Source organism: Panicum virgatum, chromosome 2K, assembly GCF_016808335.1.
Source record: "Panicum virgatum strain AP13 chromosome 2K, P.virgatum_v5, whole genome shotgun sequence".
In the NCBI taxonomy this organism is placed as follows: domain Eukaryota; kingdom Viridiplantae; phylum Streptophyta; class Magnoliopsida; order Poales; family Poaceae; genus Panicum; species Panicum virgatum.
In genome coordinates, this window is record NC_053137.1 from 32601221 (window position 1) to 32673309 (window position 72089).

At 45.3% G+C, this 72089-nt stretch overlaps 2 protein-coding genes and 1 non-coding gene across 3 annotated transcripts; 2 read left to right on the forward strand and 1 right to left on the reverse strand.

Annotated features, from left to right (window-relative positions):
• Window positions 1–612: 612 nt before the first annotated feature.
• On the forward strand, window positions 613–972 carry LOC120695227. The gene has a single exon (XM_039978524.1). The coding sequence runs from the start codon at window positions 613–615 to the stop codon at window positions 970–972; it is 360 nt and encodes a 119-aa protein (XP_039834458.1).
• Window positions 973–13638: 12666 nt separating this feature from the next.
• LOC120673418 (serine/threonine-protein kinase D6PK-like) lies at window positions 13639–18345 on the reverse strand. Its single transcript, XM_039954247.1, has 3 exons — window positions 18140–18345; window positions 16994–17951; window positions 13639–14748 (listed from the first exon to the last, which is right to left on the reverse strand). The coding sequence occupies exons 2-3, from the start codon at window positions 17845–17847 to the stop codon at window positions 13887–13889; spliced, it is 1716 nt and encodes a 571-aa protein (XP_039810181.1). The 5' UTR covers window positions 17848–17951; window positions 18140–18345; the 3' UTR covers window positions 13639–13886.
• A 15053-nt stretch (window positions 18346–33398) lies between these two features.
• LOC120696317 lies at window positions 33399–33507 on the forward strand. Its single transcript, XR_005684094.1, has one exon. It is a non-coding gene; the product is annotated as a small nucleolar RNA R71 (small nucleolar RNA).
• Window positions 33508–72089: the final 38582 nt, after the last annotated feature.

Here is a 72089-nt window from a genome sequence, read left to right on the forward strand (position 1 = left end):
AAATAGTCTAATTACACTCGGACTCCTCATAGACCGGTCAGACCGGTCGACCCTACCGGTCAGACCGGTCGGCTGCTGCCGGATCAACTACAGCGTCAGACCGGTCAGACCGGTCGTTAGTGTCTAGTGCCAATTTTGGTCGTCAATAGGTATGAGGATACCATTGCTTGGCATTTGACCCGAGGGGCTTATTTTCTATCAAGTCAGCTTATCATAGGCCGGAAGACAAGCGTGAGCAAGAGAAAGTGAAACAATCTGGTTCATCGAGCTCAGGGCAAGATGGAGGAAGAGAAAAACTATGGGGATAGCTGTGGAAAACTGATTGTGTGCCGAAAGTAAAACAGTTTCTGTGGCGTTTTGCTCACAACAACCTCCCTGTTCGCATGAACATCGCCCGTAGAGGGATGGACATTGACACAATCAGGTGCAAGCAGGTGAGGAAATGCTAGCAAGAAGTGAACTTGGAGGATGTCAGGAACCGATTAGTAGCCCTTAACTCAGCTAGAGCAGTAATTCATGATATCCTAAATATGGAATGTGGTCGTCAGAAGTTAGTAATCAGCTTTCTGTGGGCATGGTGGAGGAAGGAACAAAGCAAATGCAGGAGAAGGGATGGCTTCGGTCCAAGAGATCACTCACAAAACTACCCTGTTCTCTACTGATGTTGAACGGATGATAAAAGATGATGGCAACCGGGGTGCTGTTAGAGATAGGATGGAGAGGAGATGGCTGCCACCTCCAGCTAATTTGCTGAAGATCAACTCGGATGGTGCTCTTATAGAGAAGGAGAAATGCGGGGCATGGGGCTTTGTGATGAGGGATTGTGATGGGCATGGTATTCTTGCAGGTGCTGGGCGTTTTCGTGCGGTGTATGGTGCATTGTCTACAGAAGGAGAAGCGTGCTTGGCAGCTCTACAAGCTGCGTTGGAGGCCGGTATATCCAGAATCTTCATCGAGACTGACTCTTCATGATTCAAGAAGAGTAAAATGCACTGTGGGCACCTGAACTTTCAGTGCTGTGTCAAATAGATCCATAAACTTAGAAACCGGACATCTAGCCTCTCGAACTTGCAAACCCGTTCACCCCAGGTCCAGTCCGGTTTTGCATGGCTTGCATGGCACTGTGCGGCCAGGATTTGCTACAGTAACCCCGGATTTGCTACAGTGCCGTGTTTTGTTTTTTCCTTTTCTAATTTATTTCAGCTGAATCTTTGAAAAATCATAACTCTTCGATATGACATCGTATAAAGATGATTTTTATATGAAAATTATAGCCCTCGACGAGATCTACAATTTTCTAGTTTTGAGTTTTTTCATTTGATGAAGTTAAGTTGCCCAAAAAAAATATCCAAAAGTACAGCACCATAATAATCACGTACTTCTGCTTGTCGCACTAGAAAATTAATATATTTTTCTGTTTGTTGTCAAACGAAGACACTTGTATACTAAAATTTTAGCACACTAAAAGATCTAGATTCTTAGAGTTTTAAGTTTTTATATTTGAAGTTGTTAAGATGTCGATAAAACAGTATATCAATCTCATTTTCATACTAAAATTTGAATGCACATTGCTATACCAATCTCATTTTAATGATACATCCAGGTTGTACATCAGGAATCTCCCTCTCAAAGCGGACCTTTTCAACTGCCTCTTTGTTCAAGATCTTCAAATTCCAAAAAAAATACTCATAAGAGGCATAATGTTCCTGCAAGTAACACTAAGCTTACATTCATGATGTGCCTGGCAGTCGTGTCGAGCCTCTTGAACTTGATCCGTGGGGGGTGCGCAACTGCTAGAGAGCCGGAGGAGCATTTCCTGCAAGTAACACTAAGCTTACATTCATGATGTGTATTCAACCTTAGCCCTTCACCATCGTCGCACGCTCCTCCGGCCGCCCCTGCTCTGCCGCCTCCGCGCCGCGCCGTGTGGCTCCTCCGCCTCCGCGCAGGCTTCCCCCGCCCTAGCCGCCCGCAGCGCCGCCCGCCCGCTGCCGCCGCGCCGGCCGCCCACCCCGCCGCGCGCAGATCCGGCCGGCGAGTCGGAGCATGAAGGGGAGATGAGGGCAAGCCAGCAGAGCACGCGGGGCGTCCAACGGCCACGTTGGATCGGACGTGGCGGTCCACATAGACAGTCAACACTGGTTAGAGGCGTTTTGGACCTCAAGTGACACCCTTGAATAGATCGTGGACCTAAAAATACTTTTTCGAAGTTTATGGACCTAAATAGAACAAGTCAACTAGTTTAAGGACCCCCAGTGTATTTTACTCGAGAAAGAACATCGAAATCAATCAAGCCAGGGCATCCTTACCAGCTGACGAAGCGGTCAGTTGAAATCCGTTGGGGCCGAAACCCGCGGAGAGAGGTGGGTAGAAGCAGAAGGATGGCTCACTGGATCTGGATGGCGGCGCGTTCGGCACGGTGGCGGTGGCGGCTTCGGCGAAGGGAGAAGGCCCTCCTGGGCTGGGGCCTGGGGGAGAGGAATCAGTGGTATGTCGTGTGACGACGATTGGTGGAGCTACGGCCCACGGCCGGGGATTAATTTCACAATTTCACGCACACTCAGGATCTGTTTGGATAGGACCCTATGATTGATTGCATTATTGCGTGGTCAGGCATACTGGATTCCAGTCCAGGTGATGTTTGGTTGAGGCCTTGAAGAAAAGCCAGAGTAGATAAGAGTGTCAGCCGTTTGGTTTATGAGGGTTTGTTTGAATTCAAAGGCTAAAATTTAGTTCTTGTCACATAAAAAATAATCTTACTATTTTAAAGTATTAAATAAAGTCTAATTATAAAAATAACTATAGAACTCTTAGCCGCGAGACGAATCTAATAAGGTATATTAATCCATAATTAGAGAATGGTTATTGTAGCATGTAGCAAATCATAAATTAATTAGACCCATTAGATTTGTCTCGCGAATTAGCACTTGTCTGTCAAAAAAAATTTATAAAGATATCTTATTTAATACTTTTAAATAGGAAGATTTTTTTTGATGTGACATGGGGTTAAACTTTAGTCTCTGAAAACAAACAAGGTCTGAGTACAACAACAACACCAAACCACTACAACAACAATGCCCAGACTGGGTACAACAACAAAACAACAACACATGCCAGTTGGATTGGGACATCAACGCAGCCATGCAACTCCACTCGAAACTCGACTCAACAACACCCGGCTGAATTGAAAACAACCTGGCTGCAAACTCAAACTCAACTCCACACCAAACCACTACAACCTGAGATAGCCTCACGCACATAAAGTCGTCGGAGCCAAGTGTGGCCCCACGCCGATAGGGAACCCGAAGAAGCAGACTGCACTGCACCGAGGAGGCCACCGCCATGCGGGACCCTACGCTGTAGTGCCGCTGCAACACCAACCACCACTTGACAGAGTGATATCATCAGATCCGGACCACTCCACAATGCGCGGGGGGCCTCACCACGTCCGCCGTTGGATTCCACTCTCGTCGCCTTGAAGAAACACCGCAAGCGGGGGCCTTGCCACATCCGCCACAGCACTCCATGTCACAGATCTGTCTCTTGTGTTGCCATCAGAATGAAGGATAATGTCGCCCCGCCTCCCAGGGTCCCCATCGAACAGCCGAGCCGCCGCCGCACGCCAACCTCGTCTCGTTGCATAACTCGCATGAAAGACCTCCACCGTCGAGCTAGAAAGCCAAAGATGTCGCTCGCGCCGTCTTCCGACGATGTACCGCACCGGAGTAGCTCAAGCGAGATTGAGCAACCCGCCGCAGTCTGCTGCAAGCCTAGTCGCCCCATGTTGTCGATGCCACAAGCACCATCCTACAACTCTGTCCCGCACCGAACTGATAGCCGCCAAGTAGCGCCAGCCGCCGTGGTCCGCTGCAAGCAGCCACCAACAAGCACGTGACAACCCCTGGCCGCCACCAAAATGACGAAAGCCTCCACTTGAGCTCAGCAACCCCCTTCAAGCTCGCACCCATGCCGCCGCCACCGATTGCAGTCTTCCAAGACCAAAGAAGTCCAATATTACCAAAGCCGAGTTGGGTTTCAAGAGTCGATGCCTTCAAGGAGGGCACGACGCCAAGGGTGCTGCCATCGTCCGTCCAAGAACTGGACAGGGTTTTCACCCAGACAATCCCCGTGCACCAGGAATGGGGCTCAACATGACGGCCCCACCGGGGAGAATGATGCCCTAGAGCGCCGCCGCCATAGCCACAAGCAAAATGCCGACAAGGGCTTTCGCCTGGAGCTTCCCAACCCTGGTAAGCACGCACGCAGCCCGGCAAAACGAGACCGCAGTCAAGGAGAACCCAGTCAGGGTGGCGCCGCCGCTGCGACCTCGCGTGACGCTGCTCCGCGCGCCGCACATAGACCTCCGCGCGCGGCCACTGGCGCTAGGACCGCCAGGGGCAAGCTCTCCAGCGAGCGGCCAAGCCGGCGCCGCCGCGGGCTACCGCCCACACGCTGGCCCCTCCGCCACCCGCGCCGTGCGTACCCGCGCCGCCGCAGGCCCACGGCTCCCGCCGCCCACGTGCACCCGCACCCCTTGCCGGCAGCAGATCCACCAACGAGGCCACTAGATCTGGCCGCGGGAACCTCGGATCCGGCCTCGCCGGCACCGGTGCCACCGACCCCGGGGCGAGCCACCTCCCTCCTCTCGCAGTGGCCGTGCCCGTCGGGAGAAGAAGAAAGGAGAAGGCAGCCCCGCCGCAGCCGTCCTCATGAGCCGCACGGGCTTCCGACGGCCTGCTCCGGCGGCGGCGCGACAGCGGGGAGAGGGTGGAAGCGGTGGCGGCGTTAGTTTGGAGTTCCGCCTGTGCCACCCACATGGGAGTGACACGGGGGAGGGGATGGCAGATGTGTAATTACATTACACTAAATGTCTCAGATTACATTCTGAGAATATATTACAAATAGATAACTCTACGAGGCCAAAGAACATGCCCCCAAAAGTTAGAAGTTTCCTATCCAGCTCCAAGCACAAATAAGTTTGTTGTACCATGCATGATGATACCAGTTACCTAACTGGTAGATAGCAATTGTTTAAACACCCGGAGTGCAGCAAAATAGCCCTGGGCATTCGGTTAGTACCGAACTGACCAGTTCAGTTTCTCAGTTCTTTTGAAAATTTGGTTCCTAAGAACCGATCGGTTCTTTTAGGGTGTTGGTTGGACTGTAGCTTTTGAAAAAACAGCTGTGGGCTTTGGCTTTTGCAAAAGTAGGTTTGGAAAAGCAGCTACCAGGAAGCCAAAAGCCCATTTGGTTGAATTGTTGTGATTTTTTAAAAAACTTCTCTCAATTATGACTGGACCCCGCCTGTCAGTCTCACTACATTCATCTTCTTCCTCACACGGTTCGTGTGGGGGCAGCGCAGCAAGCACCGCAATGGCGCCGAGCTGGGTGGCGAGTGGGAGGCGGCCGAGTGCTTCGACGACCTCCAAACGCCGCCGCCATCGGCGCGGGAGTGGGCGGCAGATCTGGGCCAACGCGGGAGTGGGCGGTGGATCGGGGCCGGCGCAGGAGTGGGCGGTGGCGGCTTCTCGGCGAGGAGGAGCAGCGAAGGCTCGGCGAAGTGGAGTGGCGGCGGCAGCTCGATCTCCAGGAGGTGCGGCGGCGGTCTCGACGGCGCCGGCGAGGATAAGGATTGGCGGTGGCGGTGGCGGTGGCGAGGAGAGGGACAAGCGGCAATGGCGGCATCTCGGCAAGGAGGACGAGCGGCGGTGGCAGCTTGGTCTCGAGGAGGAGCAGTAGCGGCGGGGGCTCGCCCGCCTGGGGAGCAGTGGCCGGAAGGACGCGGTCGCCGATGGGAGCAGGGCGGGAGAGAGAAGGCCGGATGGGAAAGAGAAAAAACAACGAGTACCCAACATAATCAGTGGCAGGTTTGTAATTTTCCCCCCCAAAAGCAGGTGAAAGCAGGGGCAGAAGTGCTTTTAATTTGTACTACACCAAAAGCTAACTTTGGGCAAAAGCAGCGGGAGCTCTTGGGCCCTTTGGTAGATATAGGAATTGATGAATTTTGGTTTCAGTTCTTTCAATTCGGTTCCGGTTCTTACCGAGGGAACCGAAATTTTTTAGGATGCCGTGGGAAGGAGAGTGGAGAAGGAGTAGTGGCCGTGGGCACCCGGCTGCCTGCGTCGGTCGGCTGCGAGCGTCGGCCGATCGAAATTGGGGGCGTGGGCGCGAGTGGGAGTTGGGGGTGTCGGTCGGCCAGAGTCAGGAGTGTTGAGCGGCCAAAGTCCGGAGCGTTGGGCGGACAGATTTGAGGACGCCGACCAGAGACGAGGACGCTAGCCGGAGTCGGGGGCGCGGGATGCAATGGGAGGCGTCGGCCGGAGACTAGGGTGCTGGACGGACGGAGACGGAGGAGCTGAGCGGTGGTGACGACTAGGGGCGCAGGATGGCTGGTGTGAGGGCCAGCGGCGTGGATGGCGCTGGGTGTCAGCGGTTGGTGGGCGCTGGGCAGCAGCCGAGGGCACGTTCGTGTCTCGCATGGATGGTGGAGGCGGGCACTGGAGGTGGGGGTCAGACTTGGGTGGGATGGGGACACGGGGGTCGGCACCGAGATTAGGGGCGGTGGCTGGGAGGTGGCGGATGGGGAGGGTGGGAGGCTGTCTAGGAGCTGGGGTTGTAGGGATTGCTACTGGGCCGGTGCATCATGGGCTTAATGAATTAATGAGCTGAATGTTTACCATCCTCAGTTCTTTGGGTTAACCGTGAACTAAACTGAACTAATCGAGTAATTTCAGAACCAAAATTCTCGGTTCCGATTCTCGATTAAATTTGCCCACCCCGAGCAAAACCATCAACTAGTCAAAAGCCTTGCAATTCACATAGCATTTTAGTGGTTCCCGGCAGGATCATCACCATATAAATACTTGTACACCCAACACTCAAGATATTCTTGGCCCATACATATGGTAAGATCTTTAAAGAAAATCCAATCACACAATTTTTTGAAATAAAATCCAATCACACAATTTCTCAGGTTGTGTCCTACTGTGTGCAGGAACATAGCTAATTGCTCTTCAACCGTGACATGAATTGTATCTCGTAGTAGTCTAGCATCATGCAAATCAGAGGAAAGCTTCCAGAATACATCTTTCCTCATTCATAGTTGACTTATGCAATTTGTATCTTTTCATTATACAACTCATCGAGACATGTTTGTCACGCGAAGTCTCTGCTCACCAATGGCCCATATTTTCTTGGCAACCTTCAATAGCGACGACACCTACGTCATCGCCACAGGATAATGGCCACAACAACATCTAGGACACCTCACATTCTAGCTCGTTGAATAATGCAACCAGGACTAGGTTCGAGATCCATCTGAGCATTTTATTACACACAAGGTAAGAAGGAAATATAGATAATGCTAATAATAGGAGCATTGCAGGTAAAATTGGATCGAGAAAAATATATTTTCCAATGTGATTCGAATAAACTTGCTTGTGCATCTTATATTCGTCACCTTGAATCGAGAAAACAAATAGAACAATAGAGAGCAGAAGGGGGGAAAGTGTTTTACGCTCTTACCTTTGCCTCTCAACGAAAGGGGAAGAAGCAAAGGAGAAAGGCAATCACCAGATCTGCAAACTAGATGAACCCCTCTAAAACATCTTTCATCTTCAAGGAGAAATCTTGATTTTTCTCTTCCAAGAAAACCTAGCTACAAGCAAGAGGAAAGGGGAAAGTCAAGAGGAGAGGAAACTGATCACGTGAGGGTAAAGTGGTGGGCTCTGCGGTGATTATAGCCAAGCAAGATGAGTTGGAAGCCAGGCAACTGATTTGCTCGGCCTGGCAACCAGGCAACCAAGCACGGGCAGGTCCTTCCAGGCAGGAATCTCAGGGCAGCAACCAAATGGACTCTAGGCAGGTCAGGCAAGGGGCGTTGCCGCAATCTCATTCAGAGTCCTATCCAAACAGACCCTCAATCCGCACTCCTTACAAAATTGACACTTTGTTTCGCACTCCTTACAAGAATTAACATTTTGTAAGTTTTTCAGAATTTGACATCTAGCATGTGAATTCTTTAATTTAGATATTTCTCTTTCTTTTTCTCCAATTTCTCTCTTTTCCCTTTTCTTTTTTATTCTACATGTCATGGAAAAAGATGGTCTTGGCCCTGCCTTATCCTGAAATTTCTAAAATTAACAACATGAGTCGATCTCAGACCCTTCTCTTGTCAACACGTTCCTCTCTTGTCTTGCTCGTTCCCCTCTCTCTCGCGTGCCAAGAACATCGCCGCTGCTGCCCTCTCTCTAACATATTTTGATACAGGAGCTCCCGTATCCAAATTTGTTGCCATTCACCGTTGGTTTGGACTCGGCACGCTGCTGCGAGTAGTTCATCTCTCCTAGAGCCCACTACCGAAGGCGAGGCCGCCGAGGCTCCCGATGGCAAGTCCGCCAAGGGAAATTGGTATGGATTCATCCCCCCCCCCTCTCATGTGTTGTTCAAGCTAGGATAGCCACGGTTCCATTGCTCGGATTTCGGAACCGAGACATGTGGATGTGGAAACCGGCTTGCCTTTGTTAAACTGTTGTCTGTGCAAGGATGTGTGTTTGGTTGCCCTCACCATAAAGAATAGTGATGTCCTAGCAATGTGGGTTGTGCAAGGATTTGTGTTTGGTGATGTTCTTCAAGTGTCCTAGAAAAATTATAAAAATGTGAGTATATTGCCCTTGTCATGCTTATGTGTTGTAAAATGTAATCAATTTTAGGTGTATTTTTTATATGATTATTTTAGGTTAAATGTTCATGTCCAATTTACATGTTTTGATCTAAGTATAAGGACGATCTCAATGAAATTGGAATGTTGGAAAGGGATTTCAACTCAGTGGGTGAAGAAAGCAATCTGCTTCCCTTGGCAGGCTGATTGCCAGGCCATGGCTACATGCAGGACAGTGAAGCCATGATGTGGGAATTGGACGAGGTGAGGAAGGAGTTAATCCAATCAAGATGAAACTTCACAATTGGAAAGGGATTGAAGCAATGATGTCTTAGATGCATGGATGGGGAAAAGTTATTTTGGTCCTGGTTACATAATAGCAATTCTTCTGTTGTTAGTGATCTTCCTCATCCTAGTCAAGTCCTTGGATGTAATTGATTTTTGAGCTGAATGTACTGAAGTTTCTAACTTGTTCTATGAAATGTGGTCTGTGCAACATGTGACAGTTCAATGGAAATTGTATTTGTGCCCAATCTGTCGTGCAATATATTTGCAAAACTGTGGTAGCATGTACCACATTGGATGCTTTTAAATATGACACACAACACATAATAATTGTCATAACATTCTAAAATTCAACTTATAGGTTCTAGTTCCGAATTTCCATCAACATAGTGCAGAATGAACCATGGTTTTTGGAACAAACAACATAGGTTCTAAAAATCAAGGTGACAGGATCTCAGGCTTCTGATAGCACACAAAAGCATACCTAAGTAACAAGCAGAACAAGTTTTGATGCACTACAAAAGTCTTCCATGCTCAATGCTCTAAGCAAAGCAAGTTCTGATGCACTCCAAAAGCCCTCCATTTGTTGTCTTCATTAGAGTGAGTTTCTTCTTGACGCAACCTTCTTCTTTTTTGTTGGGAATTTTATTAGCCTAGTAGGGGTAGCAAGGATGCTCAATCCTCCACCTTCCATGCTCAATGCCATTTTATTGAACAAAGAAAATAGATTTTTAAATTCAGATATAGTAATGCTTACAAAAAGTTATCAAATGTGCCTCTACCTTCTTGTGATAGGGCTAGGACCAGCATATGTTGTACTAGGGCTAGGACTTTCATGCACATCAACCTTCTGCCTATTAGGACTATTAGTATCTACAGCATTTGTTGAGCCTAATGGTCTGCCTACTTTGGCATGACTCTTAATACAATTAATACAACATGTTGAATTCAAATGGAAAATACGCAACATACAAATAGAAAATATGTCCAGTTTTCCTTTTTCCCGTCGAGAGCGCACTTTGGGAATGTCGTTCGATGCCCACGATCAAGGCATCTTTGGCACTGCACCTGTCACATGCCTTTTGTTCTTGCTACCCTTTCTGTCCAGGCAGTTAGGTATCCTATTCTTTCTATGTCTCCCAATTGGCCTTTTTGCTAGAGGCGGATGCAACTTGAACCCAACATCAACTTTAGTCCAATGTGATTAGTGGTCAAATAACACCATTGTATGCTAGCCTAAAGTGGTAGACTGAATAGGAAGAATCTTGGTAATCTTCTATCTTATAATTTATGCATGTTATTATCAGTGCAGACATGTTGACATGGTTTCTTTGAGACTTGCCACTCTCTGCAGGTGCAAGTATGATTTCTAAGATTGACCACATGCCTAATTATCTTGTGTGTTTTAGTGATCCATGTCACCTCTGTTTCTTCCTGGTCACCTTCTTTGACATTCAAGTGACCCGATTGTCTACTCAATGTATGAAGTTGTCTCACTACAATAGGAAGCATTATGTGGCCATCAAATTTTTCACCAATCCCTCTCCTTTTCGCATGAAGTTCCATGAAATTTGATCTAAGTGTGTCAGCAAGCTCAGCTGTTGGAAGGTCCTTAATCTCCTTCACCCATTCATACAAAACCTCTGCAACATTACTAGTAACATGGTCACACTCGATCTATGTACTGAACTTGCTCTGATCCTAATCCACAGCAAACTATAGTGCTTACCCAAATACGGATTTACTATAGCACTTGCTACATAAATTTTATTTATTAGGTACTCACGGTATTCTATTTGAAACCTAGCTACAGGATACATGCAGGCATAAGCTGTCCCTTGAAACATCTTGACAAAGTTCTTCATCAAGTGCAAAAAAAAAAATGATTTGCCCATGGATACAATGTCTTGGTTGCATTCTCCAAGCCCTCGTAAGCATCTGAACTCAATGCCAAGTAAGGTGGATTGCCAATTGCCTTTGCAACCATGTCAAAGCTGTCAATTGTCTCACTATAAAAATAAAAACCAAATACAACTGGAAACATCCAATTGTGGCCATCTAGTGCAGTAGCTGAAGGCATATGGCCATTCTATCTTCCCTTTAGGGCTTAGGAGTTTATGCTTAGGAATGGTTTGCACCCATTTGTAATGCCATCAATACTTGCTTTAAAACAAGAAAAAGAATATGTGGAAGGACACTCCATTGTCTTTGTCAATTACATCTATCTTCACAACACTTCTAGGCATTTTAAGCTCTACCTCTGCCTTGAAGTTAAACAAATAACTAAACTTTCTTCTCATGTACCAAACAAAAATATGTTCTGCAGCCTTTTGCCTAGTGCCTACTAGCCCACACTGTTGAATATCCTATTATGACTTGATACTTGTCCTCTAACTCTTTTCGCAATTTTTGGGCACCCATATTTGGATCCTTCTTTAGGTAAGGGATTGCCTTCTCTGCTACCCAATGATATGATGTCATCTTTATCCTAACTCTACCAGTGAAAGTGCAAAAGTGCTCTTCTTTATTTGATGTAACCTGCAGCAAGAAAACAAAATAAGTCAAAGACATACAATTGCCACAAAGAACTGAATTATAGTTGGGCTAAATTAAAGGTGGTAGGTAATGGGTGGTTTGCAAAGTTTGCCCTAACATGCTTCTCACGATGCCCAGCATGCATCAACCTTGCTACTATTGCCCATGGACAACCAACAGCTTTTTAATAGCCCCTGAATCTATCAGGGCATGATTTTTCTATTCCAAACTCAAACTACCCCTTTATAGCATGTTATCTCATTGCCGCTCTGAATCCACTCATGGTAGCATATATAGGTACTTCTAACTTTCATTGGAGGATGCTCCTATCATAAAAAACAGTTTCCTCACCAGGAATCAAGTCATCAACCCCTAAATTAGTACCATCTATGCCATCAACACAAGGACAAGGACAAGCACCATCTTTCCTCTCCTTTTCAGCTGCAAGTCTAGCCTTTTCTGCTCTCTCATCATCTTCTTAAGGCCAACAAATTCATGCATTGCATCTTCATCAGTGAATGATACTGCAGCACCTACCTGCTCCTCTGGAACTAGTTCTATCTGAAGACTGTCCCAATCAACTATTCATGTAATAAAATCATCAATGCTTGAGCCAACTTGTGTAACAACTGAGTTAGAGACCAATTCTACTGATTTAACCTTTCTATCACCACATTGCTCATCACCACTTATGTGGACATCCCTGGAACTGACACAACCACACCTATGAGATCGAGCTTACATGTAAATTTGTTCCTAGCTGTCCGTACATATTGTTCTCAGAATTGGATGCGAATAAATCATAGCTGTCCATACATAATGTTCTCAGAATTGGATGCTACTAAATCATGATGATGGTTTATTTACATTTAGGAGCATGGGTGATGAACCAGCCAAGTGTGTGAGTGTGAGCAGCAAGTTCAGACCTGGAGGAAGATCAGACAACAGCCAGTTCGGATCTAGAGGAAGCAAATTCGGACCACGTGTTCGGACCTGTAGGAACCACCATATTGAGATGGGCATAAATCTTCACTTCGAGGTTGCTCGAGGCCCATAAGTACTCGTTGGAAAGATATTGAAGTCTACTTTCAGATGGACCCAACCTCTTCATCAGTTTTGTCCGAAGCTGAGAACAATCTGCCAAAGAATGATCGATCTTCGAGGCTGAACAGAACCCCACCTGTTGGGACTTGTTTTCAGTAGAGCCCATGAGGGGAGTGTCCTAGGGTTTGGATGGCTCATCCAACACATCCTTGTAGCAGCCTCCTTATAAATAAGTAGCGGCCACCATTTGAAGGTTGGCTTTCATTTTCATTTAGATGAAAGTTTAGCTGCTGCTACTTGCTTGTAAATGTGTGTGTCGACTAGACCACCCGATTCGCTCGATTCAGAACCCAAAACTTGTTTGTATCAGATTCATCCTTTGGGTAAGATCTGTGTGTTGTTTGCTTGTCCACTTGTTCTTGCTCGTTCTTCGGTTTGCTTGCAAGTTTAAGGTCGTTCTTGGCATAGCAAGAACAATACAAATCGGAGGCGGTGTAATTGTGGCTAAGGCGCAACCCCGTGTGGTGTTATAATCGGGCAGCACAACGTCAATCCTGTTGTAATCAGGCAGCACAACGTCAATCCTTCTTCTAATCGAATTATCTCTCGCTCTAATTGAAAGATCGGGAACAAACCCTAGCCGTTTTAGGTTACAAATATTGGTTTTATGTGAGAACTGTTAGGCCTTAGGAAAATATTAGTTTGCGAGATTGCATTTTAGATTAGAAATCAACGTCTAGATGATTATCTATTTAAAGTTATAAGTTAGCACCGAACACTCAAGTAGTCACATCAATTCTAAGCCTGATGGATCTAACGTCATAGGGGCTCCATCACAGACTTCTTTTATTTGTAGAGAGGCATGGAAGAAGTCATACTGTAGCGACATGTTCATGATTATCGATTAGACCTGAGCACTTTTAAGATCAAACAGCACAATGAGCATATACTAATCTTAGTACTTGTGCGATGAGTGACACAGGGCCAGCAGATGCCGAAAATCCATACTACCATTTTACAGGGCGTGCAACTGCCACGACTGATACTCTACCATACTAACAAGGTGTGATGAGCTTCCAAGCACACCATACAGATTGTAAAATCGCAGCCGCAAATGAACGAAAAATGTTTCCATGTTATTGGCAGAACCTAGTGCAGGGTAACCAATGACAGATTACAAACTCCACCTGGTTGGGGTTCCCATCTAATGAAATGGACTGAGAACCAAACTGAAAGAGAACGACACTAGGACCATATGCATCTACATATAAAGTTATTAGAATCCAGAGAAGATGAAAAATAAGTCTAAGGGGAAAAAAGATAAACTTTACAACTTGCACATGGGGGATCATAGATGACTCCACTAAAAGAACTCCAACTCAAGATAGTCTGAACCTTTCTCAGCTGTTGATGTAGCCTTCTGGCTTGACGAGGCTACTGAACGAGGGATCTCGACTGGCTTGGGGATATCTGGTGGTGTAGCACACCTTATCAATGCCCAGTTAACACCTTCGAAGACGGGATGCTGTTTTATTTCTGTGGCTCCACGCTTATAAGCTAATCGATGCTGCGGTTCCTTGATGAGCAACCCCCTAATAAGATCCCTTGCGGCGAAACTCACTACTGGTGATTCTGGGAACCTTAAGGGCTGTCCAACTACATTGAACAAAGTCGCCCTATTGCCAGAACCTTTGAATGGGGTCTTGCCAAAAAGAAGTTCATACAAGAATATCCCAAATGTCCACCAGTCCACAGCACTTCCATGCCCCTCGCCCTTTATAATCTCTGGTGCCAAATACTCATGGGTGCCAACAAAAGACATAGACCTTGCATCTGTCGGCTCTGCAACAAGCTCAGGAAGTGGTCTGACCTGATTTGCCAAGTCTGCTTTTGCCTTCTTCTCCTTTTTCTCTTTCTTGGACTTGGAGGAGAAAAAGCGAGGAGAGAAGCATGTGGTTGTCGTGACACAAGATGGCTGGATGCAGGCAGGCTCAATGCACACAGGCTGCACACAGTAAGCTGGATTGCTCTTTTGGTTATCTGCACTGAGGTTAGAAGATCTGAGAAGAGTAGGGCTCACAGCACATCGGAGGGATAAATCAAAATCTGACAACATGATATGGCCATCTTCTCTCACAAGAACATTCTCTGGCTTCAAATCACGATATATGATACCAAGCATGTGCAGGTATTCAAGAGCCAGAAGAACCTCTGCTACATAAAACCTGCATAAATTTCGACGTCAGCGTAAGTTCCTAAAAAACTGCAGTTGTCCATGATACAAGAGTCAGGGCAGCATTTCATGCTAAATACCAAGAAAGAATAAGAATAATATTCTATAGCATCAAAATTGGTGGACATATCAAAGCAACAAGAAACTTTAAAAAACAGCATCGTTTAAGAAAGAAAAAGAAAGTGAAGTTCTTTTACACACGTCCACCTGATAGAATGAAATGGTGGGGAAACAATTGAGCCTGCGAACTAGTAATGAATACCTCAAAAAGTTAAAGGGGAAAAAGGGAGATCAACGTGAGACGAGCGAGATAGGTTTCAAAGGTTATTAGAATAAAGGCTTCACACACAGTTCAACACAAACACACTAAGAATCAAGACCAAAACACAACACAAGGGGGCAAAAGGAATCACACAATAAAAATAAGATTTGTAATGTCACAAAAAAAATTGAGAAACTAAATTAGGCGGCAGACATGGCCGTAATGTTCATGATCCAAAGACATGCCAGGACTTTCAAATGAAGACATGATCCAGAATGAAGATTCCAACCAGCCAAAAATGGGTACTACTTCCGTCCTTAGATGTTTAACGTTTATTAAACTAACCAACATCAAGCATTCAAGAATGTAGGGGGTACAGTTATAGATTACAAGGTCCACTTTCTATTATTATATATTTGTAAAGCTAAATAGTTTATAATATATGGAAGTATTTTACATGTCATTTTCAGAAACCAATCTAAGGTCTTGTTTCGATGCAAACACTTTACCCTATAAATGTCACATCGGATAAGCCAGCACGCATTTGAAGTATTAAACGTGGACTAATTACAAAATAAATTATAGATTCCGTCTGTAAACTACGAGACAAATCTAATGAGCCTAATGAATCTGTCATTAGAGCATGTGTTACTGTAGCAATTTAGTGTCTAATCATGGCCTAATTAGGCTCATTAGATTCGTCTCATAATTTACAAGCAAACTATGCAATTAGTTTTATATTTCGTTTAGATTTAATATTCCATGCATGTGCCACACACATTCGATGTGATACTTTTGGAATTTTGAATTTAGCATCTAAACAAGGCCTAAAAATTCAGGTGTGTGTGTTCTAAAGGTAATTTAGAAATTCAATTAAACATTTCACTGAAAAAGCATTACAGAAACAAAAATACCATCATTTATATTATACCACATCTACTATCAGAATAAAATGCCATGCTAATATATATTTCAGGGACTACATATCTAGTGCACATGGATGAATTTTTTCATTGGAGTACAGCAATAATCGTATGATTCATATGATCATATCAAATGGAGTGAAGAAAAGAACAGAGCCCAAATTAACCAAATGCAGTAGGAGAGAAAGAAACCATATCAAATCCTTAAACTTGCAAAGCACTTTTTGGTTAGCAACATAAAAAATGGAACACAGAAAATTGATAAATAGATGAAATCGATATATCAGAATTGTATAAAAAATGTAACAGTCTGAAAATCCAAAGACCTTGAAGCAAACAATGCTAACTCTTGCATGACTAGCCCACGCAAGACCCAAGAATCTCATTCAACCACCAAGTCATTGCCATATAAAATGCTGACAGGTCTACTGATTTCAGTATTTTGTTGCTTCGATGCACCTTCACTTTTTACAAATATCAGGTAAATTCATCCTTTTGATCCCAATAAACATATAAGCAGCGCTCAATTTTCAACAAGAAAACAACCAATAGGGACAAATAAATTTCAAAGGTTCCTTGCTAACATCGACCATAGAGGCAAAAATCACTTCTCAAAAAATTAACTGTTAACAAGAAAGATGACCCACACAAAAGAGAGAACTTCCCTTGCAGAAATAATGACTCGGAACAGCCATACAGTTCACATAACCAAAAACTTATCATTCAACATTTTAACAGAATAACAGTAAATGTCCAAAACAAATAAAGCTAGCTAAATTTCAAAACCGCCACATGAAAGGAAACAGATTTTATAACTACCACATATTTGAAAAGATGGGAAGATGAGTACAGCACCAATGTGAGGTTATCATCCATACTAATGATTACATAGTAAGAACAAAAATCTTAGACGTGACCCTCTAATGGTCGCCCAAACAATTCGAATCATAATATTTAGAATACACCAAATGAATGCTTTATCAAAAAGAATGAATGAAAGACTTTCCATACATAGCTGCCAAACAACAAACTATTGGAAACAAGGCACTCACTTGGCAGCTTGTTCGGGGAAATACTTGCCAGGCTGCTTTTGCCTTAGGGTATGCAGGTCACCTCCAGGGCAGAACTCCATCACCAAGCATGAGAACTTATCCGTTTCAAAGTGAGTGTACAATGTTGGAAGAAAAGGATGGTCCAGGCACTGCAATATCTCCCTTTCAGTTTGTGCCCTCAGCAGCTTTTTGCGGTTTGCTAGAGATGCCTTGTCCATAATTTTCATAGCAAAGTAGCATTTTGTGCCACTAAGCTCCGACAAATACACGCTGCCAATGTCACCACAGCCAAGCCTCTTGAGCAGCCTGAAATGACTTAGACCTACTGAGCCTTCCTTCGCTCGGACCACCTGAATCGCTTCCCACTTTGAGTCATTGGACTTGTGAGGCTTGCTGACACTGCTGCATATACTGCTGCAGGTGCTCTCATCACTCACATCACTGCCACCACTCGCCCGATAGAGGCTACTCTTGCCACTCTCAATCATATCAGCAGCTTGGTCGCTGACCTTGGCGCTCCCACTCGCTTTGGACAGGCTGCTTGCCCTGTCACTGCATTTAGCAGACACAGAGCTATCCTTAACACTTCCCCGTAGGGAGCTCTTCTCGGCATCTTCACTGTCATCCAGCTTCACAGAACCATCAGCAGAATTGCTGCTTTCTTTGACCCCACTGGATGTAGGCTCATCGCTGGTCGTGATTTCACTCGGCGAAGCAGGCCCCAGTTTGCTGGCGTTCTCAGCCGAGTCCTTGGACTGCCCTTGGCATGTCAATGGTGCGGCGTTACCCTTACCCGCGACGGTTTTGTCGCATTTCTTCTCCGCGACGACCTCAGGGGCCGCAGTCGAAGCCATCACAACTAGGACGCAATCGAGAGTTCCCTATGGAGACCACCACGCCCCTCCTCCCATCGCTCCGGGCGACCAATCAATCAGGAACCGCGGAGGCAAATCCGATCCTGCCACAGAGATTGCGCGTAGATTAGGTTGGGGGAAAGGAAGATGGATCGGTGAACTGATCACGAAACCAATTGAGAACCCAGAAATGCCCAAATAACACTCGACGGATCTGAGACTGGAGGGGTTCACTCGAGGAAACCGGAGGAAGCACGGGGGGGGGGGGGGGGGGGGGGCGAGGACTGTTTACCGAGTAGGTGTGACCTCGGGGGCGTTCTCCGCCGCCACTCGCCTCCGCCTCCGCCTCCGCCGCCGCCGGCGGTGGGTTCGGGACGGGATCGAGGAGGTTGGTTCCCCGTGGGAAGTGGTGGCAAGCACAGTGGAAGGGCAAGGGCGAAATGAACGGGAGAAACCTAAAAAGAAAAATGGGGAATGGATTATGGACTCCGATGGAAATATCACGTGCTGCCTTAAGACTGAAATAAATAATGTAGTACATATAGGGCTCGTTTGATAGAGTTTTAGTATTTTCTATATTTCTTTAACAATATTCGTTTAACTTATTTTTTAAAAATTAATTCTAGCAAGTTGGTTCACCTAAATCAGGGGCGTGCGTTGCTACGGCCAAAACTAATATAAATATAATAATACGATACATTTTATGTTATATATTGACGGTGGGTGAGTACCGCAAGCAGGGATTCGAAAAACCCCCGTTTAGAGATTCGGCCAGGGGATGGACATGTTGCAACCTCCTGCAATAGCTTGTGAGAAAACAAAGAACACACGGAGGATTTTTACCCAAATTTAGACCTCCTGGAGGACAACAACCCTATGTCCTGCTTGTTTGTATATCTCTTAGTGGAGTGTGAATCAGAGTACAAGGGCCGAGCTCCTGCATCAGCTCTCTAGTCTGTTTTGGGGAGAAGCCGTCCCTTTGTTCTGCCCCGGGTCTCCTCTTTTATAACTCAAGAGAAATCCCACATCAGGCATACAGAAAACATATGAGGTGTCCTCCTCAGACGACCTGTTCTTCATGCATGGGTTTCTTCCTTTAATGCTTGCAGATGCATGCACCGTCCTCCACATTTACTTGAGTGCGGCAGGAACTTATTATCGCCTTGGAGCCAGCAAGTGGGTGAGATAGAGAGAGAAGCCTTTAATGGACGTGCTCCTCCTAATTTAATGGGCATGGTGCACCTTGGGATGCATGGGCATGCACTCTAGGGTGCATCCTGGGATGCATGTAGATGGGCATGCTCATCGCATGCATCCCGGGGCATGCACCCCGTGGTGCCCATCTCTCCTCTATTATGGGCAGGCATGCATGCATGCATGCATGCACATGCACCTTCCCACGGTGAGAGGGTGAGAGGGAGAGAGAGAGTGACAGAGAGCATATGGTGTGTCCCTCTTTTTATGTCACATCATGTCTTGTCTCTAGGGAGAGTCTTATCTCTTTATGTCATGTCTTATCTCTATGGAGAGTCTAGGGTGTAGTTAATGATCTGCTGCGCTTCCTTCTGACCGAAGGAAGATCGCTAGTGTCCCAAGGTCCTCTACGGTGCCATCCCGGGGTAGTGACCCTGGGATCCTCCGAGCTGCACCCCAGGACATAGGGTCTGGCGGGCCCATCCTGCAGGTTACTTCTTCGTGCACCTCGTCAGTCGAGCCTCTCCATGAGTCATCTGCTAAGGGTACCCCCGTTCCCTGTACGCTGACAGAAGCCCCCAGGCCCATGCTTTATCGTATACCCTGAAGATCAAGTGTGGGGCCATTTTTTTCTCGGTGGTTGGTGCCTCTAATGCTACTCTCTTTTCAGCACAATATTTGGAGTAAAGGGACAAAGAGGCAAAGTGCGCGGGATTCGGTTTCGCGCATGGTGGTGGATCTTGCGAGGGCGGAGCTCCCGTGGTGGTGGGCGAAGCTCATGCACGGGTGGAGCTCGCGCTGCGCGTGCGCGGCAGAGCCTCACGGCGACGGGTGGAGTGCTTGAAGTGGCGAGTGGAGCGACCGGAGTCGGCTTTGCCGCTAGAGCGGGCTTTGGTGCGACCGGAGTCGGCGGACCATGAAATGACATTTTTCCCAATTTAGCACCAGGTCCTTTTCTTGGCATCGCTGCAAGACCCTATCTAAATTTTCGAGACAATGATCAAAAGTTTTTCCATAGATGGAGAAATCGTCCATGAAAACTTCCATGATTTCCTCGATCATGTCTGAAAAGATAGACATCATGCACCGCTGAAACAACGCGGGAGCGTTACATAGCCCAAAAGACATCCTACGATAAGCATAGGTTCCATATGGGCAAGTAAACGTGGTCTTGCTTTGATCATCAGGGTGGATGGGAATTTGGTGATAACCGAAATACCCATCAAGGAAACAAAAGAAAGAATGCTTGACCAACCGCTCTAATATTTCGTCAATGAAGGGCCTTTCTTTGTTGCCGAGTTAAGTTTCCGATAGTCAATGCACATTCTCCACCCCGTGACAGGTCTTTGAGGTATAAGTTCGTTCTTGCTGTTCTGAACGATCGTCATACCTCCCTTCTTTGGTACAACTTGTACCGGGCTCACCCACTCGCTATGTGGCATGGGATAAATAATCCCGGCGTGCAAGAGCTTAAGGACCTATTTCTTAACGACATCTCTCATCGTGTTGTTTAGCCTACGCTGAGGCTCCCTAGAGGGTGTACAGGTAGAGTCGATAGGGATACGATGAGTGCAAAGGGTAGGACTGATTCCTTTCAGGTCATCGTGTGAATAGCCAAAAACGGGTCGATGCTTTTCTAATACGGCTAAAAGTTTAGCTGTTTCCTCGTTAGAAAGGTGACTGCTAATGATGACAGGAGTTTGTGTGTCACCATTGAGAAAAAGCATAGCGAAGGCCATCGGGAAGGACTTTTAGTTCTATTGGAGGTCGTGTTGGCTTCTCGTGAATAGGCAGTTTGTGTTGTTCCTCTAATTGGTACTCTTCTTGGATGAAGAGTTCAGCATCTTTTTCTAAAGAGGGTTTAGAGTCATCGTCTGGCATGATAGCCAACACCTCCTCAACGGGTCCTTCTTGGGGAACAGATTCGGCCATAGAGTTTTTGGCTGCCGATAGGCAAAGTGAATGGTTTTCCCCCAAGAGACACCTACAGTTCTCCTAGATCAAGAACATCTAGGAAGAGTTTTTCTACGGGATGCCCTATCAAGATGTCGAAGTCCTGGACTTCAAAGACATGGAAGTCTAGAGCAATCTCCATTTCCCTGTGCCAAACTGGCACTTCGTGCATAATCCCAATCCCTCTTAATGTGGAACGTGGCCCAGTTCTAAAGGATTTTGTAGTTGGAGTAACACGTCTTTCGCCTAAGTGATCAGAAGCGAACAAAGCGGAAATAATGTTTACTCCAACCGTGGGATTATAAAGAGCCGTGACTGCAGTCCCTTCTATGGAACATGGAATGGTTAAGGAGGGGGCATGAAATTGGATTATTCCAGAAGATGTTTCCCCTTCCTGTACCCATTCGTTGCTCATGAAAGCAGTTACCCTCTTTACGGTCTCTTTAAGGAAAGCCTTATTGAGACCGCCCGGTGGGTCTAAAGGGACTGGAGGCCTTTTCTGGAGGGAATATAATGTGGTATTGCCAAAGTCATAGAATATATCCTCCTCAATGTTAAAGGAGAATTCCGGAGGCAGAATTTCTTCCTCCTCCGGGTCTTCTGGTTCAGGGGAAGGTCTGGCCGGTGATTCATCATGGGTTACTAAAGAGTGAATGGGGGCTCGGCCATCGAAACTTCCTCCTGGCTTGAAGGCTGCACCACTGGGAGGGGTTTTGTGAAGGAGGTGTTCTCCAAGATACGATCTAGGAGTACCACCCCTTCGGAAGTGGTTTTATAAGCGAACGATCCCCTAGCAGTACTACCAAGCTGTTGGGCTGTGTCATTGTTCAGCCCCAACCAGAAGTGCTGAAGCAGCACATGGTCGGGAATGGACAAGTCTGGGCCGGCATGAGTGAGTTGTGAGAATCTAGCCCAGGCTGTCCCAAGGGTCTCCTTCTCATCCTGATGAAAGTCGAGAATTTCTTTTCGCAGGGAAGCGATGCGAGAAATGGTAAAGAATGCGAGACAGAACCTGTTCCACAATTCCTCCCATTCACCATTTACCTTTCCTACGTTATGGGTGTACCATTGTTTCTTGTGCCATTCCTGCAATTGACAAGCAAGAGCACATCTGCTCGAACTCTCATAGGTGGTGGTAAGGATTTTCTAACTCATATCCTGAGAAGGGTTGTTCCCAGACCATGGCTATAAAGCCAGGGCGGAGCTCAAAGCCAGAAGCTATGATTGGCTTGGATGACTGTGGTGGCTCTAAGAACTCGCCCGATGGAGCGGAGAGTTGATGGATAGAATGAGTGTCCATGGAATAAGGATAAACAGAAAAGAAAGGATAAAAGAAAAGACACACGAGCAACTAGGTTCGAAGACAACTACGGCAACCGTTCCTCTACAACGGCGCCAGAAATGCTTGATGGTATTTCTTAACTCTTACAGAGAAGTCCGCAAGCGCACGAAAATACCGTTGTAGCACTTCACTCGGGAGTATTCAGGGTATCGTATTTTCCATGAGGAACGGGTGTGCAACTGTCTTCTAACTAAGTTACCCTAAAGAAGATAAGAGATAGAGAGACCTTAGGGTAGTGTGATTCTGATCTATGGATAGGTTCAAGGGAAGATACACTAATGTTTCCACTCGCTCACTTCAGGCACTGGTTTGACCCTGGTCTGCCAAGAAATATACGGTATCGCTCTATGTCGTACCTAGGCAGGGGGGGAGTGCACTAACCACGCAGACTGTCTCCGTAGCGGATGGACAGGGTTATCACCACCTGCCGTCTACCCCACAATACCAGCTGAGTTCGAGACAAACAAAGGTAATCTAAGGCCCAAACACCACGCCTATGCATTCGACTACTACTCTAGAGTCACGCAGGGTTATCCCGTCTTTATCAGGGGCCCTCTTCTAGAGTATCCGCTACGAGAACGGACGATGAACCTGCGAACGAATGAGAATAAAAGAATAACTTTACTAGAACTCACCGAATAGAAGAACCCGGATATGTACTCCAACCGTACCGTATCCGTAGAGGTACAAAGCTGAAGAGACGCCGACAAGTCCGGCTCTTCTCCGTACTCCTACCTCACACACTCCCTAGGCTAATGATTCAAAAAGGTGGAGCCTCTCTACTCTTCTCCTTCACATATAAAATGGTGTGTGTTGTGAGAGGTGGAGGGAGCCCCCTTTTATAGTCTTCAAGGTCGGTTCCCGCCAAAAGCATATATGGAAGGTGATCAGGAGGAGTAGGGGGCACGCCACGTCGAAGTGCATCTGGACGGGATGCTGGCCAGGTTCGGCCGAACCCACCTGGCAGCAGCTCGTCCCTATCTTCCTCGGGGAGTCTGACATGTGGGCCCTTGTCAAGATCTGGTGGTGCATTTGCCTTGGTTCCCCCGTTTGCTCTGACTTGTGGGCCCTCTTTGTAAGTGACACGTCTTAGTGTTGATCTTTTGTGCATTCTTCCTCGTGTTCACTTGTGTTTTCCCTCTTTTGCAGATGTGGGTGCCTGCAGATGACAATTTACTAAAACTTGTGGAAATGATCGGTTATAAGCCCTATATCTAAGTTTGGTGATTATTTCTGGTAAAAAGCTGCAAGAGTTAGCGGTCGAAAATGATACTTACGGACCGTCAACAACATCCCCACACTTAGTCCTTTGCTCGTCCTCGAGTAAAGTTTGAAGGACCAAGGTGGATGCCACTCCTTGAATTCAACCTGCATACAAGTTATTCCAAGCTTCTTCTCACCCTTGTGAATTTTTGTCTGGCTACCAAGAAGTCTTGGGTAATTGAGCAACGAAACGACTCAGAATTCAGGCTCTTAGCTCTTCCTGCTTAGCACTTGGAGATTTTTATTTTGAAAACAAAAAGATAGCCTTGCTCCTCAAATTACTCTCTGGATCACTCTTTTTGTTTTATATCCTCACCAAGGCAAAGATGCTACCGTCCTTCTCTGACCATCTATTCAGGCTTATGTGGGGCTCAGGGTAGGAGTGGAGAGGCATGTTTGCCTTGCTTGTATTGCTAAGTCAGAAAAAGGATCCAAGCATAAACGAGTCATACAACCTGATCAAGATGTGCAAGTGTGTGGACTATTTTTGGTGATTCATGGATGAACTCTTTTTTGCATGCCTTTTTGTCCTTTGTCATTTCCAACTGTGGGCTATCATTATTTTTTTTTGACATGCCTTTGCAAGCATGTGGCATACCTTCTTTGGGTATGCATATTTTCTCTTCCTCTTCTTCTTTTTTTTGACATACTCCTTCTTTGGGTAGACATCTTTTATTTTCTTTTTGCATAGCCCAATTGTTTTTGGAGAGAAATGGTCATGGAGTTCTTTATTTTGTGGAAAGATGGATGTGGCAACTTCTCCCAGTGTGGAAGTATAGTGTGTGTACGTGATTTTGATCAAGAGAGCATGACAAGTTTCTAACAGGGGTCGAAGAGTTTGACACGGCTCAAAGCAAGGGTGAACAGCATTTGAATGCTGGGCATGAAAACTTGTCTTTGGCTTTGGTAGGAATTCATGATAATTTGAGGAGCCAATATATATTTATTTTAATTTTTGGAAAAGAAAACAAGTACTTTTGCAAGGAGCATGGTGCCATCAAACCAAATCATATCTCATTGATCAATTATTTAGAAAGCATGGGGTCCCTATAGGAATTTATTCACAAAGTTAAAAAGAAAGCTAAGAATAAAATGCATGCCAGGTTTTATTCTTTGGAAGCATAAGGAGTTTTTAATTTTTCTGCAAAGAGAATTACTGAATTTAAATGAATGCAGGGAGTTTTAAGGAATTGAAGACGCAAACCAACGATCTGGAGCTGGATGGAGTCGAGTGGGCTCCACCAGGGGCCGGCCGACCCTTGGGTTCGGCCGCCCCTAAGGTGGGCCCTCTCGCCCTCCTCTTTTGCGTGCTGGTCGTGTTGGTTTTGTATCGCAATTTTGTGGGGTGCATCCCCCCCACACTTGTAGGAGATTGTTTGGGATAGATCGCCGAATCTGGAACTTGAAGGTAAACGCAAGGAACACAAGACACAGTTTTAGACAGGTTCGGGCCGCCAGAATAGCGTAATACCCTACGTCCTGTGTGGTAGTGTGGTATATTGAGCCCTGCGCTGGTGTGTTGGGCTCTGCTGAGCCTCTTCAGCCTGCCGATCTAGATACCCCGCCCTCCTTTATATAGTCCAGAGGGTGGGATACTAGTCGGTCTACAAGTAGGAGTTCTAGGAGGATCACAAGATAGAGTCCTAGTAGGATTACAGACGAGTCCTACTAGGAGTCTGATTCCTTCCTTCTTTACTCGGAACTATGCAATGTGCACAGTCTCGTGGACCCGGGTCGGACATGTTGTTTCATCGGGCCAGGAGCAACAAGGAATGGGGAGCATTGCGTGCACATGGAGCAAAGGAAAAAGACAAGCACTGAACGTCCCAGGAGCAAGCCGTTCGGCCCCATGCAGGCCGGGTGGCCTCCCTATGCCGTTCACGTCCCTTCACCACCGAAAGTTGCACTACCACCTGCAAGTCTAAGCAGTAGAGCGCCAGCGTGGCTCATTCTACGCCGAGGAGGAGCCGACGGGCCTACCCCAGGCTGGCCGGCCTGGCCCCTGCGCCCCTCTATAAAAGCCAACCACGGTGTCATTCCTCGATGCACCAGAAGCTCTGGTTTGCATGCCTCAGCCCAAGCTCGTCCATCTCCTCTCCCTCTCTTGAGTTCCTTTGCTTAATCAAGCTCTTGAGCTAATTAAGTAGAGGACTTAAGTGCTAGCTCAACACAAAAACAAATAAAATTCTGCAGCGCTTAGTGAAGCTCATAAACCAGAAAATACCAAAAATATTTCCCGTTGAATAAAGTCATGGAACACTGAACGTCGACCGTTTGTGGTGGTGTAGCGCCCCACAAGAATGACTAACCTTTTTCCTAATCACCATTCCCTTCGGGTATTCTGTGAGCTAACATTTTGTTGGAACCATTATAGGAGAGCCAAGGAGAGGATCAAGAAGGCACTCTCAAAGAGTTCAAGAAGCTCACGGAGTTCATCTTCCTCTCGAGATGCTATGTCAGTCGACTCCGGTCACCGCACAAATGTATCCCGGGATGAAGAGGAAACTCCAGCAGTCCCGAGACCCCCTCTCCGCATCAGGATTCTGACAATGGTCGAGCAGATTGCCATCAAGAACGACTACGAACGGGAGGCCCTTGAACTACTGAAGAAGCAAAGCTTCGGCCATGCCAAGAGGTTCGACTCTCATTTTCTCATGAAGACAGGGCTCAAGCAGGACATGAACCAAGCCTTCATCGCTGTTGGATGGGAGAATTTTGCCTACGTCGTGGAACTAGGTTCGCAACTCCTAACCATGGAATTTCTAATCTCTCTTGCCATTGAAGAAACCAGCACCAAAACTAAAATTTACTTCCGGCTCTTCAATGAACAATTTGTAATGAAACTAAAAGAGTTTAGCGTCGCGCTGGGTTTTCATGAAAGATGCATCCTTGACCCCAGCGAGCTTGCTAAGAAACACCGTTATGACCGAAATTCATGGTGGAGTGTGTTGACATTTCTTAGCACAATCACTAGGAATGGTTAATCCTTAGCAACATCGCTAGAAATATCTGTTGGCAGTCCTTAGTGCAATCACTAGAAATGAGTGCGTCGAACCCATCCTAGCAACTGAACCCAAGGGGTGCCACTCTCGTGGTATAATCAATACGATTACAGATGGATCCGCAAGCGCACAGATATACCGTTGTAGCATTTCACCCGGAGAGTAAGGGTATCGTCATTTATTTGTGTCCCAAAGGATGGCAGTGGCAAATGTATTGTACTTAACTTTAACCATGACATTGTGCCTCAAGCAATAGGCAATGCTCTTACAGGGTTAAGTCCAAGTAAAGAATAAGCAAGGGTAATGCGACACAGCACACATCCACACTCCAAGAGGAAGGAATAAAGGAGAGAAACTATAAAACAAAGAACTACTCTATCCTACGTCAAGTCAGCTGGAGCTTAGGCTAGGTTAGGTGTCCTAGTGCTTCTATCCAAAGCTGGGGTCATGTTAGATCATGGTTAGGACTGCAGGTGCCAGAAAAATGGGATAGCGGGGAGAAGGTCCCGCACCGGAGTACATCCAGTCCCGTTACCTCTTTGCATGAATTCCTACACCGAACCCGAACGTCGGAGAGTACGCAAAACACAACACCGCTATTACGCCGGATGGACAGGGCTGTCACCACCTGCCATTTACCCCAGTCACACAGTGGAGCACGGTCATATCCGAAGGATCCCGCATACCCGAGCACCACGCTCGTGTATGAAGTCACTACTCTAGTGCCCCCAGGTCTCCCACCCTTCGGATGGACAAGTAAAACACTAGAGCAAGCCCGAAAGCACAACGAACCTCTATCCGTACCCGGATCATCTAGCCTAACCAAGACCGTAGCATAACTTATGAATGAACTAAACATGGATTGATAAACTATCAAGATAGTAAAGCAACCATGGCAAAACTCTATATTATGAATAGAAGTCTGACAAGTCGGATACAAAGCCATACCAAGAGCCGAGGATTGCTCAACGACCCCGAGGACGACTTGCTCGCTAAAGAGAACTAGCCTAGCTCCACTACCTAGCTAAGAGAGCAAGAGAGAGGAGAGACTTCTTGGAGAGAATGGAATGAAGTGTGTGTGTGTGTGTGTGTGTGTGAGGGGTGAGAAGGGGCCCTATTTATACTAGTGGAGGTCGGTTCCCGCCAAATGCATGTATGGAAGGTAATCAGGAGACTTGGGGCCGACTCCTCCTCGAAATGCACCTGGACGGGAGGCCGGCCAAGTTCGGCCGACCCAGGGGGTCGGCCGGCCCCACCTGGCCACCTCTCGTCCTTATCCTTCTCTGGCAGGCTTACATGTGGGCCCTGATATCTTTCCTTGTATGCATTATGCGTGGCGCGCCCGTTTGCTCTGCCAGATGGGCCCTCCTTGTAAGTGAGTGATGCCGGACGTGATATTCTGCGTAGTTTTATGGTGTCTGCTGCGTGTTTTCGTCTTATTCCGCTCCTGCTCATCTGAAATGTACAAAACTCGAAAACAACTGTGGAGCAAGGTTAGTGATACAAATATGCGAGTAAGACATGCAGTTTTTCTTTATTATTGAGTATAGTTGACGGGTGAAAATGGCACTTAAGCACCGTCAACAACTCCCCCAAGCTAGCCCTTCGCTCGTCCCGAGCAAAGTTTTAGACTTATGTTGTTCATCAGGAGTTGATACAATGTCGCATTCCTGACTTATGCCCAAGGCACAACCGAGTGTCCTTTCCTTTATTCTGAATAAGTTGGCCTTGTTCGCACCTTTTTACCTTACTCCTATGGGACTTATAGTATCATCCTCATCTTTGGTGGTTGAAGGTCAGAACAGCTTGTAGAGTACCACTTACCACTCCTTTGTTCAACTGTCAATCCGGAGGTTTTATAAAGTTTTTGAAAAGAAATTTCTAAGTTTCTCGGGTGATCTCTTGGATCGCTCAAATGTGATTCATTCCTCACCAAGGCCCTTTTTTTATGCTCCTTTCTTTTTCCACCCTACTTCTAATGGCTTCTTTTTGGTGGATCTATAGGTATGGAGGATATGATGGCAACCTTGCTTCTCATATTTCGCTAAGTCAAAGACCGGATCCAAAGGAGAAACAAAGTCATAAGCCTTGATCAAGATGTGCAAGTGTGTGGATATTTTTGGTGGATGATGGATGAGAACTCCTTTATATGAATTCTCTTTCCCTTGTAATGTTTTTGGTATGGGCTATATTTTCTTTTTCTCTCTCTTTTTTTTTGACACACCTTGTGGGTGTGTGGCATACATTCTTTGGGTATGCATCTTTTCTCTTTTTTTGACATGCCTTGTGGCATGTGGCATACCTTCTTTGGGTATGCATCTTTTATTTCTTTTTGTATAGCCCATACATTATGATGATAACTTTGGAGAGAGATAAACATGGCACATCTTGGAGTTTTATTTGTGGATGGATGGGGGATGTACTTGCTATCTTTCAGGTGTAGAAGTATAGCATGTGAGTGGATGTGTACGTGATCTTGATCATGGGCGTATGAAGTGATTCTCACAAAGGGTCACAACAATTTGACAAAGCTCAATGAGAAGACAAGTTGCATATATAGAAAAGGCTTTTCAAACTTGTAACTCATATGGCTCTGGATAGGAATTGCATATCACCGAGGAACTTTATTTTATTTTTGTATTTTTGAACAGAAATACTCCGGATATCAAGCATCACGTAGGAGAAGATCATAGCAACTCTTTTCAGCCATATCATAACCCACAACAACCTAGATTCGAATTCTGCTTTTTCGTTACCCACAAGTTTCAAGCTTAACGTTTGAACAATTTAGCCACCAAACTCAAAACTTAGGCAGAGCACAAGGTTGTAACTAGGCATATGAAAGGAACTAACAGAGCAACTATTCATCATCTCAACAAGGAAAAACTACAAATGCTTACTACACATACTGGAAAACAAGTAAATATTTTTGGGTTTTTAAATGTTTTGTCAATTTTTATTTGATTTTAGTTATGCGAGTTTTTTTGGATTTTCAGAATTTTGTAAATTTTTGTTTGGTTTCATGCAAGGTTTTGAAAGCAGTAAAAATAGAGTTTGATACAAGGTACCTCTCATGGGGGTCCTCCCCCAAGCTAGCTTCAGGCTCAATACTGCTGGTTGGGATTAAACCCAGCCCAACGGTAGTAGGCCCTCCACTCCTCCTAGGATTGCTGCTGTTGCTGCTCCAGGTTGCGGATCCTCTCGCCTGTGTATCGCTGCCAGTTTTGAGTTGACTCGATGTGCTGGCCCAGCGACTCATCGATGTTGGTGGTGCGCACGTTCAGCTCGCCCATCTGCCGAGTCAGAGTGGCGAAGCCTCTGGACGAAGCTGTACGTCGCGGGGGTCCGCTGGAGCTGGAACCGGTGGACCGGTGCCCTGAGGCCTGCCGTGCCCACTCGGTGGAGCTGGCACTCTGCCATGACGAACCTCCAGCCTCATATTGCTGTGGTTGAGGCTGAGGTTACTGCTGCATGAATTCCTCCCATCTGGCCCTGCTTCTTGTAACCCTGCCAGGAAGACCAGAAACACTATGCCGGTGGCTCTCCTCTTGTGGAAGAAGAGGGATGGTTAGCGAACGGTAGTTATAAAAATGATACCCCGCATTTGGCAACAGAATTTCATTTGCATAACCAAGCGAAAAGAAAATCAAGGAGTCATCCGGACCTTTCTTGAGCATGTGGCCTTGAACCAAGTATGCCTCATCGATCATAACACGGGGCTCCTCAACGAAGGGAACGGGGTTCCCATTTAAGATTCTCATGTTTGATGCGATGCGGGTAACCAAAGAAGTGCATTCAATAGGACCCGTCATCCGAAAATTTGTGAGCCATTGCTTAACCATTGCTTGTGCGGGGGAGATTCAGATTTTGTTGACCATGGCGTATAATATCATCAACTCATCGTTCCGCACTGGTCGTGGATCATCTCTTGGAAAGAGATTGATAGCCACCCACTTGTGCATCAAACGAAGAGTCAGATTTTGAATGTCATTGCACCGAGGTGCAAACTTGCCATGAACAACTTGACCTGAAATCAAACCCCAAAACTCATGTCGATCAAAACTGCGGCAAGCTTTTGCAAGGGAAATCGGCAAGCGCGCGCTAAAACCAAGGAGGTGACTGAAATTTCTCCAATTAAAATAGCGTTCAACTCCAAAACGTCGGAAAGAAACACCATCATCCACCTCCCGAAGAGTGCAAAGAAACTGGATGGTGAGGAGACGAGAACCATTCTCCTCAACGGGCACAAAACTATCCCATCCAATTGCATGCCAAACACGAGCGAAGTCAATGTCCATACCTATTTTTTCGAGAAGGTCCGGATCGAAGGCTCTGGTATGACCAAAGCTTCGATTCTTGATCATGGCGTAGGCTTGATGCTCGCGGTCATCTTGCAAGTCGAGGTACAGTGCATCATCTTCATCTATCTCCATGTCCTCGGCTTGCGGTTCTACAGCTTGCTCCTCGAACTATTCTTCTTGTTCATCTTGCTCATAATCCATTGTAGTCGGTGTTGGTGCAGGTTCGGGGAATGATGAGAGCTCGACTTGCCCTGTGAACGGGACGAGCCCAACCTTGTCATCCTCTTGAGAGCTCCGGAAATTTTCCGCCCTGCACCTCTCATGCTTGCAACAAGAACGAACGAGAACAACTCGATTCGGGTTACGTTAATGAAATGAAAATGAAAGTCTTACCCAAAAGTTGTTCCTCCAAATATATGATCAATCATGCAGCAAAGAAATGAGAGAGAGAGAGTGTGTGTTCTTGCAATCAAACTTGAGTCAAAATCCAATGGAAACCCGAGCAAGAATGTGTGAGAGGGAGTGTGAGTGAGTGTGTGAGTATGAGAGAGCTCAACACCCCTCTCGGCCCCTATTTAAAGAGAAGATGGCGCGTGCACCAGAGGAGAGGCAAGCCACAATGGCTATGGAGCCATTGGAGAAGGTGGGGCCCAGGAGCCGTTGGCCCTGGGTCGGCCGACCTGTGGGGTGCCGCCCCAGGGTAGGCCCCCTGGTGCCCCCCTTCGGCTTGGTGCTTCCTCAACGGTTAAGTTCTTTGAAAATATGGTGCACGGCCAAAAGTTTGCTCGAAAAGATATCCACATTATTTTTTCCAAAGGATTAAAAACTCAGAAAATATTTTTGGTATTTTTGTAAAAATGGAAAAGTGCTAGAAAAAATTCCAGCATGCAGAAAACAATTTTGAAAATTTCAAACATGCAGTGGAGAAAAACAAATAAGGTACAAAGAAAATGTTGAAAAGCGAATGAAACAAACATGAGATAAATACCAATTTACCTTTGGTAAGGGCGCGTCGTTTAAAGTCCGACGTGCCCGACTTTTCTCCATCATTCTTACCATTCGTCGGCTCATCCTGGAGAACTGGACGAGGCCGAACTCTCGACCTTCCGCCACACCTTCTTTTCCTTCTTTCTTTTAGGTGTGGAGGGTCGTTGTTCTAGCTGGGGTTCTGGTGCACCCCAAAGTGCTTACCCTTCACTGTCTTGTTGGATCATGAAGCGCTGCTCTTCCTTCTTTTTGAACCTGAAAAACACATCCTCCCTTCCGACACGGAAACAGATTTCTCCCTTTCCGACATCGATCCTTGCCTTGGCAGACCTTAGAAAAGGTCGCCCAAGTACGAGGTCGACTCCGAGGTCGCCCTCCATATCCATTACCACAAAGTCGGCAAGGACGAAGGAGTCTCGTACTCGTACAAAAACATGTTCGGCTATCCCTTTGGGATACCGAATGGTTGAATCTGCAAGCTGTACGAGCATAGTTGTTGGGGAAAGAGCAGGATATTCAAGTGCTTCATATATTACCTTGGGCATTATATTCACGCTTGCCCCTAGATCGCATAGGCATCGTTCGAAGTGTTTGATGTAGATTGAGCAGCTGATCATGGGGACCCCTGGATCCTCTTGCACCGCTGCCACCATGCCATCCCAAACGTTGCTCCTTGGGGGATAATACCTACCTACATGGTTATTGCGTGGTGGCCTCCGGGACGAGTTACCCCGTCCGGTAGATACCATGCTGACATTTTCAACGGGAGACTCGGGTTGCCCCGGGATCTTCCCGCTCTCAACAGCAGGTAACGAAGCAGCAATTTGTGCAAGCCGGGTTTCGATCAATTTGTTGAAACTTAACTAGTCTTTAAGAGTTGAAGACAAAGTTTCAAGCTTGACATTTAAACTTTCCAGGGATTTATCATTGGCCAAGAGCTTTTTATTTATATTTTTGTTGATTTTAACTTGGCCAAGAACAAGTTCTCTCAAGGAAGGTTGGTTTGAATTGAAATTCGAATTTTAAGAAGGATTGTAGTTATTACCTCCCTAAAAAGGTGGACGTGGCTGGTTCCACCCCTGGCCTCCTTGTTGTGGACGGTACCCATTGTTGTTGTTGTTGTTGAGGTAGGCCCAGTCTTTACGGGTTTCGGGGTAGTCGTTCCCCGAGTGTCCATCATTACCACAGACTTCACACATGAAGTGCGATTCCATGGCACGAGCATAGTTTTCTCTATGCTTCTTGAATTCGGCCCTTTCGTCGAGATGCTTCAGTAGGAGGTCCAGTTTGGCAACGATCATATCCGTCTCCTTGACGGTATGCGTGCCCTTGTTGTGGGGTTGGATTCGTTCATCGCTCCACCCCTGATTGGAGACCATCTTCTCGACCAATGCTTTGGATTTGGCTATAGTCAGGTCGAGGAAGGCTCCTCCAGCGGCGGCATCAATATTGGCTCGAGATGTCGTTGTGAGTCCATTGTAGAAGCTTTGTAGGACGAGCCACTCGTCCATGCCGCGATGAGGATAGGCCAGGATGTATTCTTGCAGCCTCTCCCAAGCTTCTGTGATGGATTCCATCCCCGTCTGCTGGAAACTTGATATTTTCCCATGCAGGGCATTTGTTTTGCCCAGCGGGAAGAATTTTATGAGGAATGCCTTAGAGCATTTGGCCCAGGTGTCGATGTCCTTTTTCTTATAAAACCACTATTTCGCCTTCCCCAGGAGGGAAAAGGGAAACAGACGAAGCTTGACAACGTCGGCGGCGACACCCTGTATGACAATGGTGTCGTAGAGCTCCAGAAAATTCTGCAAATGTGCATTTGCGTCCTCATTTGGCTTGCCACAGAATGGGCTAGCCTGCACCATGTTGATGTGGCTTGATTTGAGCTCGAAGTTCACGTCCCCAACATTGATGTTGGGGCCAGTGGCCATATTGTCGGTGGAGGGGACGTAGAACTCGCGGAGAGTCTTTTCAGCCATAGCCTGAAGAACGAGTGGTGCTTCCGAAATGGGTTTTTGTGCCGGGAGGATATCGAGAGGAGGAACGACGCGAGGTCATGCCCTTCTCACGAGCCTCTCTGGATTGTCTGTGTAGTTTTCCGGCATGGAGAAACCGGTCATACACTACCCCTATCTTCTTTTCAAATCAAAAATAAAGTAAGACTTAAAGTGACATTAGCCTGAAAGAGTAAAGACTATATCCTGAGTACAAGGTCTAAGTTAATATCAGCACAATATCTTTTTTCACATGCCGTCCCCGGCAACGGCGCCAGAAATTCTTGTTGACATTTCTTAGCACAATCACTAGGAATGGTTAATCCTTAGCAACAGTGCCAGAAATGCCTGTTAGCAGTCCTTAGTGCAATCACTAGAAATGAGGGCGCCGAACCCATCCTACAACTGCACCCAAGGGGTGCCACTCTCGTGGTATAATCAATACGATTACAGATGGATCCGCAAGCGCACGGATATACCGTTGTAGTATTTCACCCGGAGAGTAAGGGTATCATCATTTATTTGTGTCCCAAATGATGGCAGTGGCAAAGGTATTGTACTTAACATTAACCATGACATTGTGCCTCAAGCAATAGGCAATGCTCTAACAGGGGTAAGTCCAAGTAAAGAATAAGCAAGGGTAATGCGACACAGCACACATCCACACACCAAGAGGAAGGAATAAAGGAGAGAAACTATAAAACAAAGAACTACTCTATCCTCCGTCAAGTCAACTGGAGCTTAGGCTAGGTTAGGTGTCCTAGTGCTTCTATCCAAAGCTGGGGTCATGTTAGATCATGGTTAGGACTGCAGGTGCCAGAAAAATGGGATAGCGGGGAGAAGGTCCCGCACCGGAGTACATCCAGTCCCGTTACCTCTTTGCATGAATTCCTACACCGAACCCGAACGTCGGAGAGTACGCAAAACGCAACACCGCTATTACGCCGGACGGACAGGGCTGTCACCACCTGCCATCTACCCTAGTCACACCATGGAGCACGGTCATATCCGAAGGATCCCGCATACCCGAGCACCACGCTCGTGTATGAAGTCACTACTCTAGTGCCCCCAGGTCTCCCACCCTTCGGATGGACGAGTAAAACACTAGAGCAAGCCCGAAAGCACAACAAACCTCTATCCGTACCCGGATCATCTGGCCTAACCAAGACCATAGCATAACTTATGAACAAACTAAGCATGGATTGATAAACTATCAAGATAGTAAAGCAACTATGGCAAAACTCTATATTATGAATAGAAGTCAGACAAGTCAGATACAAAGCCATACCAGGAGCCGAGGATTGCTCAACGACCCCGAGGACAACTTGCTCGCTAAAGAGAACTAGCCTAGCTCCACTACCTAGCTAAGAGAGCAAGAGAGAGGAGAGCCTTCTTGGAGAGAATGGAATGAAGTGTGTGTGTGTGTGAGGGGTGAGAGGGGGCCCTATTTATACTAGTGGAGGTCGGTTCCCGCCAAATGCACGTATGGAAGGTAATCAGGAGACTTGGGGCCGACTCCTCCTCGAAATGCACCTGGACCGGAGGCCGGCTAGGTTCGACCGACCCAGGGGGTCGGCCGGCCCCACCTGCCACCACTCATCCTTATCCTTCTTTGGCAGGCTTACATGTGGGCCCTAATATCTTTTCTTGTATGCATTATGCGTGGTGCGCCCATTTGCTTTGCCAGATGGGCCCTCCTTATAAGTGGGTGACGCCGGACGTGATATGCTGCGTAGTTGTATGGCGTCTGCTGTGTGTTTTCGTCTTATTCTACTCCTACTCATCTGAAATATACAAAACTCGAAAACAACTGTGGAGCAAGGTTTGTGATACAAATATGCGAGTAAGGCATGCAGTTTTCCTTTATTATTGAGTATAGTTGATGGGTGAAAATGGCACTTAAGCACCGCCAACAGAGTGCAATCTCAAATGAACCTGTGAGTAGTAAGAACAGCATAGTCTCCATCCATAATCTTACCCTGAGATTCCTAGCCAAGTGGCTGGCCATGGTGGTGCACCCTCGTGCAGACCTCCGCCTCTGTAGCTTGCTTGAGCTGCAGTACTTGTATGCCATGGCAAAGCAAATCCATTGCAATCCTGTCAGAACCATGCTCGCTCACTGGCAAAAAATGATTTCCGGCAAGAACCCCATCGATATGACCTCTCTGGTCACTCGCATTGCGAGGTACGTCAGTGTGATGGAAAATGCCGAAGTTACCTTTCTCCCAGCGACTGAAGCGTTCAGATACGAGGTTGGTCTTGAGCACTTCGTGCAAGGGCACATGATGCACGAAGTGCCCGAAAACTCTATCTTTATGTGTTACCCCGGGTACGATAGGGAGATCGAGCTTCCATGCCCGAGACTCTCTACGCAGTGAAAAGACTAACCTTGCTGATGGAGAAGAAGGAGCCCGCACGACTGAGTGTTGCAGGTCCACAGACGAGGAGCAGGACTCGGCAGGACCAACAAGACAGAGCAGGACCATCGCGACAAGTACCCCCGGCCCCCACTACTGCGCAGCCCAGACCTTCTACTCAGAACATGAGCTCCGAGGATGCATATGGGTACTATGCCTATGGCGACCCGAACTCATATCAGGCCGGCAGTAGTGGGTATGTCGGTGATCAAGGTCCCTACTACCCCCCAGGTATGCACTCGTCTTATGGTCCACAGGTGGGTCTCTCGGCAACAGCACGCTTCAACTATGAGGACCCGATTATGCGAAGCATCTCCGACCTCTCGAGCCAGATAACTACCCTTGGCACACAGCAGCAGTAAAATGCAGGACACCATAGAACACAACACCCAGCTTACTCAGCAAAGCTGGGGGTTGACATTGGCTATGCAGTACGATGTCTCAAATGTCTTCATCCACCTGGGGCTGGACTATCAGTAGTCCCAGCCGTACCAGCAACCCGAACATGAGGACGATGACGATGAGGAAGAAGAGGATGACCCCGACGAGGAAGGGCAGGACTCCGGTGAGGAGGACTGATGTTCATCAAAGCTGGGGGGGGTTGTATCACCAGGTAAGTCACCACATCCCAACCGTCCTTTTTGTAGCCATGATAAAATATACATGTAATAATAATAATAGTAATAAATAATAATAATAATAATAAATAACAAAAACCCAAAAATACTTCCCATGTTAGAATAAAAATATGAGTGGAAATTCGTGTAAGCTCTTGCTTTGGAAATGATGAATAGTTGCTCTGTCCATGCCCCGTATGTGCGTCATTTACAGCTTTTTACTCTCCTTGTACTTGAGCTAGTTGGCACATTTTAGTTCCACTGAAAAATGGTTGTGTGGAGGCATGAGTTTAATTTCTAAAGTCTGAGTTGTAGCGGAATTCGAGATAGCCCAAACCGGATTCCAAACTATTTGCTCTTGTAGGGAACCTCTCGGAGTTCTTTTGAAAATTAAAATCTCAGTAAAGGTTTCCCACATTGGTTATAATGACTCATCCAGAGCCTTTTCGTGTTACATGAACCAAAATGAGGTATCTTGTGTTATCATGAGCTTTGCCGAACAGTGTGTCCGCCTAAGAAATGGAACTTGCCATCTACCGGTCTTTCTCCTTCGCGTATCCACAGTTTGCTAGCCTCAAAATGTCTGGTCTATCAATCATCCACTCTAGGTATTGTCATCCACCTTCACCAGACATCATCCCCCCGCAATCCTCCACCCAAAATTTTCACTGTGTACCCAAGTCGTCCCACATAAGGTCTTCTCATCATGAAACTCCAAAGATGTCAAAATCCTATCAGCAAAAGGAGTGGGGATTATTCTCTAAAAAAATGCTTAAAATGAGAGAAGAAAAATCCCACTCTCCTAAAAGAGTTGCAAAACAAGGAGTTCAAATAAAAAGACCAAATTCCCTTTCAAAGTGTGAGTCCATCTCCTTTCTCTTCCTTGGACGTTTCACCTTCTATAAGATCGGAATTTGGCTAAGTTCCAGTCCTTCGTGGATCACCATTCGGCTCGGCAATATAGGTAACCAAGGTATGCAACACTCTTCCTACCCATGAACTCCACATATCAGCCTTAGAGGTAGGAAAAAGAGGGTCAAAACTCCGACCCCATGTGAGGATCATACACCTTGAGAGACTCGAGAGTTCCATTGGGAAACCTGAATTTCTTTTGAAAAATCTTGCAAAAACTCTGAGCTAGGAACCTGAACAAGCAGCAGAAAACATTCCGGTGAAGGTTGTTTAGTCCTTCAACCGCCCAAGACCGAGGGATGAAAAATGAATACGCCCCATCCTCTAGAACCTTAGGTATGAGCCAACTTATTCATAGTACATATGGGACGAGTAATATGCTGTGCATAAGGTACCTGCAGGGTGTGAGCATTGACGCAACTCCTGATCCACCATGCCTCAGTCTAAGATTTGCTCGAGGACGAGCAAAAGTTTAAGCTTGGGGGGGGTGTTGATGTGACGGCCATTATTTCACATTCTGACTGTCAACTTTTTGGGAATAAATTGAGCATTACACTATGTTCCATTTATATTTTATTTAATTCTAATAAGTTGCATAAGTTTTGGATGAGTTATGATTTTAGGAGCAGATGTACCAAAAATGGGCAAAATTTGGCACGAACCCAGGCTGACCCGACCTCTCCTATGCCGGTCGGCCTGGCACCTCTATGAACCATGCCTCCTCTTCGATCCAGGAGCAATGTGACATGTTCAAATGCATCTGAGTCAAGGATTGGATGTCGGTTTGATCAAGTGGACCGAAAGGCTTGAACAAGGATCAAAGGACCCACAATTCAGTGCAAAGACATGTCCAAGTCAGCAATCCACCTCCCAGGAAGATCACAAACGTACGATTGCAACATTGGTGCAACAGAGGGCCGAAAGGAGCCAGAGGGAGGCCGGCCGGTCTCCCCTAGGCCGGCCGGCCTAGCACGTGCAGGCGTTGAGGCTACGCAACTGTCACCGACACCAGGAGAAGATCAGAAGCGTCCAGGAGAAGGCAGTGGCCAGATGGCCACATCCCCAGGTCAGCCGGCCTAGGGGAGGCCGGCTCGCCCCATATCAAGTAACATTGTACCATTGCTCTAACAAAAACCACAACTTCATGTTGTTCTTTCTAAATGTTATTGAGGGAGCACTTTGTTATTTGATCTTGGGAAACTTGTAGACCTTTTTGTGTGCCTATTAGTGTTTTGGGTCTTTTTCTTTGTGTCTTTTTAGAGAGATTTATGAAGCATTGCACCACCCTTTGATTCTAAACTTGTGGCTAGTTAACTTAGGCTAACTTTTGTTTTGTTTTAGACCACGTCATCATGTCATATCATTTTGTTCACCCACCCCGTGTTGCATTGCATACCATGTTGTTCGTCTCACCCTTGCATTGCATTGCATGTTGCATTTAAAAAAAACTTTTTCTAAAAACATTGACTAGCCTTGCTTTTGAGATCCTAAAACCCTTAGGAAAACCACTCATAGAGCAATCCTAAAACCATATGTTATGTTTTTCTTTAAAAAAAATCTAACTTTTGTTTCTCTCTAGTTTTTTTTTAAAAAAACCACCTTAGATAGAATTTCTATACCCAACACTCTCTCTTCAAAATTTTTGTTTTAAGACAAAAATATAGGAAACCCATAAACCTACTTCTAAAACCTTGTTAGCTCGGTTGCTTGGTCATTTTCGATAAATAACCTTTTCATTGACAAAAGCTTCACTTCTTATGAAGTGTCGAGAAGGCTTTTTGTCACTCTTAGCAATTGTTTTTGAATAAGCTAGTTGCGGAACAACATCGAAAGGTCCTTTCAACCTTGCTAACACTTGTTTTTGCTAACTTTGCATTTGTACTTTGCATCCATTCCATTGTTCATGCCGTCATTTTGCTAGCTTGGTCTCAATCTTATTGATGTATGCTTTCCTACCCATGTAATGCTTATCATGATAGCATTTACCTTTTGCAATCTTGTGTAAACATGGTGTTTAAACTTGTTTGCGGACCTCCATCTTTAAGCTCTTTTGACCAAGATAGCAATCCATTTTCCTCTCATTTGCATACACACACACACACCTCCCACTTGCATTCACATACACCCATTAGGTTTAATTTTCACTAGACTAACTATGCCACAAGTTAAGTATCTTATGGGATGTTTTTGGTTTGTTGGCAATTGTTTCTACTCCCAACTATCACCTTGGGGGTAGATTGTTCACTTGAATTGTTTTGCAGGCATGACAAAGCGTTCTCATGAATTCGTGATCAAAGAAGAAATCAAATTCGTCAACATCTCCAAACTTCAAGCCCCGCTGTTTTCATCAAATTCTGCACAGGGACAGAGATGTACAAGGAAGAAAAAGTTGATATTCAGAAGCTCCATGAAATTCCCGTTCCAACACATCCAAAATCAATGAATTTGAAGACCTGTATAAGGAGATATGGCAAGAACATTGGACGTTGCGCGTTCTGAAATTCGTCGGGACAGATTGCAGTGCTGGGATGAAATGGACATAACTCTCTTGTTCGGAATCAATTTTGGGTGAATGAGGACTCGTTGGAAAGGAAAATTCGTGCACTTCGCAATGGAGCAATGCTTCAGTACATGTTCTGTTCTGGAAATTGAAAGAAAAATTCGTGAAGATGAGGCAGCAATGGGACAACGAGGAATTGAAGGAGGTGACGACGATGTGAAGCAATGATTGGGACCATGACTTAGTACAAGATGAAATTGAAGGAAATTTAGGCAACAAAGGTGAAGACATATTGAAGATGATATTCATACACATGAGGGAAGGACTTTAAGAATTGCAAGATGGACCATCTTCTCCTTCCACGCCTAGCATCATGCTAAGCATGGGGGAGGATTTCGTGGACAAAGAAGAAAGATCTCATGGAGTAAGACAATCACAGTTGCCACAAGGTGCTCATGATTATTTTCCCATGCTTAGCACAATGCTTAAGTATGGGGGATGCCGCGCTACACTTCATTACGAGCATCGAGAAGGACGGTAATTCTTCCTCAACTCTCTCTTTTTCTAAATGCTTGTACATATATGCCTTCAACCATAGATGCAACCTTTGTTTATCTCTCCTTATAATAACATGGCTACTAAGAGTACAACCTAGATTTGTTTTTGTTTTCAATGAATGATAACCACCATCACCTTGAGCTCACCACGATGATATTCTTATATGCTCTTGCTTATGGAAAAGTGATGAAAGTTGCTGCTTTATTTTACCTACACTATGTTGTATATGACTTGACCATTTGATCTCAATTAAATGGAATTAAAATGATTAAAATACCGGCTCTTTTATTTGTGGAGGTTAAATGACTAAATTCTAGACCCACATATTCTATATTGCTCTTTGATTTAAGTCTACCGATGACCTTACACCTTGTGTTGTTTAATTTGAAAACTTAATTCCTATGCTATCTACATTTGTGAATCTCTTGCAAAGTTCTACCTACCAAAGCCTATACATACATATTCTTTCATGATGAAACCTTTAGATTGCAAACTTATATTTTGATGAGTTGGATTAAGATTGATTTCTTTGGTATGAGACTAAGAAGCTGGTCATTCTGTTTTTTTTTTGTGTAACCTTCTTTTTGCTAGCCTATTTATTCATGCATTGTGGGTTTCTACTTCGGGAATTTTGCAAACCTCGCTGGATATCCACCCTAAACCAAAAATATCTTTTTGTGATTACCTCCTTGACCACAACCCAATTTGAGTATGGATTATCATTTTGACGGAATCAAAAGAATCAAGGGCACCATATAAAGAAAAGTTTTGGGAGACAAGACTCCCCAGAGATTCAAGAGGTTCTACGAAGAAGACTGTGAATTTGAGATACTTACCTTAGTTAATTGGTTCTCCAACTATTCATACTCGAGGACGAGCATTTGTTCAAGCATGGGGGGATGGCTGGGTAAGTATTCTATGTTATCAAAAGTTCTAAGGAGCAAAAAGAAAGAAAAAGAGAAAAATAGAAAAATGAAAAAAAAGAGGAGAAAAGAAAAATGAAAGAAAAAAAGAGAAGAATAAAATGCTCCTTAGTTCTTTTTGGCTTCATTAATTTTTCAAGTTACTTTGAAGAACTATTCCATACTCAAATCTTCCAACCATGTGCAATCCGATAACGAGAACTTCATTTGTATCTCGGGATCATCCAATTGCCACTTGCACATATCCACCTATCAAAATGTGTGTGTTTCATCTTTCTCCCTCTCCAACATTATTTTCCAATGGCCTTTTTGACAAGTCTCAGTAAATCTAATAGATCTCTCTCTTAGTTTGACAATATTTCAGATATAATGTTTTGCTAGGATTGTTTTTACCTACCAAGCTCCACATAAGCCTTCCACTTTTATATATGAGTAGAATAGGTTGAAGAAAATCTAATGAAGGCTTGAGAGACTTGATGAGATGATTATTTCCATGATCTTTTGCAAGAGAACCTCACTTATGTTTGATATGCATTCTTTCGAAAACTCTTCACGGTGAAATAAGGTAAAGGTTTGAAGTTCACTTAAGTTTGAGAGCATTGCATTTATTTATTATTGTGGCTTGTTCTTTAATTACTAATCTATCTTCCATAATGAAAAAGTAGCCGGTCACAACATTAACTTAAATGCTAAATACTTGAGAGAGCAATATGTCTAGTTATGTATGACTAAGTGCAGAGAGGACATTGAGGGGCAACGCTGATTTTTTTATAAGCAAAGCTCCTGGACTTACTCGAGGACGAGCAAGGTTTAAGCATGGGGGGAATGTTGGTACTCCTTAAGTACCGATTTTATCCCTTGTTTATCCTTGATAATGGCAGGAATTTAATATCAAAATCACTAACCGACCTAACCCCGGCCTAATTATTGGTCATTTTCACATTTGCACATATATTTTGAAGGGACTTCGTTTTTGCAGGTTTTTGGCCTATTTTGGAGCATGAAATGACGAGGCCCGTGATCGAGCGCTAACATGAAGAAAGACGAAGGCCAAAGCCCAAAGGAAGGACCTAAGCCCATTCATGCACATCCATCCTCCAAGAGAGCCCAAAGGACCAAGCCCACAAAGATGAGATCAAGATACTTCGGGATTAAGCAAAGCAAATAAAGATTTAAGGAAGGATTCCCTATCCTATCCTTTCCTCGAAGATATCTCCAAGATAACGACATCCAAAGGGGTGCATTCGTGAAGGACATAAACTCTAGAAGATGCGAGGAGTCAACACGCGAAAGATGAGACCGAGGCGGGCCCGAAAGAGGGTAGGCCGGCCGGCCTAGGCCCGTGAGGCCGGACAGCCTAGCCCGTTTCCGAGGCGGTTCGGCCTCCCCTTCGACTAGTGGCTTCCTCGACTTATAAATAGCTCGCATCTTATTCAACTCGTGGGATCAATCCTCCCAGAACTCGACGAAAACCTAGGGCCAAGGCCGGAGGGAGACGACGGCCGTCGTAAGTCTTCGAACTTACCTAGGAGATGGCTTAGGCCACCCCTAGGCGCCATGGCCTCCCTGCGAGGTTGTGCCATGGTGGAGTTCAGGAGTCATCCCCAACATTCGTCGGGGTATATACACACACGATGGTGATATCAATCTACTCTTTATTCTAGTTGTCTCGACTTTGGTCTACTTCAATGCATGCTTTCTTTCTCATATGTGATGCATCCTTATGTTCATAGTAAGATTAGATCTATTCATGGTGATTAGTCTATATCTTGCGGATACGTTGAGGTAGCGTGTTTTAGCTAGTTGGTTGATTACCCCGGTGTGGTGACAGCATGGCGGAGGGAAAAGTTCTAGCGACGACATGATGTGGAATAGGATCGATGGCGAGTACCATGGGAGTCGTTGCGCGGCAACCAAGAGGAGGAGCTTCGAGTAAGAGCACTTGGTGGGCATTTGGGGTAAAGCTTTGGGAAACCTTAGGCGTCGACACGCACCTCGCACCGGTGACCTTGGGAAAGTAGGCCGCTTGCGAGCCGCCTTTCTAAGAGATGATTTCGTGTACCTTTAGTTGAGATGCAATCTATGTTTTGATCACCTTTTTGACTAGAACTGTACCTAGAGACGATAGGCCCTAATTCCTTGGTTGAGTTATCTCATCTACGGTTGTGGGTGTGATGAACACTTATGCTTCATTCATATCTATCAAGTGTTCAGTTTATATGCAATCTTCGCTTCATGTTTAGGATATGTTCGATAGATTAGATGGTAAACCCTAGTCGGTTCGCTTCCGATCCACGGATGACAAACCTTGGGGGAGTACTCTAAGGGAAAAGCTACCACGATCCGTGCGCTTGCGGTACGTAAATTGGGGCTCTAAGGAGTGTCAACAGCCGGCGAGCCCCTGCTCGCCGTGGAGCCGCCCGTTCACTCTCCCATGGCCCAAATCGAGTACCCCAATACCTTCCTAGCCTCTCCGTGAAGCTCACCGGCCCGGCCGGCACCTCCACGCCTCGCCGGAATGCCGCCGCAGCGGCAGAGCACCGCCGCCGGCCGCCGGCGCCCGCGGCGAGCCTGCCACCGGCCATCCCGAGCCCCCAAACCACCACCCACCCGTGTGCCTCGACGCCCTCTCTCTTTTCACCACCCTATCCCTCGCCGCCGGCGAGAGAAAGCACTGGAAACCGGCCGGCCCCACCCGCCCCTTCTCCTACCTCCGGCCAAGGGCCTCGTTGCAATTTGTTTTTAGTTCCCAGGGGGTTCTGCGCATGATGCAAGGGCCCTTTCGCAAATCTGTCTTTCTAGTTTTTAGTTTCAAACCACAAACTTGTAAATTCGTTTACAAATCGTAGAAAAATCGGAAAAATGCAAACCCAAATGTTTTGAGTTTCTAGTAACTAGATCAACACTTTTCATTACTATAACTTTTTGATTTGGTCAATAGTTTTTTCTCTAGATTAATTGCAAGTTTAAATGCCATTTATTTAGATCCCAAGTTCTAGCCATGAGTTGTAGTTGATTTTTGGATAGTAAGATGTAGGATGCAAGTGTAGGCTTCTGTAAAAATTTGGAGTCCTGTTGACATGTGTAGCTACTGTTTTACTTTTGTTTTGTTTTATGATTAGGATAAATAAATCCTTTTCTCCATGTTGCTGTACTTAGTTCCTGAGACTACAAATTTTTTTGTGCATGTCATTCATTACCTAGTTAGTGTATAAAATGTTTGTGAAATTTTTGTTTATCCCAACTAGTCTAACCAATTAATAGCTTTAATAAAATGCTAAATCAAGAACCTCAGTTCCACTGCATAGAAAATTTTGATATTTTTTACTAAAGCTTGGTTTTGAGTATTTGACCAATCCTGTAAATATTTAGCAAGTGAAACTGAGTAGGTTGCTCTGTGGAATATTAATTTGATATATGCCTAGAAAAGGAATCTTAATTCTCATGCTTGCTGTGTAGCTCATTTAATTCTGAAACTTTTACCACAATCTCATCTTAAGGATTCTAATCTCCAGTTAAATTTTCATTACCAGCAATTGCATCTTTTGACCTGTACAAATTCATCTTGTTTTCAGCAGGGGCTAAGTAAAAGATTTTTCATGGTATTTCTACAGCATGAATTGGACTGAAATATTTATGGTAGATTGTTTGTCATGAATTTCCTTCTGTGTAAAAATTTCATGGACAGAGGGTGTAGGAAACTATGGATTTTGATTTATGCATGTTTGTTAAGAGAAAATCAAGTTTTTGGAGTTGCCTGGTTTGGTAACGTTTTGAAACTCGCCCCTAGTTCCTTTATGAACTAAATGGTATTAAATTACTACTCTATAAATGACTGCCCAAGAAATGTTAATTAAGAAGTTTCATATCCAACTCACTTTATGTTAGACTACAACTTTATCGTGAAGGAAAAATAATGACATCTACATTGTTGAGCAACTCGGAACTTTGCATTCACACATATGCATTGTTGCATTTCATTTAGGTACGATAGATTTACCACGTGAAGGATGTGACGTTGGAACCGAGTCAGAAGACGGTAAATGGTGGACACGTCTAGAAGATGGACGGATGGATCCCGATGTGCACGACCGAAGGAAGATGCTCGCCGAGCGATTGTTCTCTAACCAACACTGACCTAGTGTTAATCCCAGGCAAGCCCCGGACATAAACCCAGTATTTCAAATTATACACTTTATATACTACTTATTTGTGCATTTACAGTTCTTAGGATTTGAATTGACACCCTAGATGCATGATCCTAGAAACCTATGTATTGAACACTAGATTTGAGTTCGAGTAATTGCTATGCTTATAGGACCGGTAAAAGTCGAGTGATTGCCTGTCACTCGCGAGCTTAATAGGAGTTGCATGTTTACTTTCTGCAATCACTATAAGGACGTCGGACGGGTTCATGTTCGATATTATGACCTTGGGTGAGACCCCGTCTGTATTGATGAATTCTATTAAGGTCGCGGTGTGTGGTAGCGGTGGTTAAGTGTTTGAACGTACTAGCCACATGCCGTGAATATGGTAAGCGGTAAGCCTAGTAGCTGATCGGACCGGTGAGTGGATATACCTTTAACTCTCTCTTAGAGATATGTTTTTATTTATGTTTATGTTGCGCAACACCACGGGTACAGGGAGGAAGTTGGTGCCCTGTAGTCGGGGAGAGTGACCCTATCCACAGGCCAGAATGAAAGGTCAACGGTTGTTTGGGAATGACCCGACGGTGTTCCAAATGTGTGTGTTAGGTTTACCTTGCAAGTTTGGAAATCTGATTCGAATCGTCCATCTCTCGCGGATATTGAGACTACTTGATCCCTTTGCCACACAGAGTAATAAGAGTAATAATATTATGATCAATCTTGATGTTTGACTAAAGTTCTACCATGGTTGATTAGAATTAGTTGCTCACATAGAATGGTTAATCAACTAGAATATTGCAAGCTAAAATGTGAAATTAAGGACCTACTCTTTATTGCTTTTCAGCAAAAGGAAAACCAGAGCCTTACAGAACCCTGCATAGTCTAGCTAAGTGGACTAAGTATATCCATTGACGGTTAAGTCTTGCTGAGTATTAGTATACTCAGCCTTGCTGTTGAATTCTATTTTAGGAATGAGTTTTGAGGACCAGACCGCTAGTCTGACTTGGCCCTGCTCTTTACCCTCTGGCTGGTCCGTAGAGTGGGATCCGTCTCCGGCCGGCAATGACCCCGACAAGTGATACCTTGCTTGGGCTAGCTTGGTATACTTTTGTGACGTGTTGTAGCCGTCGTGTTTTCTTTCCGCTGCTTAACTCTGAACTTTAAACTTATGTTATGTATAATGTTTTACTGAGTTTGGACTTGTAATAATATTTTGAACTTGTTGTAATAACTGCTATGCCTGTGTTGTAAAATATATGGTTGTGATATCTCTGGACTCGCCTTCGTGCGGGGTATGCTTGTTCAATCCGAGATCCGGTGGTTGTATCGGGACGTTACCCGACAAACCAAGAATTATTCCGTTTGAAGTGCGTTTGAGTCGGTGTTGCCTTTATGGTGATGGCCAGCGCACTTGAGCCGGGATAATTCAAGTGGTTCTGCCACAGGCTTGACTTCAATCCATTTAGTAAACTTGTCGACTGCCACCACTATATGTGTAAAACCTCCTGGGGCCATGGGGAGTGGCCCAATCATGTCCAGACTCTAGCAAGCAAACGGCCAAGACGGAGGTATGGTAATCAGGTTGTGAGCAGTTAAGTGATTCTGTTTGGCGAAGTACTGACACCCTGGACATCGTTTGACGAGTGCTTCTGCGTCTGAAAATACTGTTAGCCATTAAAATCCTGATCTGAAGACCTTGCCGACCAAGGTACACGATCTTGCATGGTTTCCACATGTTCCCTCAAGAGCTTCTTGTAGAATCTCTTTTCCTTCTTCTGTTGTAACACATTTCATGAGAACGCTTGATCCGGCGCCTCATTTGTAGAGTTTATCATCAATGAGAATGTAGTTCTTGTTGCGACGCATGATACGTATTGCTTCTGCGTCTTCCTTTTTAATACCCAGAGGAAGTACTTGATCCTTGATGTAGTCGATGAAAGTAGCACGCCAGTCAACTTAGATCATCATGACTTCTCGACTAGTTTCTTGAGGAGTTGATTCGACTTCCATTGGAGTGGAAGTACTTATTGAATGGTGATGTAGCTCATGGACAAAGATTCCTGGAGGAACCTCTACTCTATCGGAACCAAGTTTTGACAGGACATCGGCTGCAACATTGTTGTCACTAATGACATGATGGATCTCCAGTCCTGAAAACCTGTTCTCAAGCTTCCTGATTTCTGCGACGTAAGCATCCATGGTTTCTTTGTTAATATCCCACTCCTTGTTCACTTGCTGGACAACAAGGAGGGATATGGCTAGTCGAAGGCCGTGCAGGAGGGCTTCGTATTCTGCTTCATTGTTGGATACTTCGAAGAGAATTTGTAAAACATACTTGAGTTGTTCGCCTCTTGGAGATATAAAAAGTACGCCTGCTCTCCCTCCACCTAACTTGAGTGAGCCGTCAAAGCACATGGTCCAATATTCTGGGATAGATGCTGGAATTGGAACTTGATTCTCTCTCCATTCAGCCAGGAAATCGACTAGTGCTTGAGACTTGATTGTTGTTCTTGGCTTGAAGTGTAGATCGAGTGCTCCCAATTCTACTGCCCATTTTGATATGTGACCAGTCACATCCTAATTGTGTAGGATGTCACCCAGTGGGAAGTCGGTGATTACTAAGATGTTGTGTTCATCGAAGTAATGTCATAGCTTTCTTGATGTGATGAGTATTGCATAGAGTAGTTTTTGAATCGGAGGATATCGCACATTTGATTCAGAAAGTACTTCACTGATGAAGTAAACAGGGCGCTGGACGCCGTAGGCGTGCCCTTCTTCTTTGCGTTCTACCACAATTGCCGTGCTGACGACATGTGTGGTAGCTGCGATATAAAGGAGTAGCTCCTCTCCTGGCATTGGGGCCGTGAGGATTGGAGGCGACTGAAGGTGCTGCTTGAGGTCTTCGAGTGCATCGGCTGCCTCTTGAGACCATCTAAACTTGTCTTGTTTCTTAAGCAGTTTGAAGAAATGAAGTCCTCTTTCACCGAGCCTCGAGAGGAATCTATTTAGAGCGGCCATGCATCTAGTGAGCTTTTGAACATCTTTGATGGAGGCCGGAGCTTCCATGTTTATAATGGCATTTATCTTCTTGGGATTTGCTTCGATTCCTCTGTGACTGACTATTAAGCCGAGTAGTTTTCTAGATGGCACGCCGAAAACACACTTGGTCGGGTTCAGCTTCCGCCTGAAGCTTCGTAGACTGTTGAAGCTTTCTTCTAGGTCAGAAATAAAGGAGTCGTACTCCTTTGTCTTTACGACCACAGCATCAATGTAAGCTACCACATTGCGATGAAGTTGATAGGTGAAGCATAACTGTATAGTATGTTGATACGTTGCTCCAGCGTTCTTTAGTCCGAAGGACATGGTCTTGTATGCATATGCCCCGAACGGAGTGATGAACGCCGTCTTTATTTGGTCTTCTTCCTTGAGGGCTATCTGATGGTAGCCCGAGTAGCAGTCCAGAAAGGATAGTAGAACGCAGTCGGCCGTCGAGTCGATGACTTGGTCGATGTGTGGAAGCCCGAAAGGATCTTTCGAACAATGCTTGTTGAGGTCTGTGTAATCGACACACATCCTCCACTCTTTGTTGTTTTTCTTGAGGACAAGGATGGGGTTTGCCAGCCACTCGGGGTGATAAACTTCTTTGATGAATCCAGCTGCGAGTAGTTTGACAAGTTCTTTCTTGATGGCTTCTCTTTTCTCTGCTGAGAATATCTTTAAACATTGCTTCTTGGGAGTAAAAGTCAGATCGACATTCAAGGAGTGCTCGATCAACTCCTTAGGGACACCGGACATATCGGCTGGTTTCCAAGCAAATACGTCGCGATTGGCCCTAAGGAAGTTGACGAGTGCGCGTTCCTATTTGTTGGTAAGTCATGTTCCAATCAAGGCTGCTTTTGATGGGTCGCCCTCTTGCAGTTGGATCGCCTTCACTCCCACACTGTCGAGTGGTTTTGGTGTAGTGCGATTTGTCTTCTTCGTAGGGATTTCCATCCCCGATGTAGAGTATTGTTGGGCGGTTGTAGTACTTCACCCGCGGTGTCGGGTAGTCAATTTGTGGAAGCGTAAGTGATGGCTTCTTTTTCAAATTCAAACGACTTCTGAAGATCCCCGCGGAAAGTGAGGACTCCTGTTTTTCCCAGCATCTTAAGCAGCAGGTATTGGCCAAAGCCGGACGTCTGAGTATGGCATGATATGAGGATTCGAAGTCGGCTACTTCGAATTTGATCAGCTCTGTTCGGTAATTATCTGGAGTACCGAAGGTGTCTGGGAGTACCATAGTGCCGATTGGAGTGGAGGCATTTCCTGGCACAATGCCGTAGAACTGAGCTTTGCTTGGTTTCAACTTGTTGGAAATATCGAGTCCCATCCTTGTAATTGTACTCACGAAGATGAGGTTCAAGCTGCTACCTCCATCGATAAGCACTCGAGTAAGTATAGAACCCGCCACCACTAGGTCCAGCACGAGCGGGAATTTTCCTGGTTCGGAAAAGCTGGTCCACTGGTCTTCTCTAGAGAAGGTAATCGGGACCTCACTGTGTCTGAGTGGTTTCTGAACAGCTGGTTCCATCTTCAGTATTTCCTGCAAAACTAGTTTTTGAGTTCTCTTGTTGAAGGAAGAATCTCCTCCGTAGATCATATTGACCGTATTGGCAGGTTGTTGAAATCCCATTGGTCCATCTTTATCATCATCGTCGTCATCTTGCTTGTCCTTTTTCTTCTTGTCTTCTTCTATTTGGTGTTCTTGGAGAGAATTGCGTAGGCTTATGCACTCGAGTATCGTGTGCCTTGCCTTCGGGTGGAGAGGCCAAGGTCTGGTAAGTGTTGACGGTCTTGACCGTCAACTATCGTGCAAAAGTCGAGCATCAGAAGGAATAAATATTAGCATAGGATGATTATTTGACGAATTCCACAAATGCTGGCCTGAGAATGTGTGCAGGTGAATTTGGGCCAAAATTGCGTGAAACAAGCATATTATACAAGGAATAAATTCTTGGGCCAAGCACAAGCAAGCCCAAAGGCCAAAAGGGCTCACTTGGCAGCTACACATGAGAGGGAGACTCAGCCCACATGCGTGACACGTCATCGATCCAAAGCAATTCCACCTCGACCAATCAGACGCGAGCAAGAAGAACCATGGACCCACCAGAGTACCAAAACCGACTCAAGACAGGCCCTTACCCATATACATGACATGGGGGCCCACCTAACAGTCTTCTGACCAAATACCGGGGCGAACGGAGCCAGCCCACTGTCGGCCGACCAGCCAGGTCGGCCGGCCCAGTGGCGATGGCCCACGGGCCCCACCACCTCTCAGATGACACGTGGCGAGGTGTGGTTGATCCCCAATGGCGGTTTGGCTCATTCCTCGTGCGAATGGCTGGTGGCTCCCTCCTATAAATACAAGGAGAGGGGGTGAGAATAGAAACACACACCACACAACACACAACACACACACATCACTCACCTCCAAGTGTAGAGCCTCTCTAGCTTGTGTTTAGTAGGAGTTTAGGAGTAGAGGTACTCAGGAGGGGCGCCGGCAACGGCGCTCTTCTCCAAATTGTACCTCTACGAGAGTGAGGGAGATAGTCGGGGGATGTGCCGGGCTTGTCGGCGCTCTTCTCCGCTTGTACCTCGACGGATGCTTATTCGGTTGTAAGTGTTCGAGACTTTCTTTGCTTATTTATAATTAGAGTTTAGATCGCAAGTTATCATCTCTGCCTTATATTAGTTGATGTGTATGCTAGCGAGTAGCATTTGACTCTAGAGTTGGGCTCCGGATAGAAAAGGATAACCCTGTACGCCTCTAGAGTTAGTAGGGTAAGGCGTAGATGTGGTGTCTAGGCTGGAATATACCACTCAGTTGTCTGATAGTCCCATGGTTTGTAGAGGTAGCCGTCAGGTGGTGACAGCACTGTTTGAGCCTTTTAGTAATTCTCCACGTTCGGATATTGGATAGAGCACATGTTGGAACTATCGGCTGGTATAAGCCGGTCGATACCTTTAGCTCGAAGTGTAATGGCGACGTGATCTCTTCTTCTAAACATAGATTCTAGATCTTAGAAAGTCCTCTCTTTTCATATCCTCCTACACCAGTGTGTGTGTATGTCCTTGGACAGCCTGAACCCGTAGGTAGTGTACTCACGTTCCCTAGTCGATACGATACCCTGGAATACTCTTAGGTGAAAGCTACAGCGGTATCCGTGCGCTTGTGGAATTTATTCGTGACGTTACAAAATACCAACAGGCTTTCTGGCGCCGTTGCCGGGGAACGGCAGCTACATTATCTTCGGACTCAGTCGTCCTCGTATCTTTTTCCTTTTCTTTCCTTCTACCTTTACCCCTGCTACCTTTGGAGCAGCTATCCTATCCCTAGCTCGCTACCCCAATGGGCGAGTTCTTTGTGCCATCACCATCTTCCTCATCTAACCATGAATTCGATCATAGCTTTATAGCCATGGTTCGGAAGCGACCCTTCCCTGGAGAAATTCATGAAGATCCTTATGAGCATTTGCTAGAATTCGAAGAACTGTGTTCGGGTCAAGAAATCCTAGGCATGACACAAGAAGCCTTGCAGTGGAAATTGTTCCCCTTCTCTCTTATAGAAAGGGCGGAGCAATGGTACACCCGCACGATAGGAAATATGAGCGGTGATTGGGAGGAGCTTCGAGATGACTTTTGTTACTCGTTCTATATCACCGAACGCATAGACTTCCTACCTATCGACATCCTCGATTTTGAGCAATTAGAGAAGGAGTCCATAGGTGCAGCATGGGCTAGATTCTCACGCCTTTTGGCATCTATCCCAGACTTGTCTATACCCAATGAAGTATCATTGGAAGTTTTCTACTCGCAGGGGCGGAGCCAGGAATTTGTTTTTTTCATTATTAGGGTGGGCAACCATGCTAATTTATATAAAAATTTAATCAAAATTCAAATTTTCAATGTAAATTTGGGAGCCATAGGGGGGGGGGCCAGGCCCCTGCCTGCCCCCCTATCTACGCCCCTGTCTACTCGGGTTTAGACATGGAAACTGCCCTAGAGCATGACGCCGCCAGCGGAGGATGGTTCGCACACACAACTCCGGAAGAAGGAAGAGACATCCTAGATAGTTTCTTAGAAGACTCTTTCTTTTCTACCGACTATAGTGAACCCCGCTGGGAGGAATCCGCGTCGAGCCATGAGAGTCCCTCACCACCCGAATCTGAGCCATCATCTTGCACATCCCAATATTCGTTTGTTGAGCCCTCTCCCGAACCACGAACACCGAAGGAAGAAGAAATTCAACCTTTGGAATTCTCTTCCTGATTCGAGGATGACCCTTCAGGGAACATCAAAAATACCTCGAATCATCTTAGGCACGAGGAGCCTATAAAATCGATGTGTCTTTATGAGACCCTCGATATAATTTCCCGTCATACACCCACAATTGATTGGTCAAAGGAGGCAAAGCGTGCTTCCGAAGCGATTCGGATTAGCCCAACCTCTGCAACAATCACTTGTTCTATCAAGGGAAAACTCATAGAAGCTCTTCATGACCCTGCTGCTGAGGTTTGCATCTTACCCGAGCGCCTTTTGGACACTCTCGTGGGTAACAAGCCTCTAACCCCAACCGACAAGTACTTTAAAAGTCCATCCAGACTATACTTTGAATGTCGGGGGATTGCAAGGGACGTTCCTATCACAATAGACAAAATCGAGGTGCATTTAGATTTTTATATCTACGATTTCCTTGATTTTGATCTTCTCCTAGGCCTCCCACTAGAAAAACTTCTGGCATCTCTTGGGAGCCTAGATGAAAAGCTTAGGGAAACCGGCTCGGCCACTACTACTCCTCATCTAGAAAATCTTCTGGCCAAGCCACTTCCCGAGCGAAACCCGCTCGAGGAGACGATGCATACATCTCCATTCATATCATCCAAGCCTGTTCTCTTGGGAGTTCTAGAATCCTCTGAAGAATACGACTCGAAAGATAGCCTTCACTTTTGTGAAGAAGAACGTCCATCATCACCCTTGATCGAGTTTGAGCATCTTCCCGATGGCCTAGAATATGTTGTTCTCGACCTTGATCGGGGTACAACTATAATCTTTCACGATGAATCTCTTGAGATGGAGAAATCATAGGCCAAGGAATGTTGTGACGCGCCGACTCTGGAGTCCAATGAAAAGGATTCCTCAAATGAGCATGGGAATTTTACTTTTGACATACCACATAAACCATGCTCATTCAATACAACTCCAGAGTCAGGCATGCTTAGTGCACCATGCACACACAAGGACTACAACCACCTTATAGTCCTCTTCTGCGAAATCTTCAGAAGGTTGGTTGTAGATGTATATGTTTATCGTAAACATTGCATATTTCGTGCGTGCACCGTGGCACTAACCTTGTAGATAGTTTCAACAATTGGTGGTGAAACAATGACCCATCACCAATGATGGCCACAAGTGTTATCATGGTCGAGCTTATGACCACAAACAAAGCATTGCCGGGAGATAGCCCAGACTACTATCTTTTATTTACTTCTGTATTTCTCTTTCAATAAAAAGCAAGAGCATGTTCTAGGATATAGTTTTCCTTCGGGTATTTTTGGTCGCTAACCATTCCAGGGGAAGATCAAAGAGAATGATGGATAGACAATGCTTATAAACATGTGAGCTACACCGACTATAACACCTCGATATGCCTTGATGAAGGAACAACTCCATACACTTGAAGTTTTGCAAACTCCAAGTGTGGGGGAGGTATGTGAGTACCCCAAAGTAAGCTCTTTTCTCAATTCATATCTTGTTTTTTAATTGGTGTACGTCCTCGCTCCTTGCTCCATAAAAGAAAAAAAATGAGAGGACTTGCCATAGTGACAATATTATCTCCATCAACAAGATGTTGTGGTAAGTACTCTCAATGTCCTGCTTTTGACATTAAACAAAGCCCTGCCGGGAGGTCGCCTGAGGATCACCAGGTACAAACTCATGCCTATCTCTCTTCGAATAATGCTCAATCATGCTTCATGCTCCCTTTATCTGTTCTCATATGCTCTAGTTTGAATGTATGATTGCAACCTACATTCATAGGCTTTTTAAATCAAGCATGGTGTTTGGGTTAAAATATCCTCTTCAGTCAACTAGACCTCGTGTCTAGATTGATTGACGTTCTTAGAGTTAATACTTGTATAGATGTTGGTTGCATATATGGACTAACCCCTGCAGAAAAATCAAATCCAATTGGGTGAGTCAGTGAGCTGAATTCAAACGGGAAGGTAAGTAGAGGTTTTGGATTAATGTTGCACAACATACCCATGTTAATGTAATCTTAGTTCAGCCTTGCTTGAGTAAGTATTATTCATGTTAATGTAATCTTAGTTCAGCCTTGCTTGAGTAAGTATCTTGGTGAGATTAAAATTTAGTTTCAAATAAATTTTAGGAGCTCCCTGGTTCTTAAAACTGGTAGAGCTATTAGTTTGTTTCCACATTTTTGTTTTTTGAATAGGCACCAGGTACAAGGACAAGTGTGCGGGAGATCTATCGGAACTTTCATACATAAACACTCGAGATCTCCCACAACACGTGCACAACACCGAACGAACCAGCATGCAAAAGGCCAAGACGAATTGGTGCTAGCAAGGTTTGGCCAACCGGAACTACCACCATTCGTTCTTCATCGCGACGGTTTGCGCACTCTAACCCTCACTCTCCTCAACGTATGAGTTTAAATGGAAGTCATTGCTTAATCATTAAAATTAAACTCAAAAGGTATCCTCTGGTTCTGTGCTTCTCTATGATTTGCTTGCATACTTTTTATTCTTTGCTAAGCCTGAGCTTGTGAATCATATCTTAGGGAACCCATAATTGTTAAGTTGTTGACTAGTGAGATATGGTTTGATGGAAGGATCCTTGCTTTCTCTGCTTATATATTTGGGAAATTTTTATCAAAAGAAAACATCCATAGCCTTACAACTCCACATGTTTGTCCTACCAAAGCCATATGCTGACCTTCATGATACAAATCTTACACATATGTGCCTTGTTGTTGCATTGAGTTTTTCAAACTTTGTGACCCTAGTGAGATGTCTTTCATACTTGCTTGATCAAGATCATGTGCACTCCACAAGCTAAACTTCTACACTGGAAGTTAGCTACCATATTCCATCCACCCACAAAATAAAACTCCATGTTTAATGATCTCTCTCTCTCGTATCTTTCAATTGAGGCATGGGCTATAGAAAAGAAAAGAGAGAAAAGATGGCATGCCCAAGAAGCATGACCCAAAAAAAAAACTTTGGACATAGAAGGTCCAAGAAAAAAATAAAAAAATAAATATAGTCATATTGCCATGTCCTCATGTTATCCAAATAAAAGGGAGAGAGATTCATAAAAAGGAGTATTCCATTTCCACCATCCACCTTCCACACATGTGCACAATCTTGATCAACATGTTTGATTTGTCATCTCCATGGATCCATTGTTTGATTTTGCAATATATGTGACACAAGTGCATGCTTCCATTTTTCCTACCATGAGCTCCACATAAGCCATCTTTAGAAGTAGGGTGAAAAGAAGCAAAGCCTTGGTGAGGATATATACACAGTGAGCGACATGAGAGATCCTATGGAGAAGTAAAGCTATGGTTGGTCTTTGCAAAAATATTTCTAAAACCCCAGTCATATAGCAGGAAAGTGGAGGAGACTGAAGACAACACCATTCCGCTCTTCAACTTCCCAAACATTTATGGTAGACACTTCAAATTCACAGGCAAAGGTAAGGCCTAGAATAATTTGTATGCAGGTGCCATATCATATGAAGTCGGGTCTTCCTTAGTCCTTGCCTTTACTCGAGGACGAGCAAAGAACTAAGTGTGGGGGATCTTGTTGACAGTCACTAATGACCCATTTTGACCGTCAACTACCGTGCAAAAGTCGAGCATCAGAAGGAATAAATATTAGCATAGGATGATTATTTGACGAATTCCACAAATGCTGGTCTGAGAATGTGTGCAGGTGAATTTGGGCCAAAACCGCATGAAACAAGCATATTATCCAAGGCATAAATTACTGGGCCAAGCACAAGCAAGCCCAAAGGCCAAAAGAGCCCACTTGGCAGCTGCACATGAGAGGAAGACTCAGCCCACATGCGTGACACGTCATCGATCCAAAGCAATTCCACCTCGACCAATCAGACGCGAGCAAGAAGATCCATGGACCCACCAGAGTACCAAAACCGACTCAAGACAGGCCCTTACCCATATACATGACATGGGGGCCCACCTGACAGTCTTCTGACCAAAGACTGGGGCGAACGGAGCCAGCCCACTATCAGCGACCAGCCAGGTCGGCTGGCGCAGTGGCGACGGCCCACAGGCCCCACCGCCTCTCAGATGACACATGGCGAGGTGTGGTTGATCCCCAATGGCGGTTTGGCTCATTCCTCGTGTGAATGGCTGGTGGCTCCCTCATATAAAAACAAGGGGAGGGGGTGAGAATAGAAACACACACCACACAACACACAACACGAGCACATCACTCACCTCCAAGTGTAGAGCCTCTCTAGCTTGTGTTTAGTAGTAGTTTAGGAGTAGAGGTACTCAGGAGGGGCGCCGGTAACAGCGCTCTTCTCCAAATTGTACCTCTACAAGAGTGAGGGAGATAGTCGGGGGATGTGCCGGGCTTGTCGGTGCTCTTCTCCGCTTGTACCTCAACGGATGCTTATTCGGTTGTAAGTGTTCGAGACTTTCTTTGCTTATTTAGAATTAGAGTTTAGATCACAAGTTATCATCTCTGTCTTACATTAGTTGATGTGTATGCTAGCGAGTAGCATTTGACTCTAGAGTTGGGCTCCGGATAGAAAAGGATAACCCTGTACGCTTCTAGAGTTAGTAGGGAAAGGCGTAGACGTGGTGTCTAGGCTGGACTATACCACTCAATTGTCTGATAGTCCCACGGTTTGTAGAGGTAGCCGGCAGGTGGTGACAGCCCTGTTCGAGCCTTTTAGTAATCCTCCATGTTCAGATATTGGATAGAGCACGTATTGGAACTATCGGTTTGTATAAGCCGGTCGATACCTTTAGCTCGAAGTATAATGGCGACGTGATCTCTTCTTCTAAACATAGATTCTAGATCTTAGAAAGTCCTCTCTTTTCATATCCTCCTACACCAGTGTGTGTGTCCTTGGACAGCCTGAACCCGTAGGTAGTGTACTCACGTTCCCTCATCGATACGATACCCTGGAATACTCTTGGGTGAAAGCTATAGCGGTATCCGTGCGCTTGCGGAATTTATTCGTGACGTTACAAAATACCAACAGGCTTTCTGGCGCTGTTGCCGGGGAACGGCAGCTACATTATCTTCGGACTCAGTCGTCCTCGTATCTTTTTCCTTTTCTTTCCTTCTACCTTTACCCCCGCTACCTTTGGAGCAGCTATCCTATCCCTAGCTCTCTACCCCAATGGGTGAGTTCTTTGAGCCATCACCATCTTCCTCATCTAACCATGAACTCGATCCTGGCTTTATAGCCATGGTTCGGAAGCGACCCTTCTCTGGAGAAATTCATGAAGATCCTTATGAGAATTTGCTAGAATTCGAGGAACTGTGTTTGAGTCTAGAAATCCTAGGCATGACACAAGAAGCCTTGTGGTGGAAATTGTTCCCCTTCTCTCTTATAGAAAGGGCAGAGCAATGGTACACCCGCACAATAGGAAATATGAGCGGTGATTGGGAGGAGCTTCGAGATGACTTTTGTTACTCGTTCCCCCTCACCGAACGCATAGACTCCCTACCGATCGACATCCTCGATTTTGAGCAATTAGAGAAGGAGTCCATAGGTGCAGCATGGGCTAGATTCTCATGCCTTTTGGCATCTATCCCAGACATGTCTATACCCGATGAAGTATCATTGGAAGTTTTCTACTCGCAGGGGCGGAGCCAGGAATTTGTTTTTTTCATTATTAGGGGGGCCAACCATGCTAATTTATATAAAAATTTAATCAAAATTCAAATTTTCAATGTAAATTTGGGAGCCATAGGGGGGCCAGGCCACTGCCCGCCCCCCTGTCTACGCCCCTGTCTACTCGGGTTTAGACATGGAAACTGCCCTAGAGCTTGACGACGCCAGCGGAGGATGGTTCGCACACACAACTCCGGAAGAAGGAAGAGACATCCTAGATAGTTTCTTAGAAGACTCTTTCTTCTCTACCGACCATAGTGAACCCCGCCGGGAGGAATCCGCGTCGAGCCATGAGAGTCTCTCACCACCCGAATCTGACCCTTCATCTTCCACATCCCAATATTCATTTGTTGAGCCCTCTCCCGAACCACGAACACCGAAGGAAGAAGAAATTCAACCTTTGGAGTTCTCTTCCCGATTCGAGGATGACCCTTCAGGGAACATCAAAAATACCTCGAATCATCTTAGGCACGAGGAGCCTATAAAACCGATGTGTCTTTATGAGACCCTCGATATAATTTCCCGTCATACACCCGCAATTGATTGGTCAAAGGAGGCAAAGCGTGCTTCCGAAGTGATTCGGATTAGCCCAACCTCTGCAACAATCACTTGTTCTATCAAGGGAAAACTCATAGAAGCTCTTCATGACCCTGCTACTGAGGTTTGCATCATACCCGAGCGCCTTTTGGACACTCTCGTGGGTAACAAGCCTCTAACCCCAACCGACAAGTACTTTAAAAGTCCATCCGGACTGTACTTTGAATGTCGGGGGATTGCAAGGGACGTGCCTATCACAATAGACAAAATCGAGGTGTATTTAGATTTTTATATCTACGATATCCTTGATTTTGATCTTCTCCTAGGCCGCCCGCTAGAAAAACTTCTGGCATCTCTTGGGAGCCTAGATGAAAAGCTTAGGGAAACCAGCTTGCCCACTGCTACTTCTCATCTAGAAAATCTTCTGGCCAAGCCACTTCCCGAGCGAAACCCGCTCAAGGAGATGATGCATACATCTCCATTCATATCATCCAAGCCTGTTCGGAAACCAGCTTGCCCACTGCTACTTCTCATCTAGAAAATCTTCTGGCCAAGCCACTTCCCGAGCGAAACCCGCTCAAGGAGATGATGCATACATCTCCATTCATATCATCCAAGCCTGTTCTCTTGGGAGTTCTAGAATCCTCTGAAGAATACGACTCGAAAGATAGCCTTCACTTTTGTGAAGAAGAACGTCCATCATCACCCTTGATCGAGTTTGAGCATCTTCCCGATGGCCTAGAATATGTTGTTCTCGACCTTGATCGGGGTACAACTATGATCTTTCACGATGAATCTCTTGAGATGGAGAAATCATAGGCCAAGGAATTTTGTGAGGCGCCCACTCTGGAGTCCAATGAAAAGGATTCCTCACATGAGCATGAGAATTTTACTTTTGACATACCAAATAAACCATGCTCATTCAATGCAACTCCAGAGTCAGGCATGCTTAGTACACTGTGCACACACAAGGACTACAACCACCTTATAGTCCTCTTCTGCGAAATCTTCAGAAGGTTGGTTGTAGATGTATATGTTTATCGTAAACATTGCATATTTCGTGCGTGCACCGTGGCACTAACCTTGTAGCTAGTTTCAATAATTGGTGGTGAAACAATGACCCATCACCAATGATGGCTACAAAAGTTATCATGGTCGAGCTTATGACCACAAACAAAGCACTGCCGGGAGATAGCCCGGACTACTATCTTTTATTTACTTCTGTATTTCTCTTTCAATAAAAAGCAAGAGCATGTTCTAGGATATAGTTTTCCTTCGGGTATTTTTGGTCGCTAACCATTCTAGGGGAAGATCAAAGAGAATGATGGATAGACAACGCCTATAAACATGTGAGCTACACCGACTACAACACCTCGATATGCCTTGATGAAGGAACAACTCCATACACTTGAAGTTTTGCAAACTCCAAGTGTGGGGGAGGTATGTGAGTACCCCAAAGTAAGCTCTTTTCTCAATTCATATCTTGTTTTTTAATTGGTGTACGTCCTCGCTCCTTGCTCCATAAAAGAAAAAAAATGAGAGGACTTGCCATAGTGACAATATTATCTCCATCAACAAGATGTTGTGGTAAGTACTCTCAATGTCCTGCTTTTGACATTAAACAAAGCCCTACCGGGAGGTCGCCTGAGGATCACCAGGTACAAACTCATGCCTATCTCTCTTCGAATAATGCTCAATCATGCTTCATGCTCCCTTTATCTGTTCTCATATGCTTTAGTTTGAATGTATGATTGCAACCTACATTCATAGGCTTTTTAAATCAAGCATGGTGTTTGGTTAAAATATTCTCTTCAGTCAACTAGACCTCGTGTCTAGATTGATTGACGTTCTTAGAGTTAATACTTGTATAGATGTTGGTTGCATATATGGACTAACCCCTGCAGAAAAATCAAATCCAATTGGGTGAGTCAGTGAGCTGAATTCAAACGGGAAGGTAAGTAGAGGTTTTGGATTAATGTTGCACAACATACCCATGTTAATGTAATCTTAGTTCAGCCTTGCTTGAGTAAGTATTATTCATGTTAATGTAATCTTAGTTCAGCCTTGCTTGAGTAAGTATCTTGGTGAGATTAAAATTTAGTTTCAAATAAATTTTAGGAGCTCCCTGGTTCTTAAAACCGGTAGAGCTATTAGTTTGTTTCCACATTTTTGTTTTTGAATAAGCACCAGGTACAAGGACAAGTGTGGGGAAATCTCTCGGAACTTTCATACATATACACTCGAGATCTCCCGCAACACGTGCACAACACCGAACGAAACAGCATGCAAAAGGCCAAGACGAATTGGTGCTGGCAAGGTTTGGCCAACCGGAACTACCACCATTCGTTCTTCATCGCGACGGTTTGCGCACTCTAACCCTCACTCTCCTCAACCTATGTGTTTAAATGGAAGTCATTGCTTAATCATTAAAATTAAACTCAAAAGGTATCCTCTGGTTCTGTGCTTCTCTATGATTTGCTTGCATACTTTTTATTCTTTGATAAGCCTGAGCTTGTGAATTATATCTTAGGGAACCCATAATTGTGAAGTTGTTGACTAGTGAGATATGGTTTGATGGAAGGATCCTTGCTTTCTCTGCTTATATATTTGGGAAATTTTTATCAAAAGAAAACATCCATAGCCTTACAACTCCACGTGTTTGTCCTACCAAAGCCATATGCTGACCTTCATGATACAAATCTTACACATATGTGCCTTGTTGTTGCATTGAGTTTTTCAAACTTTGTGACCCTAGTGAGATATCTTTCATACTTGCTTGATCAAGATCATGTGCACTCCACAAGCTAAACTTCTACACTGGAAGTTAGCTACCATATTCCATCCACCCACAAAATAAAACTCCATGTTTAATGATCTCTCTCTCGTATCTTTCAATTGAGGCATGGGCTATAGAAAAGAAAAGAGAGAAAAGATGGCATGCTCAAGAAGCATGACCCAAAAAAAAAACTTTGGACACAGAAGGTCCAAGAAAAAAATAAAAAAAATAAATATAGTCATATTGCCATGTCCTCATGTTATCCAAATAAAAGGGAGAGAGATTCATAAAAAGGAGTATTCCATTTCCACCATCCACCTTCCACACATGTGCACAATCTTGATCAACATGTTTGATTTGTCATCTCCATGGATCCATTGTTTGATTTTGCAATATATGTGACACAAGTGCATGCTTCCATTTTTCCTACCATGAGTTCCACATAAGCCATCTTTAGAAGTAGGGTGAAAAGAAGCAAAGCCTTGGTGGGGATTTATACACAGTGAGCGACATGAGGGATCCTATGGAGAAGTAAAGTTATGGTTGGTCTTTGCAAAAATATTTCTAAAACCCCAGTCATATAGCAGGAAAGTGGAGGAGACTGAAGTCAACACCATTCCGCTGTTCAACTTCCCAAACATTTATGGTAAACACTTCAAATTCACAGGCAAAGGTAGGGCCTAGAATAATTTGTATGCAGGTGTCATATCATATGAAGTCGGGTCTGCCTTAGTCCTTGCCTTTACTCGAGGACGAGCAAAGAACTAAGTGTGGGGGATCTTGTTGACGGTCACTAACGACCCATTTTGACCGTCAACTATCGTGCAAAAGTCTAGCATCAGAAGGAATAAATATTAGCATAGGATGATTATTTGACGAATTCCACAAATGCTGGTCTGAGAATGTGTGCAGGTGAATTTGGGCCAAAACTGCATGAAACAAGCATATTATCCAAGGCATAAATTCCTGGACCAAGCACAAACAAGCCCAAAGGCCAAAAGGGCCCACTTGGCAGCTGCACATGAGAGGGAGACTCAGCCCACATGCGTGACACGTCATCGATCCAAAGCAATTCCACCTCGACCAATCAGACGCGAGCAAGAAGAACCATGGACCCACCAGAGTACCAAAACCGACTCAAGATAGGCCCTTACCCATATACATGACATGGGGGCCCACCTAATAGTCTTCTGACCAAAAACCGGGGCGAACGGAGCCAGCCCACTGGCGGCCGACCAGCTAGGTCAGCCGGCCCAGTGGCGACGGCCCACGGGCCCCACCGCCTCTCAGATGACACGTGGCGAGGTGTGGTTGATCCCCAATGGCGGTTTGGCTCATTCCTCGTGCGAATGGCTGGTGGCTCCCTCCTATAAATACAAGGGGAGGGGGTGAGAATAGAAACACACACCACACACCACACAACACTCACACATCACTCACCTCCAAGTGTAGAGCCTCTCTAGCTTGTGTTTAGTAGGAGTTTAGGAGTAGAGGTACTCAGGAGGGGCGCCGGTAACGGCGCTCTTCTCCAAATTGTACCTCTACGAGAGTGAGGGAGATAGTTGGGGGATGTGCCGGGCTTGTCGGCGCTCTTCTCCGCTTGTACCTCGACGGATGCTTATTCGGTTGTAAGTGTTCGAGACTTTCTTTGCTTATTTAGAATTAGAGTTTAGATCGCAAGTTATCATCTCTGCCTTATATTAGTTGATGTGTATGCTAGCGAGTAGCATTTGACTCTAGAGTTGGGCTCCGGATAGAAAAGGATAACCCTGTACGCCTCTAGAGTTAGTAGGGAAAGATGTTGACGTGGTGTGTAGGCTGAACTGTACCACTCAGTTGTTTGATAGTCCCACGGTTTGTAGAGGTAGCCGTTAGGTGGTGACAGCCCTGTTCGAGCCTTTTAGTAATCCTCCACATTCGGATATTGGATAGAGCACATATTGGAACTATCGGCTTGTATAAGCCGGTCGATACCTTTAGCTCGAAGTATAGTGGCGACGTGATCTCTTCTTCTAAACATAGATTCAATATCTTAGAAAGTCCTCTCTTTTCATATCCTCCTACACCAGTGTGTGTGTCCTTGGACAGCCTGAACCCGTAGGTAGTGTACTCACGTTCCCTAGTTGATACGATACCCTGGAATACTCTTGGGTGAAAGCTACAGTGGTATCCGTGCACTTGCAGATTTTATTCGTGACGTTACAAAATACCAACAACAAGTAGGTTCTGGAAATCATCTTGCTGATTCCCCTTTTTGCCACGTTGACCATGGTGCATCGTTGCTACTGTGTCTTTCGGTTTTCTAGAAGTTGTGCTGATTCTTGTCGGAGCGTGAGTTTCTGTTGCGCTTCTGATTGTTGTCATCGCTACGGGGAAAGCGATCGCGCTCCTAGTCTTCTTGATCGGCCCACCCCAACATCATATCCCGGAGTGCCATGACTGAGCGAGGTCGGTTTCTTCCGAAGGCACGGTATAATTGCTAGGTAGCAAGGCCGTTGTGAAAGCAGTCAATAACATCGTCATCTGCAATGTTGGCGATGGTGGCACATGTGTCGAAGAAGCTCTTAATGTACGACCTCAAGGCCTCGCCGCGCTCCTGTTTACACAGGCGCAGGTCATGACGAGTAGCCGGACGATGAATGGAGCCTTGAAAGTTATCGATGAAAAGTTTCTTCAAATCTTCCCATCAATGGATTGAATCATGCCTCAACCTCTCGAGCCATGTGAGGGGCGCAGACTCCAAAGCCATCGGGAAGTAATTGACTTTAGTAGAGTTCATTCCTCCTGCTACTTCAATGGCGGTGTTGGTACTTTGTAACGTCACGAATAAAATCCGCAAGTGCACGGATACCATTGTAGCTTTCACCCAAGAGTATTCCAAGGTATCGTATCCGCTGAGGAATGTGAGTACACTATCTATGGGTTCAGGCTCATCCAAGGACACACACATGCCGGTGTGCAGAAGACAGAAGAGAGGATTTTCTAGAACTAGAATCTATGCCTAGAAGAAGAGATCACGTCGCTGTTATACTTCGAACTACCGGTTTCGACTGGCTTATACAAGCCGATAGCTCCAGTAATAATGCTCTATTCAATATCCGAATATGGAGGATTACTAGGGCTCGAACAAGGCTGTCACCACCTACCGGCTACCTCTACAAACCGTGGGACTATCGGACAACTGAGTGGTATAGTCCAGCCTAGACACCGCGTCTACACCTTTCCCTACTAACCTTAGCCCTGGCCAAGACTACCCTTTTCTATCCGGGGTCTTTAGCTAAGATCAAATGCTACTCGCTAAACATGCACATCAACTAATATAAGGCGGAGATGATAACTTGCGATCTAAACTCTAATTCTAAATAAATAAAGAAAGTCTCAAACACTTACAACTGAATAAGCATCCGTCGAGGTACAAGCAGAGAAGAGTGCCGACAAGCCCGGCACTTTCCCTGACTCCTCCTCACTCTCCTCCTCTTCTTCTACACCTCCTAGACTACCTAAGCATCTAGGATGAAGGCTTCAAGCTCCAAGGGAGAAGGGTGAGTTGAGTTGAGTGGTGTTGTGTTGTGTTATGTGTTCCTATTCTCACCCCCTCCCCTTGTATTTATAGGAGGGAGCCACCCCGGGAATGCAGCCAATCCTCCTCAAACCGCCTTCTAGAACCAATAGGGAAGTGACACGTGGAAGGTTGAGGCGGTAATGCAGGAGTTGATGGTTTTATTTCTGACTTAAGGACCGTCAACACTTGTCTTGTTGAGATTCATCTTGTGGAGCATTAACAGACAACTCATCGTCGGAAATCTGGTCCAGGTTCTCATTGGCGTATCGGTTGGCCTGGAATCTAAGTGCACTATCGTCTCCATGGATTGATACGTACACTTGGCGGTCTGGGGTCGAGTGAGTCTGCTGTAGTCGACTCGAGCAATGTCGCTGATTTTGTCTTCTCCGATTGGAGAAAGTGGCCTGCCTGACTGGTAGGGTAGGTCCCGAAGACAGGCTACTAGATGAGCATTGTCAAGTGATCCAGTAGAGTCCGAGTTCTTCCAGTATACGACTGGACTTTGTGGTGTTGCCATAATGGTCAAACTTGAACAGTAGAGTAAGTCCGAGTCGAAATCGTCATCTAAGTCCGGATAGGAGTCGAACCGAGGGGTAGTCCGAGTCATGGCGGAGTTTTGAGTAAGATTTCTTCAGTGAATAATCACGGAGTACGATGCAGCCGAGTTTTCCACTCCGGGAGAAAAACGAGTCGAAGTCTTTCCGAGAGCGACAAGCTTTCGATTTCTTCTGCGAGTTGAGGAAGAAGGATCTCGGCAGAAGTGGTTTTGCCGAGTTGCTCCTGTCGAAGCGTCTTCATGCTTGTGGTGTCAATCAAGTGGCTAGATCGTTGGCAGTTCAGACCCACGATCCGAAGACGAAGGTGGTTCCGGCGCTGATCGCTGGGGAGTCGAATTCGAAGGATGCCATCGAATTTTTCTGTTGATCGTTGGCGAGCTCCCCTACCTGGCGCGCCAGCTGTCAGTGTTTTACCAGCAAGCTCTCTGAGGTATACCCCGAGGAGATTGATTGTAGGCAGGGACTCGCCGAGATCATAACGCGATGGTGCAAGGAACACAAAGATTTAGACAGGTTCAGGCCGCCAGAGTGTAATACCCTACGTCCTGTGTGGTGGTTTGTATTGCCTTAGGTGTTGTTCGATGATTTGGAGGGGTCCCGGCCAGCCCTTATATAATCCGGGAGGACAGGATTACATAGAAAGTCCTAGCCAAGTGCCAGTAGAGTCCTACTCCAAGTAGGTCGAGTAGTTTCCTTGTACTTCAGCTAGTCCTACTGCTGTACGAGTAGTTACAGTAGAGGTAAGGTGTATCCATGCGCTATTCCTTACTCTAGAATATTCCATGCCTGTGAGTAGTCCCGCTGCCCCTGGTCTGACACTGTCTTCACTGTCTTCAATAAAGAGGGATGCATGAAAAACTCATGGGTGGATTTTGGCCATTATGATTTTTCAGGCATAGCAAGAATAAGTTGACTACGTGCAAGACTGAATTTATCAACCGAGTAATACAAGTCAACATAGTTCTCATTTGGTGAATCACTAAGCAATGTGATGAATGCTAGTGCATGCTTGCAGGGTACCCCAGAAACCTACCATTTCCTACAGGAGCAAATCCTGTCATGTAGGTTCACAACAAATCAAAATGCACTACCTCCCATTGTGGTCACTTCAGTGACATCTTCTGAACATTATTCCACTTCCAAGTTTAATTCTCTACTCTTCTCATTCAAATCTTTTATTATGTGAGGTAGAATCAAACCATCAAATTTCTTTGATATTTTCCTTCTTTGAGTCCATTTGCGCATAATCATCCGCCTAATTTTATCCATGAAATCATCCAAGTTCATGGACTTATGATGCTTGATCCAATTGTTCAAGCATTCTGCAAGGTTGTTGGTCATGTAGTCCACCTTGCAAATAGTGGAGATTTGGCTTCTTGTCCATAGTTTTGTGTGGCACTTCCTTATATATAGTTTGTGGCAGCATGGTTTTTTTTTTTGTCTCCATGGCAACCCAATTTTTCTCAAACAAATATTGGTTGCGTCAGTTATGAGGAAGTCCTTCACCTTTTTACAAACCTAATGCTTGGTTGCATCCTTCATCTTCTTTTTCCTTCTTGAACAACTATGATGATGAGGATTGTTTCTCACCTACACAGGTGGAACAAAAAAAATAATTAGTAGCCAACAACAACACAAGGGATACAAAAAAGTAATTAGTTAGGTTCAGTAATTATCGTCACAGTGATGGTGCCTTTACGGGTAGATGCATACAACCACCATGGACATATGTCCAAATATCTCCTTGAACAATATGCCCTGTATCTCCGAGGTCCACTATTAGGAATATTGAACTCAAACTAATTTTTGTTTGCATGCTAAAAAATAGCCAATCTGAAAGCAGCCATATTAGGATAACTAGAGCCTACTATCATTGGAGAATCTTCTACATCACACTCTACCATTGAAGCATTATTTCTATCAGTACATGGCTCCTCATCTTCCTCATGTCCTACATCATCATCTTGCTCTTCTTCCTCATCATCTCTACAATCATAGGACTCATAACCATGCTCACTATCATCACCATTAGCCAGCTCATTTTCTTTTTCAATTGGATAATTCACAACTTGTAGTGTCATCTATGGTTTAGTCTTAAAGTACATTGTCTCTTCTTTTACACCTACATGTTCCGTATGTGCTTTATGGTTTCTAAGGTGAGCACCCTCATCAAGCTCTATGTTGTTCTTGGGTTGGCAATCATCAGCTTTAGGGTTTCTAAGATGAGCACCCTCATCAAGCTCTATGTTGTTCTTGGGTTGGCAATCATTATTAAGATCCCACTTTGTAACTGGCTCAAACGGATCAGAACATCCGCGATATGTGATGAACATGATTATAACCTTTCTCTTGCGGTGCTTACTAAACATACACATCAACTCATGATCCGACTTTATTTCAGGGAAGGTTTTTAGCACTTCATCATAGTATTGGATATGAGCAACTTCCATATACCCTGGAGGATATTTCTCTACCACTAATTCTACCAAATCCTCAAAATTTGTTCTATCTGAATCCACTACCATGTCAAAGCTAAAATATTTAACATCCTTCCTGCACTTTCTACTATTGCCCAACAATTTGATTTTCAAAACGAAACTAGAATTGAACTTGTTATGACAAGGAATTGAACATGTTTACTTGTGCAATTTTGTAGGTGATGGAATGAAAACAATGATGCTACACTCACCCTTCCACCATGTCATTGCGGTCATCATTGATGATTGGCATGGCTGGAGACTTTGCTGGGGCACACGCCGCCCTGTCCTGAGGTCGCCAGAGCATGGTCGGAGCCTTCTGTGGCGCGGTGGCCTGGGGCATGGCCGGAGCCTTCCCTGGTGAAGTCGGCGGCTGCCTTGCTTGGATCCGGCAAGCGCTCGCCCACCACAGGCCCCGCCCGGCGCCAAAGGCCAGCCCCGACAACCCTGCACCTGACCTAGATCCGGCACCGTTGATCTTGTGGGCAGGGGAGGAGCAGGCTGTCGCAGCCTCCTGCCCTGTGCCGGCTGTGGGGAGGACCTAGCTACCGCAGTCCATGGTTGGGTATGGAGGAAGGCGCTCCATGCCTCGCCTCTAGCATTCGCCAGGGGAAAGCCAGCCACTGGGTATGAGATTTTGGGATAGAAGGGTCTGGTTCAGTTGATGGGATAGGGATGGGGGTTGAAAGGTCTTTTTGCGCTTGCAGACTCCATTGACTAACGGCTGCTATGGACGGAAGGCCCTAAAACCTAACCTAATGGAAGGGCCATATACCAAACCCAATTCCATTTTAAGGCCATATACAAAAGTTCCAATGAAAGAGGTCCAAGGATCTAAGAGCATCTCCAAAAGAGTAGCCAAATTCTACTCTCCATATTGTTATTTAGATATTCATTTAGCCAGTCTTCATTCTCCATATGTTTACAATATCCAACAGACTAGCTATCTGACTTTGAGAGTCAAAATTATTATTTACAATAGGATCCCTGAGTTCTTGCACTAATAACCCTAGAAAGAATTGGGGACTCGCAATTGGGTCCTTGATCGGAGCTGCTGTGGTTGGGGCCGAAATCCTGCTGGGGGGGGGGGTCAAGGCCAGAGTGGTGGCTTGGTGTGGAGCTCGTGCCCTTCTTCGGCAACGAGACAGCCAACCTCCGCTTCGCGTGCTGGTCGAGCCCCGCGGAGGGCGCGCGACGGAGGGGCTTTTAGAGTGGGGAGCATTGCAGTGCGCACGGCGGCAGGGCACTCGGCAGAGGGCGCGCGGTGGGGCGCATCGCCGTGGCCGGGCACTCAATGGCGAGGCGAGCTTGCGGAGGGCCGCACGGCGGAACGTGCTTGTGGAGGGCCGGGCGGCGGAGCACTTCCCTGTGGGGCGCGCGGCGTTGGGGCGGTCGGCAGAGGTGTGGGGCCCATAGGAAGCGGATGGATTCCGAGCCTGCGCGCGGCTGTATCTTTCACAAGCGAAGGACCGGGAATGGCTAGTGCGATTGCGAGAGGACTTGTTTACAGAGTCTGTTGGATTCAGTTTTTAGGTGTTTTCTCCTCTTTTAGCTAACTAATTCAGGATAACTGGGCTCTTGGAGATGCTCTAAACAAAACTTTTTGGAGGGCCAAAAAACTAATTTACTCTGTATATAAATAGGTTGATGTCATTTTAAAAGGCCAATGTTGTTGGTCATCGGTTCGAAGGCGATGACATGCAGGTCCTCCAGTTCGTCTAGCTTTGATTTATTATTTTTGGATTACAAAGGTTACATGTAGGTATCAAAATGTCTAAAGATACAATAAAGCTTATCTAGATTTGATTATGATTTAATTGCATATCCATGTCCTCTCAATGCTACAACTTCTATTATCTTAATACAATAGTATTAAAAGAAGTTATCACGTTCCCCGAGAGGAGCTAGAATTTACCACAATCATCTAAAAAACAATATACACCATCAGATTTTATGAAGATCTAACAATCAAGAATAACATAAAGAGTCCATGGCAAATACAATTAGTAAGTAGCTAAATTTGGATTTAAAAATTGAAGAAGTATGTAGGGATCCTACCCAGACTCTACAAAAGATACGAAAGCACATAAATGTGTTGGGGAGTCAAAATTCATTTTATTACCATACTAAATCGTGTTTACTAGCCAAAACAAATCATACCCCTTTAGCGAATAAAAAATATAGAAAGGCATAGACCCTCAGTTTTGGTGACGTAGATGTTGCTAAGTAGGTACATGATGGTTCACCAAAAAAGGACGTGTACAAATTCCCAAGAGCGAGAAATGTATGAGGCAAAAAACAAATTCATGAGAGAATCAAGAAAAGAAAAATGAATGAATTTTGAAGAGCATTGAAAGACGATTTTTTAAGAATCGGCCAAGAGTTAAAGAAGATAACTTTGGCTTCGGGGGCTATTAGGAGTCACATGTGGGACTAGCCACTACTAGAAAATGACCCATGAGCACCGGTTGCTTGATAAGGGCCTTCGGTACTGGTTTTCTAACCGGTACCTTGAAACCGGGACTAAAAGTCTCGGGCTTCCGTACCAAGTAAAGGAACCGGTGCCTAAGGCCCTCTTCAGAATGATTTTCTGTCAAAAATGGTTGGCCGGGATTCGAACTCAGGATCTCTTATCCCGTGTGTTCCTTTCTTACCATCTCACCTACTCATCACTTTTGATGGAAAGAGAGATTTTCCTTTTAAAATGACCCATGGATGAGCCTAAGATAACGGTTCGTAACACCAACCGGTACCTAAGGCTCCTAAGGTACCGGTTGGTAACGCCAACCGGTACCTAAGGCTCTCCATAGGTACTGGTTGGTGAGTACTCGATGGTACCACCAACCAGTACCTATACAACCGGTACCTAAGGTTCATCCATAAATTTCATCCACCCTAAAAGTACCGGTATAAAGATGAACACGTACCTAGGTACCGGTTCATCTTCATACTGGTACCTTTAGAGTGGACCTTTGGCCTATTTTCTAATAGTGAGCAGTCAAGGTGTCACATAGTTATATTTTTCCAAAACTGTACATCCAAATAAAAATCCAAATGCAGCACTGTGTTCCTTGTGACAAAATCTTTGAAAACAAGATTACACTTGGATGATTTTTTGTGAAATATTTTTTTGAACATAGAACAATTTTTTTTGAAGCTGGAACAATTATTCCTGTATTATAAAAAAATATTCCACCTTATGTGACGTTGGTTTGATTGACAGTCACACGTGTGACTCCTAATATTTCTATGATTTCTCCTTAGTAGAAAATGTCAGAATCAT

What these genes read in the sequence shown, in the direction of transcription:
- LOC120673418 (XM_039954247.1), bottom strand. Translation starts at nt 17,847, where the DNA reads ATGGCTTCGACTGCGGCCCCTGAGGTCGTCGCGGAGAAGAAATGCGAC. An exon ending in TTCCCCGAACAAGCTGCCAA is followed by an intron (nt 14,749 to 16,993) that starts GTGAGTGCCTTG and finishes AAATTTATGCAG; the next exon opens with GTTTTATGTAGCAGAGGTTC.
- LOC120695227 (XM_039978524.1), top strand. Translation starts at nt 613, where the DNA reads ATGGCTTCGGTCCAAGAGATCACTCACAAAACTACCCTGTTCTCTACT.